The sequence below is a fragment of the Petaurus breviceps genome, unplaced genomic scaffold (assembly GCF_028583685.1).
Source record: "Petaurus breviceps papuanus isolate PSGF00001 unplaced genomic scaffold, PetGlider_PUasm1.0 90822, whole genome shotgun sequence".
Taxonomy (NCBI): Eukaryota; Metazoa; Chordata; class Mammalia; order Diprotodontia; family Petauridae; genus Petaurus; species Petaurus breviceps.
In genome coordinates, this window is record NW_027187351.1 from 26,261,315 (window position 1) to 26,333,403 (window position 72,089).

Consider the following 72,089-nt stretch of genomic DNA (forward strand, 5'->3'; position numbering starts at 1 on the left):
AGGATGGAATGGCTTCCTGCTGTGCTATGGTATGTTAACTTATTTGTTGTTATGATGGATTCAGTTTCCTGGTGTTGGGATTTGGCTTTCTGCTTTCTGAATAAATGTTTTGCTTCTGTCATCTATATGGAGATTCTCTTATATTTTGTGATTGAGAACTATGCTGGCGTATTCGTAGTTATCATTGGTGCTGTGAATATTGCATTGGTACTACAAGTACTCTCCAGGGGTGGTATCACCCACTGTGGGAACCTATTCCTAAGTGTTATAGGATAGACACTTAAATTGTAGTTTTATTGGCATAGAGAACTCCCAGGTGGGAGATCTCTCTCTACTGATGTAGATTGGTTGGCTCTTTCTCTGCAAATTGTAGTAATAGGGAATTACTGAGAGAACTGAGAGGTTAAGTCTCTTACCTCAAGCCAATATGTCCGAGATAGGTCTCCAAGCTAGGTCTTCCTGGTTTTGAAGTTGGATCTCTGTCCACTATGTATCATCACCATTATTGTCATCATAAATTTTCATTATTGTTATTGTCACCTCATTATAATTATCATCATCATTATAGTATTTGTAATCTGTAAGAAAAGATAAGACTGATACGCATGAGACAATATCAAACAATAACTGAATGGCATTTAATTAGGTGTTGCTATAACTGTGTATTTGGAAAAATTAAAACTCCTTCCAGAACATAATTTCTGCCTCTATGAACAGGAATATGGCAAGGATTTAATCTAAATCTTGAAAAAAAAATTGAGTTGACCTGTGAAGAGATATAGTTTGTATTGCATCAACCCTTTCATCTTTATACAGATTTTACTTATTCATTACGATCCCATCTCTGGTCCATCTTCCTGATTCTTTTGTTTCCACAGGCAGTGCCCTGCTATTTTATTTTAGAACATTTTTCTTTGCCTTTATGTGCTAATATGTTGGATGTGTATTTGTCCTGGAGTCATTTTCTCTTTTGTCCACAGATCTGTTGTATAATATTGCAGAGTTCTGCTGAAGTTCTTCAGTTTTTAAATAGCATAGTCCCGGCCATTCCTGTGTAGTGATATTTTTCCATTGCTAATGTCACTAAATGCCGCTGGCAGCATAAATAACTTTATTACTAAGCTGTAAAGTAGAACAAGTTATTAATATTGCATGAATTGAATTCTATTCAGCTTTTCTTAATGGGGAGAGAATTCACCACATCCCAGCAAATACCTCTTTAAAATTGCTGAGTTGCATGTATTGAATGAACTGAATTAGGAAACCCCATTGCTTCTGGAAATTTTGATTGGAAGCTCAGTTTTAATAAGTTCAGGTTTACCTCAGAGACTCTCATTTTCCTTAAGAATTCAATTGATTAAGGCAGCCTAACTCTCAGCAGGAACTACAAGAAATTAAATTTTACTGTGAAGTGTAAACAGGTTTGCGATTGATGATATGACACTCTGGGCAATATCAAGAGACTTGCTGACTGCTTTGTTGTGGGAGGTAATTGACACTGAAAGCTTCTAAAAATTGAGGTTTACAGGGGCAGGTCCAAGTCAATGAGACTTTATTGCATCTGAAGCATTTGAATAAGACATAAGTTGCCTCAAGACACTAGGCATATTCTAGTTTACCTCATTGAGGCCAAGTCTAAACACGACCCACTCAAAGTCAAGACTTTATTTGAAAGAGTAGAAACAAAGTGACTTTACAGTATCAAGGTTCCTCTTTGGGGACCAAAAATCTACCCTTCTTTGTCTCCTATACAATTAAATTATTACTATTATTATTGATGTTATTATTATGTGAACCAATGATTTCATTTGTACTCCTAGGCAGGAAATTCTTTCTACCCATTAAGATGAGCACCTGATGTGAAAATCATATCTTTGGAAAATACGTAGGGAACTAAGATGTTAGGGGCTTTGCATAGGATCATACAGCCACTATATGTCAGATGTAAGACTTGAACCCTGGGGTGGCTAGGTGGTGCAGTGAGTAAAGCGCCAGCCCCAGAGTCTAGGGACCTGAGTTCGGTTCTGGACTCAGACACTTAACACAAAAAACTAGCCATGTACCTTGGGCAAGTTACTTAACCCCAATTGCCCTCCAAAAGGCAAAAAAAAGACTTGAACCTAGATTTTTCTGACTCATCAGTCCAATCTCCATTGACTGAACCATGCCTGCACCTAAGTAATACAAAACTTCAGAGTAGCTTATTTATAGATGAAGAAACTGATGTCCATAGAAATAATATGATTTGCCCAGGGTCACAAGGCTAGTTGGTGTCTAAGGGAAAATTTGAATGAAGGTCTTCTTGACTATATCTAGCACCATACCCACTACACCTGCCTAACAAGTTCTTCTAATGAGAATAGGTTTCATTTTACATATTGAGGCTCCTACAAAGGATGATTGGATTATTATTTGGTAGAGTAGAAATAGTATTAGGATTCGGGAAACATGGGTTATGATCCACTTTGCTACTAGCTACTTTTGTGACCTAGAATAAGCCACTTGAATCAAAGTGTGCCACAGTTTTCACATTTCTAAAAAGAGTTGGTTGGACTAGATATTCTCAAAGGTCATTTCTGGGTCTAAAACTCTAATTATAAAGGGAGAAATTATTATTATTTTAAATCTAAGGATTGTTACTCCAATGAAGTAGTATGACTGGAACAATATTAGCATTGAAAGTTTTCTTTACTCTGTTATATTTCTGGATTCAGTGACTAAGTGATGTTAGGTAGGAGTATGTTTTTTTTAATATCACCCATAAATGGTTAAGCATATAATTCCCCTCACCCTCCCCATCATTTCTAACTTTGCTAAATTTATTATTATAGACCACTCAGCATTCATACCTATTTGAACATATTTATATTTTTAGCCTTTATCAACAACAAAGGCAATAATTTCCACTATGTACAACTTCTTGTTATATAAATAGTCCTAAATTATCACTCACCAGTTTCAAGGAATGCTAATTCTTGTATTTCATGTTGATTGAAGAAATCTTTGCAAATATCTTCCAGGAAACCTTCTCTGTTTCCCTCTCTTTGTCTTTTCCATCTCTGAGTCCCCTTGGTGATTTACTTATATCCCTCATGGTTCTTAAATATTCTGACATAGTAGTTATTTGTATACTTCTCTGGCTCCCACTCTCACTATTATGTTGTAAGCCTCTTGAGGGTAGGAGTCATGAATTGCTCACATGGCTCTGTAGTCTCCCATCTCCGCCTGTCCCACACCTTAATGTCATGTCTGTAGGACAAAAATGCTGTTGTATGAATGAATGCTTACTCTAGGCTTTTCATGACTTTATACTTTGTATCACATTCCTACTTTTTCTCTTTTCCTATTACATTTTTCTGCCCCCCCCCATTTTGAAATTGATGTTATTTTTATGTCCCAGATAGATATCTTCTGATATACCTCCCATAGCTCCATCTCTATGGAACCTGCCTTGGGACAGCCATGCATAAATGACCAATAGAGAGTAACCATATCTGACAGTCTGTGCAATGTTTTGAATCTTTTCTACAAAGAGAAGTTAGAGGTATTTCATTACTTGTTCTCCAGAATCAAGATTATCCCTTTCAATTAATCTCATTTTAGCTGACTTTTGGTGTGTTTTTCATTGACTTTAAAATAGTTATTCTGCTTATTGTTTTCTTCATCATATTTTATTTGCTCTGCATCTCTCCTAAGTACAATTCTTTCAATGTTTTTTTCTAAATTCATCACATTTTAAAGAGTTTTGCCAAAATAATATTCTATTACATTTGCATGTCACAATTTGGTCATTTTTCCATTAATGGCACCTGCTTTGTTTCCAGTTTTTTGCTACCACATGGAGTACAACTATGGGTATTCCATATGTAAGAACCTTGTTTCTGTCACTGACCCTATTGGAGGTATTTATGCAAGTAACGAGATCACTGGATCAAAGGGCATGATCAAGTTGATGAATTTTCTTACATAATGCCAATTTTATTTTCCAGAATGGCAAATCCAACTCATAGTTACTCCAACAGTATAATAGAATGCCTGTCTTCCCACAGCTACCCCAACACCAATTGGAGTTTCCATTTTTATCCTCTTTGCCAGTTTTATGTGCGTGAGGTAAAATCTCAAAATTTTAAATGTTCATGTGTCTTATTTTTATTGATTTGGAACATCTTAAAATATAAATGCTACATTTCTTTTTCTGAAAACTATTTGTTCATATCCTTTGATCACTTAGCTATGGAGGAAAATCAGCTTTTATCTTTCTAAGCTGAAGTGTAATACTATTTTCTTTAAGTCTTAACTTTCACAGCCTTTTGCATATTTCAGTTACTCTTCTATGTGTCTCTGAAGATAATAAACTTGGCCCAGAATTAAACTGGAAGAAGAGAATGGGGTGGGTTGCATTTTATAAATTGTGCACTGCATTCAATAACCCTAAATTCCTACTTGAAGGGGACATGAACACCTCCCCCCCCCACCACACACACACACACACACACACACTTTTCGATACCAATATTCTTCCAGTCATGCTATAAAGCTATGAAATCATGGAGTACTATGATCTTGGAAGAATCAAAATTATGACATCCAAAAGGCTAAGAGGAAACACATGGTAGGGATAAATAAGTAGTAGTTTGTTACCAGTGATTAATTGCATCCAAACAATGTAAAAGATACTATCCAAATTACATATATATTTGCATTAGTTAAGAGTCTTGTCTTTATCACTTCTCGTGAAAGCAAATCCCCTACTTTGGGAATCGATTCCCTTTCTCCTCACCTCCAGAGATACACATCAAAGAAAGATGAATGACTAACAAAGGAAGTGGACTATTCACCAAATGGGGCCAACTTGTATCTTCATAATAGAGCCCTAGAAAAGTCTTCCAGCATATTGTATGGATCCTCCTCATGGTATTCCTCATCCAACTAGACGAAAGTCGGATAGGATGAGTTGTTGTGATCTTAGTTGCTGGAGAGAGAACCCACAAGATAAATGCTTAAAGAATTAACAGATTGTATGAATTATCACAGTGTAACTGTTAGAAAATGAACTGAAGATAGCACGATAGTGACAGACCACCTTCCAATATCAAGCTGTGAGTTAGGTGGTACAATGGGTAGAGCTGAGAATGTAGTTAGGATGAGTTGAGTTCAAATCTTGTCTCTGCTACTTAACAGTTGTGTGACCCTGGGAAAGTTACTTAATCTCTCAGTCTAATTTTCCTCATCTGTAAAATGGGCATAATAATAGTACCTACTTCTCAGGGCTGTTGTGAGGATCAAGTGAAATATTACACATTTTGCAAACCTTGGAGTGCTAAAAAGCTAACTTTTATTATCTTAGAATTGTAGACTATGTTACAAAGAACAAATAATTATAAAACCAAGGTTTCAGACACCTAAAAATGTTCTTTATTAAGAGGGTATGAAGTATGGAGCTGCCTGTCCCTAGAGACTTGTTTTATTCCAAATTTAAATAAATCTTCAGGAAGATATTCACCTGAGCTTTGTACAAATCCTGACCTAGACAAAGCATCATAGAATCCCACAGGCCTGACTGTTCTCCTACAAACTTCCACACTCATCAGTCACTCTGACATAATCTATAAGGGCTGTGGATGGAAACTTCTTCCTTCTCAAGTGCAATATCTCTGCCTGAGCACTCAGGGCTCTATGGTGATAGATGTCATAAAAATGCACAGACAGCGAACATAAAAAGGTTTTGATGTCTCAACTGGAAAAAAAAAGGCAGTGGGCAGAGCAATGCTAAACTGTCAAAGTGGGAGATGATCTGCTTTCTACATGCAGACTCCCTAATAACCATTCTCTCTATTTTTTTCCCTTAGAAGAAAAAAAAAGTGTCTAGTCTTTTTGGAAATGTTATTAAGAAGGGGGAAATTTTAATTGAAAGGAAAATTTTAGACAGTCAATTTTAAATGGCTTTTTTTTTTGAGAAAAATGAGCACTGATAGGAACACTGCTGATAAACTAGAAAAAAAGATCATGATGTGGCTGACAGTTTCAAGCTCTACAACTTCAATTTTGGTCCTGAGTTACAGCCTTTGAAGCTTTCAGGCTTGACCGAGCACTGACAGTACGAACATGTTGACTCTCAAGACGACTGACTGCATGGATTAAGGAAGCTTTTAAAAATATCTCTCAGGTTGCTAGCAGCTGTGCAAATGGGTAAGTGCCTGAGATTTTGACTTATGCTCACCTACGTTTTCTGGCTTCATTTTGTTTTCTTGTGGAATTAGATAGGGCTCCTTTTAATTAATGTGTTTCAATAACCAATAACCAATCAAGATAAACCAGAGTAGAAATCCATTCAGAAGGATAAGAAAGGGTCGAAGCAAGGCAATAGGAAAGGTCAGGTACTTATGATCTTTGTATGGAAAATTTGGCTCTGGTGTTAGAAGGAAGCACCGTAATGAATCCACAACTTGTCCTTTCTCTCAATGTTTAGCCTTGGTTCTGGTCTTGCTGGTCTGCAGTTTGCTGAGGCGATATGTCTATATTTACAATATGTTGGTTTGAGCTCATAATTTCCCTTTCTGTATAGCTCCAAGGAAGGAACACAGACATTCTGGTCTATTCTTTGGAATCATGGGTAGAATTTGAATCTGAAGTGCTCCTCATGGAATTCTAAATAATCTCTGTTAACAGCTGTACTCTCATTCCCTTCCAAGCTATTATTTTGGTTGAGATAATTAACCTTTGGGTTATATTAAATTTTATCTTTGCATCTTATCAACACTTCTTTTACCCAAACTAATACCTTTTATTTTTTTGCAGGGGGTGGAGTTGGAGGGCATAATTACTTTCCTAGTGACAAAATTGCTATCTTGTTCTTTCTTTTTTTGTTTTTTTGCCTTTTTTTTTTTGGAAGGCAATTGGGGTTAACTAATTTGCCCAAGGTTACATGGCTAGGTTTTTTGTGTGGGTGTTAAGTGTCTGAGTCAGGAACCAAACTCTGGTCCTCCTGAATCTGGGACCGACGCTTTACTTATTGCGCCACCTAGCCGCCCCTCTTGTTATTTCTTTGATATGACATTACATTGCCCATCATTGTCATTACACAGGCTGTTCCTAAGGTTTGGAATACATTCTTTCTTTACTTTTGCCTCTTAGAATCTCTAGTTAGAAAACTCAGTTCAAAAGCCCCTTGCAAAAGACTTCTACAGGTGCTAATACCTGCCACCTGCAATGATCTTGCATTACTGTGTATATATCTTGTCTGTCCATATGAGAGCATATATGTGGTCTCCACCAATAGAATAAAAGCTTCTTGAGGGCAGGAACTGTTTCATTTTTGACTTTTTATCCTTAGCACTCAACACAACATCTGGGATTGAACAGAAGCTTAATAAACACTTGTTGGTCAATTAATTATTTTTCTCCACAATTCCTGTCTCTTGACAGTAAAGATGATTTGTTTTGCATCCCTAAGGCAGTTGAGAAATATATAAACAGTTATTGTATTTTCCTCATACTGCCAAAAAAAACTGAGTCTTCAGTACCACAGTGTAGTCACTAGAGAATCTACTTTGAAGCCAGAAAGATCTGGGTTGAAGTCCTGCCTCTGACACATGGTAACTATGTGATCCTATGTAAGTTATTTACATTCTCAGTGCCCTCTCTAAGGCTATAACTTGCAGAAAAAGTACCAACCTGTATTGGTAAAAAGGAGTTTCCTATTTTTGGTGTTCTCTATACCAGTACATTCACTGGTCTAGTCCCTATCCCTAATATTGAACTTTTCTGACCTACCAGATTATAGAAAATTGAGATAAATTTAACTTGAAAAAGTGTTTCTGGTCTAGTTTTCCAGATGATCTTTCAGAAGTTCAAATTATTATGAGTGTGTAATGACTTTAGCCATCACTTTGTGCCCTTTGAAACCGAGTCATCAATAATAAAGAGTGCAGTACGTCACTAATCAAAGAGCATTTAAGTATCTACTGTACAATAGGCATTGTGTTAGGTGCTGTCAATACAAAGATAAAAATCAGATAGTTCCTGCCCTCCATTAGCCTATATTCTATCAGTGCAGACAACATGTCAATCTGTCCTATGTCATGAAAAAGACATGAGAGGCAGTATCGTATAATGGATTGAGGGCTGAGTCAAGCTGAACTGGATTCAACTCCTGTCAGTAACATTTAATTACTGTGAGATCCTGGAAAAGCAATTTACCCTTTATGTGCCTAATTTTTCTATGGAGTTATAGTATGGTTGTAATCTGTGCTCGTGGAAGAATTCCCTAATTTTCCACAAAGATAAGATCAGATTTTTTTGCAGATGTGCATGCCAAGAAAAAATATAGTCGTTTATCACATACATGTATCTAGAAGAAATAGGGTGTAACTGTTAGATCCCTAGAGCAAAGATCAGAAAACTCACTTCTGTTTCTAACTCCAGGACTCATTCCCTATTTCTAGTTGATCAAATCAATTATGGCTTCATTATTGAGGATGTAGAGTTGGACTTTTAATTATAAAGCTCTCTTTTCAAAGATGAGTGAGCTGAGGATCATAGAAATTAAGTTACTCATTCAAAGTTGCACAGATACTAAGTGGCAAAGGCATGTTCAAGCCCAAATCTTCTGGTTCTAAATCTAGCATTTTTAATATTTGCACTATATTGGAAAGTAAAAACAAAACAAAACAAAAAACATTTAAATACAAGAATTCAAAGTATTATCTTTGTGTATACTCCCTCCACTAACACAGATTACAGCCTCTTTGTGTTTTAGAAGAATGTTTTATGGGTTGCTCTGGTCAAAAAAAGTCATTACTTAGAGGCCAATATTCTAGGAATAAGTCTTTCCAAACTTGAGCACACAACAGATATAGAATTGATTATCAGGCCTGTACACAAAGTATTTCCAGTTTGATAGAGCCTATAGGTTAGATATTGATTAGGGTCACTAGTACTACAATATATGTAGGAATAATATTTGTACTTTTTCTAACATAAGAAGATATTTTTGTGATGATTAAACAATTTGCAAGAATGTGACTTTCTTGAGGGCAGGGGCTGTTTAAATTTTTTCTTTGTATCTTCAACATCCATCCTGGTACAAAGTAGGAGTCTCATAAATGCCTATTGATTGACTGATTAATCACATTTGTAGAGCACAAAGGCATCCTGAAAAATAATCCAAACTAACTCCTGGCTTTTAGGGAAATGACTATCGGAAATGACTAAACTCTTCAGGATAAGGTATTATCTCTTGGTTTCATAAACATCAGATATCAAGATTCTACAGCTTCCTTCAGGAGTTTTTTTCTTTCATGTTTTAGTATTCAATTAGTCAAGAATTTTTTCTTTAAGACCACCTCAAAGCTCTTCTATTTTAAATTAAGATTATTCTTCCCTGAGAGTTAAGATTGTTTCATTCTTTGCATATGTGCTCTCAGTGCCCAGAACACTGTCTGACACACATTAGATACTTGATAAATGTTTGCTGATTGATTCCTCTTTATCTGTCCTCCATGAATTAATAACACAGCAGTTAAGAATATTCATGTCCTTGGAGATGGTAGTCAAACTCTGCTCCATCTCTCCTTTTTCTATACTTCAGTACTTAGATGGATTTATTATCTCATTGATATAAATGTATAGATTACAACTTCTATTCCTTCTCATCTGGTATAATTCTCGTTCATAAGTTCTCCAAAGAGGGTCTACCTAAAACACTGAAGGGTTTTTCCCTAGGTTTCCCAAATCAATTCAATTCAACAAACTTTAGCAAGTACCTACTAAATATTAAACAACAACAACAACACCATGACAGGTGTTGAAAATTCAACAAATAGTCCTTCCTCTTTAAGAAATAGTCTGTCCCCTCAAAGAGCCTATGTCCTTCTGGGGGCTTGCAGCATGTGCAAAGGTAAATAAATACAAAGTGGCAATATATGGACAGAAAGAGCATTAACAAAGTGCGGGTGGAGTGTCAGGGATCAGGAATGACATCGCAGAGGATATAACCATGAGCCTTGAAAGATGAAATTTTAAAGTTTATGAGAGATTATAGAAAGGAATGCCTGGCAGCATCTCACAGATACCAGAAAAGCTCTTGTTTATCTATTGGTTATTCTTTAGTCTTACTACATGACCAACCCATCTCCTTTTCCAATTATATACTTTGTGGATGATATCTTTTATGCTAAATTCCTTTTTGCATGCAACACATTGTTGGTAATATGCCATGGAATACTAATATTATCTTCTCACTATGCACCTTTCCATTGCTCTTTGACTCACCCACAATTTTAGTCCTTCAGAGAAGGTAGTGCTTTATTACTCACAGACACGTAGCATTATCTGTTGGAAAAGGAGATTTAAAAGGCTTCAGAGAAGAATAAATTGGATCCCATGGTTTAAAACTATGTAGAGTACTCAAGGGATGGGGGAGAAGCAGGAGGAAGAGAGATAATTTTGAACTCAAAATCTCAAAAAATAAACATTAATTAAAAAAATTCATTGGGAAATATTTAAGAAAATAAAATATATTAAAAACCAAGAAATATTATATAAGGAAAGTCAGTGCTATGAGGATAGAAGACTTTCAAGAATGAGATAGAAATAGGAACAATTTTGAAGAGGAGGAAAAGGAGTTATCTAAAGAGATCAATGTTGATGCATAAGGAACTTGTGAATCAACTTAGATTAAAAAGTGCAAAAAGGTAAAAGGCAGGGGCAGATAACAAAGCATGAACAGAAAAGTATGGTCCTGTAAAAATTGGGTGAGAAGCACTAAAACTCAAAATAACATGAAATTGTCATCTAGGGGCAAGAAGAAGGGAGTTTTGTAAAAGATATACTATGGAAGACAAGAGTATCAAAGAAGGAATAGGACCTCTGCTCAGGGTGGATGAGATGATAATACAGGATCATGATGGGAAGGCAGAAGTACTCAGCATTTAATTGCTGCCATTTTCTCTTCCAAAGAGAATTATCTTGGAACTAGAAAGGACAGAACAAAATGAGTAATAGGGAATTGAAATGAAAGATAAGTAGAAGCATAGTAAGAGAACCCCTACCTGCCCTTGATGAGAACACGTCACAGGGTTTAGATGCATTTCATCCTTAATGGGCTTTTCTCAGTCCCAATCTTTCCTGTCCTATTTGCTGTAGCTGAACCCGTTGACCACCCTCTCCTGAAGACTCTCTCTTTTCTAGATAGTCATGATACTACTCTTATGTGGTTCTCCTCCTACTTGTTTGATCTCTCCTCTTTAGTTTTCTTTATTGGCCCTTCAACCATATTATACCACATTTCCCTTCTCCCTCTAAATTCTCTGTACTCTCTCTTGTAACCTCATCTACGCCTATGGGTTTAATGGCCACCTCTATACAAATGTCTCAGATGCAAACACACAATACACACATACATATGATATATATGTATGCATGTGTATACACATATGTATGTATGTATTCAGCTACAACCTCTCCCCTAAGTTTCAAGCATCACCAGTTGCCTGTAAGACTTTTCAAACTGGATGTCCCCAGAGATAACTCAAATTCAGTATGTCCAAAACTGAACTCAATATCTTTACTCCCAAACAGCTTTCTTTTCCAGACTTCTCTATTTCTTTGGAAAGAAATAGCATTCTTCCATTCTCTCTGCTTCCTAATCTTGGCATTATTCTCACTTTCCCTCCCCCCAAACATCCAATCAGTTACCAAATTTTGTCATTTCCAATTCTATAATACCTTTTGCATCTAACCCCTTTTCTCCACTCATAGCTAACGTACCATAGTTTAGGTTCTTGTTATCTCTTAGTCTCCTAGCCTCAAGTTTCTTATTCTTTCAGTTCATCCTACATGTAACTGCCAACGTAATTATTTTTTATTCAAATGTCTGTATCACTTTCCTCCTCAATCAATTCCAATGGATTCCTATCACCACTAGAATAAAATTTCCACTCCTATGTTTAGTTTTTTAACACTTTACATTACTTATCCCCAAACTACCGTTCTTGCCAAAATCGGCATTGCTCCGCAGCCTTCTCTCTATTTTTCACAGAAGACACTGGTTTCTGTGCCTTTGCACTGGCCATCCCCCAAGCCTAGAGCTCTCCTTCCTTATCTCTGCTTCGTAGTCTTTCTCTTGCTTTAAGATGCAGTTCAAGCACCATCTCTCATGAAGCCTTTTCTGATACCCTCAAGTACTAGTGTCTTTCCCCCAAACTTATCTTATAGGTATATATTTACATATACCTTATATATACTAAAAAACCCCAAAGGGCCAAGGTTTCCCATTGCATCTGGGGCCATCTCCAGTCATCATGATCTATATATATCTTGCCACTGGACCCAGGTGGCTGTGGTGTAGAGAGCAAGGTTGGTGACTTGGTACAGTCCTTGTCTCACTTAAATCCAATTCACTCGCAAGTCAAGACATCACCTTTGTGACGTTATTGGTCCTCTTTGATAATGAAGGATAAACATAAAACAACAACAACAAACATTATGGTTAACTTTCTGTATGTATATGTTTGCACGTGTTGACTTTAAATTTATCCTACTTGTATTTTAAATGTACTTGTTGCCTCTTTCATTAGGATATAAACTCCTCATGATTAGGGATTGTTTCAATCCTTGTAACTGTATCCTAGAATCTAGCACAGTGCTAGAGACCTAGCAGGGGCTTACTAAAATACTTGTTGATTGATTGATTCCAGAGCACTGAATCAGCTGGTGAATGTCATTGCTCAGTTACTTTCAGTGATCTTTGAAAGATCATGGAAAATGAGAGGTGTCAAAGAAAAGGTCAAAAGCTGTCCTAATTTTCAATAAAAGGAAGAGAGTGAAGCCTGAAAACTATAGGCTGGTGAGCTTTACTTTTATTCTGGGCAAATTTCTGGGACATATTATTCAAGGATGGTTAGTAACATTTAAAAAAGGAAGTGGTGAAATTGCAGGTTTTGACCCCAAAAAAATCTATTAAAAGTTGGTTTGTGAACATTTACAAAAGGAAGTGGTGAACACAAAAAGCCACCATGGCTTCATCATGAGCAGGTCAAGAGAGGTTAACCTTATTTCCTTTTTTTTGGATCTACCTACCCTGATAGAACAGGGGAATCCTGTTGCTATAATTTATATAGATTTTGAGCAGGCATTTGAAAAAATCATCTTATGTTATTCTTATGGAAATGAGAAATGGATTTGGATGAGATGATAGTTGGCTAAATTCAGAAATGACTGAATGTTTGAAATCAAATAGTTAAAAAGGCAGCACAACATAGTGAATGGATTGCTGAACTAGGAAGTAGAAAGAATTGGGTTCAAATCCTGACTTTGATAGTTACTAACTAGGGAACCCTGGAAAAGTTAATGAGCCTCAGTTTCCTCAACTGCAAAGTGTAGTGCCTATGACAGAGTTGTTTAGAGATATGTATATGAAGCCCTTTGCAAATTTTAAAACATTATAAACATGTCAGTTGTTAATATTAATAATATTAGACTAGTCTAATTCGACAGTGTTGGCCAGTGGTGTGCCCCAGAAATCCATCCCTAGCCTTGTGTCGTTCCACTTTTCTGTTAATGATTTAAATGATAAGTGGTGTGTTTATCAAATTTACAGATGACAGAAAACCAAGAAATATGGTTAACATACTTGAGGTTAATCAGGATGAAAACAGTTTTTAAAAGGATAGAAAGTTTGGTTTAATCAAAGAAAAAGAACTTCAATTGGAATAAATGTAAAGCTTGACTTGAATTTTTAAAATATCCACTTCATAAATGTAAGCTGAGTGTAGGTTAGTTAGATGTTTGTTTGATTTTGGGGTCTTACACAGAGACAACATAAACAATATGAGTCAATGGTGTAATATAGCAGCCAAAAAAACCTGATGTGATCTTAGGCTACCTAAGGATTGGGGAGTAGGCAGATAGAATATCTTCCTGTTTTGCTCTGGTCAGACTTCGTCAGGCATTCAGTATTAGGGTGCAGGTACCATGATTTAGGGAGGTTTTGGCTGAAGAGTTTCCTTAGATCTTCCCATGCTTGCTAATGTGGTGGCTATCAGCTTCTAGATTATTCAAATAGGAATGAAGGCGGTTGAATGAATGAATGAAAAATTTATTAAGCACTTACAATAAGTGTAAAGCACTGTGCTAAGCTCCAGGGATGCAAATAGAAAAGTAAGATAGTTCTATAATCAGGGAGCTCACATTCTAATGGGAGAGATAACACGTATGGAAGGTTTTAGCTGAGAGTCAGATGGAAAAGTCCCTGGGCACAACAGCAAAGCAGATGCTAATGATTCTTCTTTAATGTCATTTCCACTGATAAAATTTTAACAGTTTATGATAGTGAGTCATTTGACAGTCCCAAGGACTTTAATGACAAGAACTTTCTTTTTTGAATTTTCAGTATCTGTGGCTGTTGCACCTGCAGGACCAATTGCCACAGGGGTTGCTTCCCAGGATGAGGTCTACAGGCACTAGGATGGAAGTACTGATATTCCCAAGGTTCTGGTGTTCGGGGTCCTGAGCTATTTCCATAGGAGTTTAAGGGGAGATGGTCTTCAAAGTGGTGATTGTGGTCTGATTTTACTGACATATGCTGCCTCATGTCTCTCCCTGCCTCCTCCACACCTGAGTATCAATGGTTCAATTAGGTTGGCTTGCCTGCCTTGTGGGTGACATTTAGAGAAAGATGGCTGGCTCCTTCTTCACATGAGTTGCTTTTGTGATAATGATTATGAAACATGGGCTGGAAGCAGGACTGATGGTCTGGTGGGTACTGTCACTCTCAGGGCTCTTGTATATTGATGGCAATTGAATAGCAGCTATTGCTGGGGGTGGTGAGGAAAGTGGGCCCCTTCTCCACAGTGATCTCTCCCCTTAACGATGACTGAATAGATTGGAAGAAGATCCTAATTCTATACCCATTTTGGTCCAGCTAGTTGAGATGATCCCCAAATGGATCACAGAATTAAGGGAGTGACTTTCCATGTTGAATGGAGTAGGGTCCTCTTGATTTAGAGATATTTTCCCTGTTGAATCATCTGGACTAGATAGGGAAGAGGGCTTCCTGTTCAAAACACACACACACACACACACACACACATACGCATGCACGCACGCAGGCACACACACACACACACACACACACACACACACACACCAGATTCTTTTTGTTCCAAAATCACTTCTTCATGGTACAGCTTATAGTAGGAGTCATTGACACATCTCAGGGAGGAGCATGTGACCTAGTTTGAACAGAAATTGTAGATATGCTTTTTTGGGAGTGTTTGCTCTTGAATTTAGCTTTTCTCTTTTCTTTTTCTATGAGTGAGGAATTTTCTGGACTGATTCTATATGCTGAGTTCTGCTAAAGCCTAGACCAGTAAAAGATTCTCCCTGAACTTGCTCTCCCCAGCTTTTCTAGAGGCATTAGTAAATGCATGTTCTTACAGTGAATGGAAGAGTGATCAATCAGAAGACAGTTTCTCTGTCTCTTCTTTTTCTCCTTCCTTTGCCCTATTTCTCTTCCTCTCTTCTCCCTCACCCCCAACTCAGACTTGAAAAATCCGTTGCTTTTAGGATTTGTACTAATTGTAATTTTCTTTATAGGAATAATTGCACGTTTTGTACATTTAAGATTGTTGCTAAAGGTTTTGTTTTTATTCTAATGGAGGATTTTTTTTAATAGATTGGTACATCTGGTGAGCTAAAATTTTCCCTACAGTCCTTGTGCTTTTCGTACTCATTAAACTTCTTTCTGTCTCAAGCAATACAGGGAAATTATTTTGTGGAGGTTCAGATTTGTAACTATACTATGATTAAACTAAGGTTATCATTGGAGTCCTGAAATCCCAGCAGATTTTGGCATATAAGTGGCAGAGATTTGAGCTTTCCCTTCTTCCAGAAGGCATGATTACAATAAAGAATATGAACTGAGAAAAGGCCATTGGATTTATTAAGAGCTAGAAAAGAAAATGGCAAGCCACTCCAGTATTTTTGCTAAGAAAACCCCAAAATGAGGTCACAGAGTTGGTTACAGTTGAAAAATGATTGAACAACAAACAACAGAAAAGGAAGAACTAAAAATCAGGGTAATGATCTAAATCCATGAGAACTGGTTATATCCCAGAATGAACTGGATTGATCAGAGGTAAGGATAATTCTCCAGCAACTCCAAGTACTTTCTGCTTGCAGGGTAATACTAAAATTCTGGATCATTCCACAAGTCCTCCAGGAGGTGGGGTTTATCAGCAAGGAAAGGAGAGTCATTGAGTCTGTTTATGGACTCAAGTGTGTGTTGAGAGAATAGATTTAGAAGAGAGTACACTCAGAAATCTGAATGGTTGAGATTGAAAAATGAATGGGTGATACAGCAATGGTTTCAATGAGAGTAGAGTTATTTCTAGGAACTTGAAAATGAAAGGAAAGATTGATACTAATGAAACCCTGAGGGTATGGCAAGGTCAAATAAAGTATCTTTTTTTCCATCAAACATCAAACATTGGGGATATGGAAGTGTGCACAGGAGAAAAGGATCTGTTTGAAGGACTCTTAACCTAGGGTCCATGGACCTTAAAAACACTGCACTAGGAAAAAAAAAGATTAAAGGTGAATGAGAGGGAGGGCATGGTTGATGGGGCAAACTTTCAGCAGAGGAAAGCACAAATAGAGGGGTTAACCTTAATAGGGACAAGATGTATCTCTTCAAAGGTCACTTCTAGATCTAAATCTATACTTAGGCCTCCTCAATCAGATATTGTCCTTCTCCCAGGAAATTAGTTTTTCTAGTATTCCATTATTTCAGATTTATGATATGAAAATAGCACAAAACACGAAGTGATAAAATAGACAATTCTCATATACCGTGTTTCCCTGATAATAAGACCTATCCTGAAAATAAGCCCTCCCCTTACTGTGTAAGGTTCCTCTAAAATAAGCCCTCCCCCGAAAATAAGCCCTATTGAGATTGCTACTGTAGTGAAGGCGATCCCCTGTGCTACACGCTACATTACGGTACCCTCTGTATGCATCGCCCCCACCCCCGCCGTGAAAAGCACACCGCGCTCCGAGCTGCATCCAATCAGAGCTGCAGCAGTGAGCGCATCATCCTGTTCTTCCCCAGTGATTTGCTTATTGAATAAAGGTACATTTTTTTGTTCACATTTACCTGTTTATTAAAATTGCTGTCAATGTTCATTAAAATAAGCCCTCCCCTGAAAATAAGCCCTCTGGTGTTTTTCTGTCCAAAAAAAATAATAAGACAGTGTCTTATTATTGGGGAAACACGGTATCAGTAAGAAATGTGTAATTTCCCTACCAGCTGAAACACTCTCACCTGTGAAAATGGATGGAATTCTCACCTGTTCTGAAACATTCTGATTTGCATTTTCTTCTCATCAATTATACCTGTGAGGCCTCTGGGCATAGGAAGATATGTTTAAAAAGTTGTTTTGCCTTTAAAAATAATTTTGAGAAAGAACAGACATTTTTGTTCTGTGTGTGGAGACTGTTCCATCTCAAAAGGGAAGTTCTGGTAGAAAGTGAAATATAAATTTGGAAGTCTATTTCTGGGTCAGGAAGGAAATTGACTGAAAGCAACAATACTGTTTTGTCAGTGTGGTGATTGCTCTTATGTCACTCTTCCACGATGAGGTTGGCTACATCTCTCCCTGAGGATTTTATGGGTACTACCAAGGAGTTTGGAGTGTTTCTTTTCTAATGCTATATTATATATTAACTTGAGCTTTCACTGTGATGTTACCTCTGCTGTTAAGCACGAAGTGATTAACTCTATGGTTCCACTTAACCAATTAACAATGATTAGCTTGTGAAAATGGAAGCCTTTTGCTACTACTACTACTGGTTATCCACTACTACATCTAGATATATAGCATTTATGTAGAGCTTGCAATGTTCCAGATACTGTGCTAAGCATTTTACAAATATTATCTCATCTGATCTCCACAACAACCCTGGGATGTGGGTGCTCTTGTGCTCCCCAACTGAGCCTTCCTTTATAAAGGAAACCAGTGAAACAGAACAATTGTGTTTGACAATATACACCCTATTGTAGACCTCTAATTCACCTTTTCTCTGCTGAGAGGTGGGAGGTATGTTTCATTATTGGTGATTTGGAACAAAAATAGGTCAGATATTTCATCTGAATTCTGCTAAAACCTAATTTTTATGAGATAAAATTACATTGGGACTTTTGTTATTGTCATGGAAGGTGGGACCATGGGAAAGAATAGGGAGGATGAACAAGGGAATGTGTGATTTTTCTAACTGCAGAAAAAATACAAGTGCCCTTGCTCTATGATTAGGTGCTAACAATAGGCTGTTGGGACTGTTTCTGCACAGTAGTACTAGAAATATAAAGCAGAAAATCAGGATAAAAATGCTCATAGAAAGGATTGAAAGCTTTTCATAGAAGGTGATCCAGAGTACAGGTCCCTGTAATTGTCTAGAGGAATCATCAACTACAACTCATCAGAAATTCTCCTTTTGGATGTGAACCTTAGCAGATCATGCAAAATTAGAACTTTTCTAGGATTCTCTCCCATAGCAAGCAAAGAGTAAAGATTTGTCTTTCCATTCACAAACACTCACATCTATTATAGGAATATTTCCCTTAGGAAAATATTTCCATGTTGAGTTATAAACAAATCAGTCCCTCTCTTTGGTCTTTATCCATGTATCTATATAATATATATGTGAACATATATGCAAATATATAACGTATATATGGAGAGAATAAAAGAGAAATTCTGATGCAATAGCATTCATGACTGCTGACACAGATATTCTTAACTTACTTCATGTAACTAATGCTGACAGAACCCTCCTTGAGCATAGCTGCTAGAAATGGTTTTCCTCTTTCTTCCAAGAGTGACTTTTGAGCTCTAATGAAAACTGAGTAAACTTTCACAAGTAGGGCGAGTTCACCAAGACTTTGTCCCAATATGCTGACATAGGGGGTGGGTCTGGGTGAAGCATGCTTTCTTCTCATAATAACCCAGAGAGCATACCACCCCATGGCCCTGCCTGTGGTTCTTTGCTGTGGCACCCCTCTCCTGAGGCCCAATTTCCTTCTCAACTCCTAAGAGGGAACTCTGGAAGAATGGGTCATCCCTCCCTGGGAGTGGTTGGGCTGTCTTTATCATTGTCATCTACAACTCGCCCCCCCCCCCCAACTATTTTTGTACCAGGTGAAACAATTTCCTAGGTATGTCTGTACTTATCAATCTTAGCCTTTAAATACAATGAATCAGCACAACTTTTCTGGTTCCTCTTTCCAACTGTTCTTATGTTCACAAATTCTTAAATTCTGTTAAGTGAATTTTTGTCTGTTTAGATGAAAAGTATATTGTTTTGTTCTAGAATATTATTTTATAAAATATTTTATTTTTTCCTCAATTACATGTTATTTTTTTAAAAACATTTAAAAAAGTTTCAGGTTCCAAATTCTGTCCCTCCCTGCCTCCCTCCTCTCCCTCTTCTCTGAGACAGTAGGCAATCTGATATAGTTTATGCATGTGCAATCATGTATTTCCATTTTGGCCATTTTGTACAAGAAGATGTGAAGAAAGAAAGAAAGAAAAGGAGAAAGGAAAGAAGGAAGGAAGGAAAAAGAAAGAAAAATAATATGCTTCAGTCTGTATTCAGACAGTATCAGTTCTTTCTCTGCAGGTGTATAGTATGCTTCACCATTAGTCCTTTGGGATTGTCTTGGATCATTGCATTGTCAAGAATAACTAGCTAAGTCATTCACAGTTCATCATACAACAATGCTGTTACTTGTGAACAGCACTCTCCTGGTTCTCACTTCACTTTGTATCAGTTTGTGTAAGTCTTTCCAGGTTTTTAAAAAAAATCACGCTGCTTATCATTTTTTTATAGCACAATAATATTCCATCACTATCATATACCACAGCTTGTTTTGCCATTCCCTAATTTTTGAGGGACATCTTCTCTATTTCCAATTCTTAGCCACCACAAAAAGAGCTGCTATAAATATTTTTGTACAAATAGATCCTTTTCCCTTTTGGGGGTATGTCTTCGGGATATAGACTTAGCAGTGATATTGCTGCATCAAAGGGTATGCACAAGGGGTGTCCAGGTGGCGCAGTGAGTAAGAGCGCTGCCCTCAGCATCGGGAGACCTGGGATTGGTTCCGGCCTTAAATACTTGGCACCCACACAAAAATAACTGGCCCTTGTAACCTTGAGCAAGTTACTTAACCCCGATTGCTTTAGAAAAAAAAAGATATGCACAGGCAAAAAGAAAGATATGCACAGTCTATCAGATCATTGTGCAGAACTAATAATTAAGGGTCTAGTACCACCATAAAATCACAGAATTTAGAAACAGGAGAATGCTAGAGCCAACTTGAACCCACTCTTGGGAACCAATTGTTAAATTATCAGTGCAAGCACTTACACCTTGGAAACTGGCAAACAAATGAGGGCTTGATTTATTGTTTTCTTCATTGTCTAGTCTTAAGACAGTTATGAAGAAAATAAACGGATTAAATTTATCATTTTTATTTTTTCGTTTTAGAGGGCAATTGGGGTTAAGTGACTTTCCCAAGCTCACATGCCTAGTTTTTGTGTTAAGTGTCTCAGGTACTCCTGACTCCAGGACTGGTGCTCTATTCATTGTGCCACCTAGCCACCCCCAACAGATTAAATGCATGTTCTGCATAGATTTCCCCCCCCTTGGGAGAGTTGGTTATACATTTACTAGCATATCTTTGAATGTAGAGATCATCCAGTCCAACCACCCATATTGTAGGGATGAGAAAACTGAGGCCCAGTGCTGTGAAGTGATTTGCTGAAGGTCAGTTGGGTAGGTAAGTATCAGAGCCATCTTGAAGTCCAGTGAACTCACAAAAACATGTTGACGGTGTCTTCTAAAATTTGTTATATTATTTTACCTGGATCTTCATTGCTGCATATTAATTAGAATATGCTGCACCTTTCATTCTTTTTTGATCAGCACTTTATCACATTTTTAAAAAGTGTTTGCTTTTAAAAAACCTTCTTTTCTCAAACTCTCTATGCTACCACTTTTACTTCCCTTTCAGCAGAGTATCTTGCCTCACTGCCTCAGGCTTCAATAAAAAAATATCTAAACCTTCCATATTGAACTTCCTCTCTTCCTCATCTTTTCACCATGACAGCTCAACACCAGCCCCTATCTTCTGTTCCTTTTCTACAGTCTTCAGAGCATTGGTTGGTCCTTTTTTTTGCCAAAGGCAATACTTTTACTTGCATCTTTCATATCACCTCATTCCTTCTCTTCTAGGGGCTTGTACCTTTGAACATTTCCTCTCTTCTCCTAATTTTCATCCTCTCCTAATATTCATTTTTCATTCCTTGGTGTTTATAAACATGACCAAGTCTCTCCCATTATTAAAAAACAAACAAACAACTTTTCTCTGACAATATCCTCATTTTTATATTTATTTCTTCCATTTTTTATCACCCCCCTCAGTCTGACTTCATTTTTTGAAACACTTTTCAGTCTACTTTCACCACTGACTGAAATACATCATCAACAATTTCTTTATGACTAAAGGCCTTTTCTCAGTTCTTGTCTTTCTTGACTTCTCTCTTGACACTGTTGGACAGTACCTCTCCCCAGATACCTTCTTTTCCCTGGGTTTTCATGACATTGATTTTTCATTGTTCCCTTTCTACCTAAAGGATGTATGTATAGATTATAATGCAGGGTTTTGTCCTGGGCCTTCACAACTCTCGCTGTACTTTCTCTCCTGGTGAGCTCATTAATTTCTATGGAATCAAGTCTCGATGTAGAAATCTTTCACATCTATATCTCTAAACTTCATCTCTATCCTGAACTATAGTCCTGAATCTTCAACTATCCAATTATCTCTACCTGGATGTCCCTTGTCCAACCCAAATTCAATATATCAAGAACAGATCTCATGAAATGTATGTTGATTATTACCCCCTAAACTAATTTCTCTTCCTAATTTCCCTATTTCTGTCATGTCCACCATAATTCTTTTAGTCACCTAGATTTGTAACCTAGGAGCTATTCTTGAATTTTTATGCTATCTTACTCTCCCCCAATCCCAACATCTAATCAAATGACACATCTTTATCTACCTCCTTTTCTCTACTTTCAGATGGCAAGTAGCAGAGTAGGGATTTGAACCCAGGTCTTCTGACTACAAATTCAGGGTTTTTTGGTATCCGGGTGTCAACAAAGTGCAGAAATTCAGGGACACTGAGACAAGCCAAGCCAGATAAAACAGGTTGCAGAGCTATTAAATTCATATCTGATCAGAAAGACACCAGGAGTTCTGGAGAAGCTGACTTTTTCTGACAGTAGGTAGGTCAGTTGACTTGAACTCAAGATGCTGTTGTTCAGTCATTTTGTGATGCCATTTGGGTTTTTTTTTTTAGCAAAGATACTGGAGAGGCTTGCCATTTTCTTCTCTAGCTCATGCTACAAATGAGGAAACTAAGCCAGAGTTAAATGACTTATCCATGGTCACACAGCTAGTAAGTACAAGGATTCAGGATAACTGGGATTCAAATCTTACCATGTGACAGTAGATCTGCCTTCAACTGATTATGTTTGGGAACACAGATAATGATGAAATTGCCAAGGAGTATTTCATGTCAAGTTTTCACTTGACATCCAGGAAGAATGTTCCCTTGTCTCTTCTGGAAGGGTCACATCTAGTGATTAGTCATTTTAGCTTCAAAGGATAGATATCAAGTCTTTTTGGATGAACCAATACCTCCTCACTGTGTGGAAGAAAACTGTTCATATCCTTGTCATCAAGAATGGCTCTCTGGGAGGGGATGAAGAATATATGGGGAAATTTAGGTGATGTAAAAACAAAAGATATCAATGTTTTTTTAAAGAAGTCTATATTCAGTAAAATAAGCAGCTAATAATAATAAGCAGGTGGACTATTGGCAGCAAGACCATGAAGGCTACCTTGTCCTAACCATTAAGGAGAATTTAATAGTAAATGTCCACAAATTGTACTGGGCTGAGAACCAACCCAATGAAAGAGTGTGTGTGTGGGGAAGGGGCTCTCTTTTCTATCTGGATCCAAGGAAAATGACTCCACTGGTTACTTAAGCCTCAATTTCACAAATACCTGTAGCATCATGGCCAGGTCTTTATGGGGTTGACACAGTTTGTTAGCACAACTCCCTAGTCTCTGGAGCCCCCTTCTGGAAGTCTTTCAGTATGATAAGCAGTTTGTTCATCAGCTGCAGGTCATTGATTAAAAATTAAGACAACTCTGTTTCTTGCACCAGCCCTACCTCATAAGGGGTCAGGATGTGCCTGTGATTAGGAAAACCTTGGGATAGAAGAAGGGCAATCTTTACCACAGTATAGCAGGAATGAGTTGTAAATGAGGAGATGTGGGATTGTTAGCCATTATTCTGATTTAACCTAATGCCCCAATTTTTTTTATGTTAGTTACTTCTCTTTACTACTCCTGCCCTGAACTCATGTATGAACTTCATTTGGACAGAAAGCCTCTTCCTGAATAAGCTACGTCAGGTCAGTCTATGGATTCATATATTGAATATAGCCAGAACTCCCTTTCTGCAATTCATTTTGTAGCAGGAATGTGCTGAAGTCAACTCATACAGACTCCTGAGACTGCTGAATTTTCAATGTGAACCTTTTCACCTTAGAAATAAGCAGATGCTATAATTCAGCACTTGATTTATTGTTTTGTTGATTGCCTAGACTTAAGTAATGGAGAAAATTATAAAGATTGAACTTAAAAGTGTGTCAAATCTTTTTGGTGAACTAATTGTTAAAAATTTATCAACACACCCCTGACAATCAGCTTCCAATTCCAGATTGATCCTGGTCCAAGGATTCTCAGAAATTATCTATAAGCACCATGGCTTGGAGAAAGTAATGGAGTTGGTGTGATTTAGTCAACTCTACAAGTGGAAAAAAATAGAATTGTCTTTCATGAGTATTGTATTGGGCTTGATAGGGCCAGGGTGGGGGGGGGGGAGGGAAGATATGACTATCTTCTCTGAGGGAGGTTTCTGGAAATGTCTCTTATGTAATTTTGCCTAGTGCGCTGACTGATAGAAAAGAAAGCAGAGGAAAGTATATTAGGTCCATATGTATCCCTATCAATTGGGTAGGAAACTGCCCACAGATCACCATGGGAAGGGACCTATGAGGTCACTACCTCCCCACCTAAACCATTTATTTCTGACACTAAACATTTTGAACTGCTATAGGGTTCTGGGTATTTCAAACTATAATAGTAAAAGCCTTTGCAAACTTTCCCAAGGAGATGAAGTATCCTGGAAATCCTATGCTGCCATAGGGCAGGCTCTCCTCTGTATTCAACCTGCAACCACTTACACCCAGGGAATCTGCCAGATCTGATCTGATAGCAATAAGCAAGGGTTGCTTAGACACTAGAGGGGCATGGTGCCTACACCCTAGGTAGGATCAATTTTAATTAAGTTCTTATACTTCCACTCTTGCTTATATTTCCCTCTAAGTGAGATTCAATAGAAAGTATTTTGCTTCTGTTACGACAAATCTATCATTGGGTCATGGGGACATGTTCATGTTCAACATCTTATATACATAAGGAGGCTCTGGATTTTTGGTGGCCATGGTTATGCCATGCTGATATTCCCAGTTTCACAAAGTTTGTTTTGGGGGCTAAGAATGCCATAGGTGTCCAACTAACTTACTGAAACCTTTCTGATCATTCTACATCTCTCAGTGGTGGCAATAATGGATTTTTATCCCAGGTCTGTCTCATCTTGGGGTTTGATACCATGTGAATGAATGTAAATGCTTCCTCAAGGATAACTCATTTCATCCTTTATGATTTATTATCAGTAAATGTTTTATTTGTATATCTATTTTATGAACCCATATACCCAGGACTGTGTAAAGTTTTCTTGTGTGAAAAGGGGTCACAAGTAGAAAGGGTTTAAGAAGACTTGCTCTATCCAGGAGAAATTTGTACACAATTATAGATACAACGTATGTGTGATGATCAAATTTGATAGACTGGACTCTTCTCAGCAATGCAGTGATATAAGTCAATCCCAAAAGACTCATGATGGAGAGAGATGTCTACATCCAGAGAAAGAACTAGAAAGAACTGAGTATGAATCCAGATTGAAGCAAGCTACATGATCTTTTTTTTGTTTGGTTTTATTTCCTCTTTACCATTTTTCATTCCATCTGATACAATCCATCTTTATAACCTGACTAATGTCTAATGTGAAAGTATTTGCAGATCCTATACTTGATTGAATGTCATCATGATGTGGGGGGGAGGGAGGGAGGGAGAGAAAATTTGAAACTCAAGGAATTGTGGAATTGAATCTTGTAAACTAAAAGTAAACAAACAAATCAATAAAGGAAAAAATAGGACTTGCTCTATAATACTCTACACAGAAGCTATTTCTCTTTTTTCCCTCAGGTCTTTGTTCTCTTATCCCCTTCCCACTGAACAGAGTACAATGCTTATTAATTTAGAAATAAAATTTAGACTATCATGAGACTATTATTCCCCAATTAAAATCCATCTACATTGTCTCCCACCTCCACCCCATTCTCTCTACTTTTGTTCTAATCTTGGAAAAAGGTGTTCCTTTTATTGGTGCCACACCCTCTACTTAGCCCTTGAACCCATTCCCTCCTATCTTCTCTGGGAGCTTGTCCTTTCTTTCACTCCATCTTTTTCTCATTTTGGATCTCTTTTTAATCTACTGGCTCCTTTCCTGTTGCCTATAAACATGCCCAGTATTCCTCATTCTTAAGCAACCTTAAGCAAGCAATTCTCAAACTCTTCATTTAACCCTGCCATCTCCTTAAGCTAAACTCCTATATAATATCTCTCTTTATGGTCAGACCACTAAAGAGCCTTCTATACTTACTTTCTTCACTTGCTCACTTCCCATTCACTTCTCAAAATGCTTGCTATCTAGCTTCCCATCTCACCTTTTGACTGAAAATACTCTTTCAATGGTTACCATTAATCTCTTACTGGTTAAATCCCAGGGCTTTGCTACTCTTCATCCTTTTTGACTTCTCATTAGTTTTTGACATTGTCAACTAGCCTTTTCTCCTGGAAACTCTCTGAATCTGATGCAGGCTAATTTGGCTATTGGGACCGCTGAAAGATTCTTAGTTTCTCGAACAAATCTTTAAGAGTCACTGATGCCCTTTTATCTTTTACTTTCCCTGTTTGACAGTGCCCTCTCACAGAATGAATTTGAAGAAAGTTCTTGACCCCTCAGTTTCTCGTCCTTTCCAAGACACCCTCCAAGAACCTTCTGTTATAGTGCAATGGAAAAATACCCAGTTTTAGAATAGGAGGAATGAAGTTCAAATCCTGGTTTTCCCCACTGGCTACCTGTCCTTGGAAAGGTCACTTCTTCCTGAGCCTCAGTTTCCTCATCTGTAAAATGAGAGGGTCTGGTTGACTGTCAAAGTCCCTCCCACCTTGATGTCTACGATCCTACGACCTCTGTTTCCCTGTACAAGAATGATCATAATCACCTCTAAACCTTTCACCTCACCCTTTCTTTAGCATCCTACTTCCTATATCAGGTGCTAGAATTCCTAGTTACAAACTGAGTAAGAACAAAGGTTGGAAGGTGGAGTTCTGGGAAGCAAGGGATAGGCTTTCTGGATCTTAGTGTCTTCAGCCTGAAAAAGAAGGAGCTGGTTTCTAAGCTCCCTCCCAGTTATAGCATCAGGATTCCATGCACAAACAGGGAAATGAAGCATCTCTCCTCCTGCCCCCCAATCTAAACGGGAGTTTTGGAGAAAACTGTTCCGTCCTCTGTGATCCGCTTGCCTCTTTTGCCTCACTCAATAGAAAGAACTGAGAAAAAAAGTCACAGCAAAAACCTAATAAATATGCAAGCAAAATGATAAAAATAGGTTAAGCAAGGGAAGGGTCTTTGGTGTCATTGCCACTAAGAGGTCCCCAAGATGTGTGTTATTGTGGAGCTCATCTGTCCCATCTTTTTTTTTTTGTCTTCTCCCATTCTCAAATCATTAAGCACATTATTTTTTATAGATTTTTATCATTATAAATAGGCTGCTACAAATATTTTTGGGCATATAATAGATCCTTTTTTCTGTCTTAGGCCTCAGTGGGACCCAAAATCCAAAATGGAATTACTGAATCAAGACCATAAACAGTTTAGTAGCTTATCTTAAATAATGCCTAATTGTTTTCCAAAATGGTTAAACCAATTCACAGCTTTACCAGCAATGAATTAGGATGTCTTACAATCAATCAATAAACATTTATCAATTCACTTACTATGTGCCAGTCACTCTGCTAAATTCTGGGGGTACAAAAGGAGGCCTCAAGGAGATTACAGTCTAATGGAGGAGACACTGACATTCTCTTTTTTGGTTTTCCTACCTCTCTGCTTCTCCTTAGTGTCATTTGTTAGATAGACCTGTTTCTCCTCCCTACCAGTTATCTTCAAAAGCTCTGTCCTAGAGACTTCTCTCTCTCTACTTTCTTTTGGTGACCTCATCTGGTTCTATGAGTTCAAGTGTCATATCTGTGCAAATGCATCCAAATCTATGTCATGATATTGGGTTCCAGTCCAGCATTTTGTTTATTCCAGGCTTTGGATTCTGCTCCACTGTCCTCAGGAAGAGACTTCCCTTCCTAGTTGCCTTAATCACTCCCACATTATTCACAATGAGCTGTTTTGGAGACCGAAGGTGATCCTGATGCCTTTTGGACATGGCAACTAAAATGTATGGGTGTTTTGTACATTGTTGAAGAAAAAAAGTGACAAAATATTCTCAGTGATATGAAGAATTGTCCAGAATGATAGAATAGTTTTTCTCCATCCTACCTTCTTTGTGTTATCCAATAATAAGTATTTAAAGTAGTGTTGAGACTGTAATTTCACTGGCATAAGTACACAGAAATTCCTTCCCCCAGTGATGGTTGGCAACTTATGGTCTTAAATAATTGGCTAGATCACTGAGGGGTAAGTGACTTTGCCAAGGGCATATAGACAGTACATGTCAGAAGCAGAACTTGAACACAGACCCTCTGTAATTGTAATAGGAATTTAAATTTGCCAAGAAAACCCCAAATGGGGTCACAGAGAGTCAGATATGACTGAAACAACTGAACAAAAACAATATTAATCTAGAGCTTCAAAATTTGATTATAGATTCGAAACTGAAAGGGACTTTAGTAGTCATCTTTAGTATATCCAATTCCTTCATTTTACTGATGAAGAAACTAAGGCCCAGAGAAGTTGACTTGTAGAATCATAAGTTTTGAACTAGAAGGAATAATAGATGTCACCCTCACTTTACAAGTGAGAAATGACAGCTTAAGCAGGGTAAAAAAAAAAAAACAAAAACAAACCTAGCACATTAGAGGTAGACTTGAACCCAAGTCTCCCCCTTTGGAGGCCAGTTCTTTATATACAACACTATGCTAAGGGGTTGATATTAAGGGACAGAGCTAGGATCTGAATTCTGTTTCTCTCCCTCCAAATCCATCCTTCTTGCCACTGCTCTCACACACCTGCTTTTCCATTGAATAATGAAGTTACAAACATCAGCTGGGATAATTTGAAAATATAAGTGACTGGAATCATATTAAAATATATGGGTCCTCAATTCCAAATTCAACAGAACAAATATTCTGATCTGAGTATGGTAGCAGGCAAGGAGAGCTAGGAGTCTCGCTGATTATAATCTACAGCCAGCACATCTCCTAAATGAATAGGAGACAAAACAATAAAGAGTGCTCAACTGAGATGAAGGCAGACATTTCAATTTTCCCCTTGCTACATTAAACAATAGAGTTGGCAATTTAGAGTGACAAGATGAGAAAGCCAAGTAAGAAATAATGACTTGAAGTATGTGGCGTCAATAATTAAATCCCGACCCTGTATCAGGGCTCAATCCTCAAGCCTTTGGGTCCACGTAACTCTCACTGAATTTAATGGGGGACATTTCTATGATAGAATGGTGAAACTTGGTTTTCTATGTTCATTAAAACACACCAACACAACTGATTTATATTTAGAAAGAAATGGCACCATTCAAAGAGAAAGCATAAATGAATCATCAGATTTGCAAAAATGTGTATGTTTTAAATATCCCTAAAAACATCTTGAAAGTGAAGTTGTTCCAGTATTTGCACATTAATGAAACATGAATCTAACTAGTGGAGACCAACTAATTAACAGACATTGCAGACAACTTCCAGATGTGCTTCATGTAACCTCATAATCCTTCTACTCTTTGCCTTGGTTATGACATCTGGAATACCATGCTCAATTCTAAGCACTTCATTTTTAAATTGTATTTTAAAAAGAAATCTTATTGTTCTCCACATTCTCTTCTCTTTCTTTTCTTATAAGCCACTTATGGATATACATTTATTCCCCATGCCCTGTAACTGAGCACTGCCTGGTAATAAAGAAAAACAGGTAGGCAAAAGAGTAATGAGAAGGACATCTAACTGGCCCATCTGATGATGTACATAGCATTCTGTCTTCCTAGTTTTCCTCTCTACCGAGAGAAGGCTGATATGTTTCACTTATTGTTTTTTGGAACCATTATTGTTTTATTTTTCTATTTTAAAAGTTTTATGGGTGCCTTTTGTTTTAACACCAGTTGTTTCTGGATACCTACTCCTGTGAACCTTTCCTCGTAACAAAGAAATAGTTATTTAAGCAAAATGAACACAAGAACCAAAATGGAAAGTTCATGTACCATTCTACAGTTGTAGTCCAGTACTCTCCAAGGAAAGTGCAGTGGGGGGAATTCATTTCTTTATCTCTTCTGTAGGGGCAAGATTGGTCATGCCAATTGTACAGCATTCCACTGTATTGTAGTACATATTGTACATATTGTTTTCCTGGTTCTGCTGACTTCGCTCTGTCTTACTTTATAAAAGTCTTCTACTCCGCTGGATCTCTCATATTTGTATTTTTTTGTGGTACAGTAATATCACATGCCATAATTTGTTTAGCTCTTTCCCAATCAATAGGATTATTTCTAGTTTCTTGCTACCACAAAAAGTGCTGCTATGAATAATTTAATATACATGAGATTTTCTTTCAGTCTTTGACCTCCTTGGGGCATACACCAAGAAGTAGAAATCTTTTGTCAAAGGGTATAAAAAAATTAGTAACTTTTCTTACATTGTTTTGTTTCTTATGTTGAAAATTGTTTTTCCAGAGGGCTGGTCCAATTCACAGCTCTACAAATGGGGGATTAGTGTTCCTGTCTTCCTGTACCTCTCTAACACTGAGTATTCTGTTGTTTGCAATCTTTGCCAATTTGTTGGGTTTGAGGTGAAATCTCAGAATGGATTTAGTTTGTATTTCTCTTAATATTAGTAGGTTTTAAGCAATCTTTAACATGGTTTTTGATAACTTGCCATTCTTTTGGAAACTTGATATCCTTTGACCACTTATTTAGGAAATGCTTTAGGTTTATATATTTGTGTTAATTCCTTCTATATCTTAGATATCATATCCTTATTGGAAATATTTGAGACAAAGTATTTCTAATTTAAAGTTTCTTATAGTTGCAGTAATTGTATTTTTGCAAAGGTTTTTAAAATTTCATGTTTTTTTTTAACTAGCTTGTGTTCTCTTTTGTGATTACTTCTATCCTTTGTTAGGTTAAAAATCCTCCCTTAGTTATATAGTTGTGAAAGGATGACCCTCCTTCCATTTGAAGTTTAGTACAGTATGTAATATAAGATGCTGGTGTTACCCTCTTTTCCACCAACCTACTTTTCAGCTTTTTGAAAAGATTTTGTCAAATTGAGTCTTTCCTCATGTAATTTATGTTTTTGAGTTTATCAAACCCTGACCTTCTGAATTAATTTGTTTCTAATTCTTACTTATCCATTCTATTCCACTGATCAACTTTCCTATTTTTTTTTAACTAGTACCAAATAATTTTGGTGATTACTGCTTCATGATATAATTTGCTCTGGCTATTCTCCTTTCATTCCTCTTCTCCACCCCCCCCCCAATTATTTCCTTTGAGACCCTAGACCACTTGTTCCTCCATACAAATTTTATTTTTACTCTTTCTAGTTGTACAATGTAGCCCCTTGATAGTTTGGTTTTTAGAGAAATTAATCTTTAAATTCAGATATTTTCATTTTTAGTAAACCCTGAATATCTCTCTAATTATTTGTCTTCCTTAATATTTGTAAAGTGTTTGTATATTTTTTTGTCTGCTTAATTGCTATAGTTAGCATTTTAGAACTATGTGAAATAACATTAGGGAAAAAAGACATCCTTATTTTCCCCAAATTTATTGGGAAAGCTGCTACTATTTTATAATTACAAATAATATTAAGTTTTTGTTTTATAACTATAATTTTGTCATATTAAAATTATGTATCATTTAATTTTATTTCATGTGTCTTAGTTGTACATGCTCTACTAGATTACAAGTATATCATCATCATCAAAATTTGTAGTCGTGGTAGCAGTAGTGGTCGGTGAGGTGGTGGTGCTGGTGGCAGTAGTAGTTGCAGTAGTGCAGCTTAGTGTGGTATAGTAGATAGAGAGCTGGCTTCAGAATCAGAGAGATTGAAGTTCAAATCATGATGGACACATATACGTTGTGTGGCTCTGTTCAAGTTACTTATACTCTCAGTGCTTTGGGTAACTCTCTTAAGACCACAAGTTGCAGAGAAGACACTGACCTGAATTGTTAGAAAGAATTTCCTCCTCCAGGGTCTTCCCTATACCAGTGAAACCACAGATCTAGTCCTATCCCATATTTTAAAAGAGCTACATGATGACTAGGATTTTTAGCATAAATCAGTGTCATATTGTTTTAGACATTTTTCTGCAAGTTGATATGACAACTTTAAAAATGTAATTGTTAGTGATAATTACCATCCTAATATTGAACTATCCTTGCATCTGTGATATACATATGTCATATATGTATATATGACATATGTGTATATATACATATACATATATATGCATGTATGTACACAAATCTTCCCAAGTCCAAACTGATTGCAGCAAATAAATTTTCATATATAACTGTAGTTATTTTGTTAGGATTTTATTTTTTAAATTTGCATTAATATTCATTGGTGAAGAGTTTTGCAGAATGTTTCCTTGATCAATTACTGAGATTAATATTCATAGCAGTTAATTGCTCTTTCAATATTTGGTAGAATTCTCTTGTAAATCATGAACCAGAATTTTCTCTCCTCTGCTAATTCCTTTTATGATTTCTTCAACTTCATTTTTCAGTGCTGCATTGCTTAAGATATCTGTTTCTTTTTTTGTTAATTTAGGTATTTAATATTTTTTGTAGATAATCATACATTCCCATTAAATTCTTTGCTTTGGAAACATAACTTTTAAACTGCTCTGTGTCTTTGGGGACACCTTATACAATTGTTTTCAGTAAATTTTAATAATTTTTTCCATTTCTTCTCTATTACAATTTACTTTTTTTGTTTTTCATTTTGGTAATTTGATTTTTATGTTCTTTTTATTGGTCAGGTTAGCTAAAGGCTTATTAATTTTGCTATTATTTTAATAACAAGCTCTTGGTTTTGTTCAGAATTTCTATAGTCTTTCATTTTTAATATTATCTATTTCTTCACCATTTCTTCTTTGGTGCTTATTTTGGTTTATAAACTTGTGTGTCCCTTGTTTTTACATTGAAGACACCTTAATACTCTCTTTTTTATTTCATTAGTGTTTTCACAGGTCTAAGTTTTCATTATCTATAACCCATGACTTTATAATTTTGTTTCATTATTGCCATTCTCTTCTATAATATTGCTGTTTCTATGATTTGTTCTTTGACCTACTCATTTTGCAAAGATACTATGTGAAGGGAATAAGCATTTAGATAGGGTCTACTGTGGGTTAGGTACTGTGTTAAGTGCTCTTTACAAATATTATCTAATTTGAACCTTACAACAATGTACAAGGTAGGTACATCTTTTTACAGATGAGGGAACTGAGGCAGAGAGAAGTTAAATGATTTGTCTATGGTCATAAAACTAGTAAATGTCTGAGACTGGATTTGAATTTAGGTCTTCTTGATGCCAGGCCCAGGACTCTATCAATTGGGCCACCAGTTGACTATTCTGGGAAATTTGTTTATTATTTAATGCTGTCACTTACAAGATGTGATGAATCTCTCAACCCTTACTTTTTCAAAGCCTTTTCAGTGATATAACTTCCCTTTTGATTCTGCTCTATTAGATTTATGCAGTTCTGAGAGTGGTACGTTAAAATCTCTTAAAATTATTGTTTTATTTATGTTTTTTTCTCTTTTTTTTTCAATTCTGGCTTTTCCCTTGTGAATTTAGATAGTCATTTATTACATATAGTTTAATAATGATATTGTTCTATTATCTATGGTGCTTGCAAGCATAGTGCAGTTTCCCTCTTCCTCTCTCTGAAAATTGTAAATTATTATTTTTGTCTCATTTGATAGAATAGTTGTGACTCGCTGTTTTTTTGGAATAATCTAAGGTGTAGTAAATTTTATTCCATTTTCTTGTTTTCATTTTATCTTTATTTTTTATTTGTGTTGCTTATATATAGCAAATTATTTGGTTTTATTTTCTTATCCATTCTGTCATTACCTTACATTTTATCAAGCTATTTAATTATTTTATATTTAAGATTGAAACTGTGGAAATTTTCTTCCATTTGCTTCTTTTGGTCTTAATTTTAGCTTCTTCTCACCAGGCAATATGGGAGCAATAGTAACAAATTCCTATATATATGCACATAACAGACTCTACCAGCAAATCTCTATGGTGACTGCAAAGGGACGGATGCATATGCCTCCAGCCCTCATGAGAAGGAGGGTTACTATAGGACTATGGAAGAAAAGTTGTCTTCCAGAATGAATTTCTTCATTACACAGTCCAAACCACCCACTGTCTTCTACGGAGTGGTGATTTGGGAAAAGAAATAATTGAAAGATATCTAAAAGACAAGTTGATCAAACTATTACAGATGATAGTAGAAATTTTTATAATCTTGATTCAGAACTCAGAAGATGAAAAGGGGTCTTGTCTCTTGAATCCAAACTATTCTTCAGGAATCCCAACAAAGACATGAATCTTTTTGTAGCAAGTTGTTTGGCTGATATTTTCTGAATCTATTACCTGAATTGCCATATACTCACTAGAAACCCAAGGACATATTTTTGTTGATTACAAGGTAGTTAAAACTTTGGGAAGATACCAAGATTCCACAATAAAATAGATATATTTTACTTATTAGAGAATTTAGCTTGGATGAAATCCTATAACATCTGCTTTGAATTGGAAGACTGTTAACAAAATTTTTATTCAACTTTTTATAACTGTCTTCTTGGTGATCAACAACAGCCACAATAGGAATGTCCAAATGTACGTGTGAGACTTGATGAGTTCTAGCACTGTGGAAGGTGGTGTAGTAACCCAAGAACTGTTGCATTGGATCCTATTCCTATGAACTGCCTTTCATGCACATAGAGACTTACGTAAACAAACATTTGATTTTGCAAGAGTATTATTTTTAAAAAGAGTTCAAACTGTTAAGACATGTATTATTATTTTTTAAAACCAAGTTTTGGTATTGGGAAAGTCTTCAATAAGTGATTTATCCAAATATACATTTAGTTGGATAAACAATTTTTGCCATAGATTTGCACTTATTGCTCTCTGTCACACCACAGTTTGAATTCAAACTAAGAACAATGGCATTTTGCCATGGTCCATTTGCTAGCTAAATTGGTCCTGAAGAGTCTGATTTGGCAACTCAGATTTGGCCTCTTTAGCAATGTTTTCTTAAAAGATGCAATGATATTCATGTTTCTTGTCAGGTTAGGAAGGGTGAGATTTGCCAATCATTGTTTATTGAATCACCAAAACTTAACAAAGGACCTTATGGAATACTTGAAGTATTTCATTATCCAAATGAAGATTTCATTATCCAAAAGAAGCTAATTGTCATGATGTCATTGTTACAATAATAACAGCTGGCAACATATATCTTTCATTAGTCAACAAACTGTTACTTGGCTTTGTGAGGGAAAAAAGTTGGAAAAATAGTACATAGTCCAAAAAAGAAGTTATGATGGGTCTTATCAGCTTTATGAGGAATGCTGTCTTCATGTAGAAAAAAGGATAAACATTGTATCCATATCATCAAAATAGCACTGATAACCAATTTTTGATAGAGACTATCTTCCACATTCCTTTGTCTATCATAATGTTGAATCTGAAGAATTAAATGTTTATATAATTTCCAGCTTGGATCCAAATACTGAAAAGAAACTCAATGGCACGTGAAAATATAAGAAAACTTCTATGTTATATCTTTATTGTATATCCCTCAGAAAAGGCAGGCTTTCTGGAATATAAATGTTGAAGCTACCTATCTATCCTTATTCCATTCCTTTGTTAACATATTTCTAATCTTAAACAATCATCCACAGAAAATATTGAGTTACTTATAGGGGAGTATAGATTTTGAGTCCCTAACTCCTTTTTTTTGTTTGTTTTTTGGAGGGGCAACTGGAGTTAAGTGACTTGTCCAAGGTCACATGGCTAGTAAGTGTTAAGTGTCTGAGGTCAGATTTCAACTCAGGTCCTCCTGATTCCAGGGCCAGTGCTGCAATTCACTTCGCCACCTAGTTACCCCTGAGCTCCTAACTCTTGATTCTATTTTTCCTCCTTCCTTTTCCCTGACTCTTTTTGTTCTTTTTAAACATTAAGCCCAAATCTCTTTTTGCAGATAAGGAAATGAATATCCTGGAAAGTTAAGTGACATGCCAAATTACAGCCAGTTACTGAAAGAATTGGGAGTAGAAAGTATAAGTCTTTTGACTTCTGGGTCAGAACTCTTTTCACAAATCTATGCATTTCTTCTTGTCTTTAGCCCACTTCTATGCTTTCTAATTTGCAGTTTTTAATTGGCTGTGGGCTGGGAAACCAAGTGGCCAAACTTGTTTAATTTTGTATAAAGCGGAAATAAATAGGGCATGAGTGTTTCTCTCTCTGGAATAAAATATATGGATTTTGCAATGGTAATTTTGGAATGGTTCAGTGGCTTTTTTGAACTTATGTGTAGCAGAAGCCACTATATTCCTTAGGTTTCCTATTGACTAACTCTTGCATAAGCTAACTCTTACATAAGAAAGATATTATTGAAATGGCCAGAAGTGATAATCCCCATCAATCAATATAAGTGGCACAGAGGACTTGAAATCAGAGGCTCTAGGTTTTAGCCCTGGCTGTGCTATTTACTGCCTTTATATCTTTGGGCAAGTTGGTTCACATTTTTGGGTCTCAATTTTCTCCTTTGTAAAATAAGAAGATTAAATGATCTCTAAGGTTCCTCCTTCTAGCTCTAGATTTTCTGAATGAATGAATACTTACTGAGTGACGACCACATAGATTGAACCAGGTTACTTAAAGATGAAGTCTAATTCTTTTCGGGATTCTCTCTCTATGTGTGTCTTTGTATTTGTCTCTTTTTTATGTGTCCCTGTCTCATTGACATGGCAGCTTTGATCTGCTCTTTTTTAAAGAGACCCTTCAGGTTCAGCCTCCCAGATAGCAAGGATTGCAGGCAGGTACTATCATCCCCTGCTGAGATTTTCCTTTTAAGCTAAACCAAATGGAAACACAAAGGGAAGAAAAGGTTATTAATTAGTTATCCATTCCATCTCATCTTGGGCAACATTTGTGTATATCCTTCTCCAAATATTCCATAGAGGTTGCACTCAGTATGCTAGGGTTCTTCCTATAATTCTTTTGACATCATGCAGATACCAATGGGTCAAGAACACAGAATTAGGAACAATTTATGTAATTGCAAAGGAGCATATTTAAGCTTATTGTAAAGGCAAAAAACACTTCCTAACAATTATGAACTTCGCAAAAATGTAAAGAGCTGCTTGGGGAGGTTGTGGATTTCCTCTCACTGGAGGTCTTCAAGCAAAAGCTGGATGACCACTTGTTAGGTAAGTTGCACCAGGGATTTCTTCTTCAAGTCTACTGAGTTCTGTTATAACTCTGAAATTCCATGATTTGAGCACATGAACTTTCCATCACTAATATCATTGAACTGTCCAACTTCCTTTTCTGGTCATACAGTTCTCCATATCTCCTATACAGTCCTTCAATAGTAATATGTTTCAATCTACTAACACACTCCTTGTTCCTCTCCAATGACATCTAGGAATGAAGAACTTTAATTCTTCAGGGGCCATGGAAGAAGGTTGGTGTTAAAAACCAATTAGCAAGCATTTATTAAGCACCTAGACACAAGGGATATATATATACATATACATGCATATGTAATATACAACATACATGTAATACATACTTATACACATTTTCATACACATACACATACACACAAATACAAAGAATGAAACAATTTCTACTCTGAGGGGGAGGCTTTTGTTTCTGGGAGAAGTTTGAAGTTATTTTTAAAAGTATTACAATTTCCCAAAAGTCATATGACTTGCTTTTCTCTTCCTGTTCATTTCTGGTTCCGGTTTACCATTCATCCACAGTGTCTATCCAAGATCTACATTCTCATGGGTCAGTTCCATTTATTATCCATCTAGCCCTGTTGAGGTAACAGTTTATTCAAGTATGGAAGTATGTAAGCTTTAAAACCCGCTCCCTGAATACATACTCTGTTCTAGTGCTAGGCATCTCACTATCCCCAGAATTCATCATGCTTATTCTTCCCTCTGTATATTTATGACAGCCCTCTCACTTAGAATGCCCTTCCCTTTTCTTCTCCATTCATCTTAATTCAATCTACCCTTTACCATCCAACTTAAGGTCATCTCCATTCATTTTCTCCCCATTACTATGATCCTCATTTCTTTTCCTCTCTTCTGAATTGTATAGTACCTATAGTCATAGAATCAAAGAATTGAAAAAGGACTTCAGACTACTTAGCCAATACCTCAACAAGGACCCTTCTATGCTCATTTAGCCTCTACCAAAAAGCTCTAAAGAGGAGGTACCTAACATTTCCCAGGGCAGCCTATCCCACTTTTAAACAACACTAATGCTTAGGGAATATTTCCCTACCATCAGGTTGAAATCTGACTCTTTAATTTACTTTCTGGGACAAAATAGAACAAATCTAAGCATTTTCCACACAATAACTCATCAACATCTTGAAGGTGGATTTCCTTTCCCCATTAAAATTTCTCTAGGATAAATATTAACCTTCTTTTTCCTCCCCTCCCCCAATTCCTTCACACAAACTTTGTATGGCATGGTCTCTAGTTTCCTTATAATCCCTGATTTCTTCCTTTGGGTAGTCTCCAGTTTGCCTGTGCTACTTAAAAATGAGCCATTCAGAAATGAAAACAATACTCCTATTGTTTGACCATGGTAAAGTACAGACTATCAGCTCCCTCATTTTGGATACTGTTCCTTTCAGTGCAGTCTAGGATAAAATCAGCCCTTTCAGTTATTGTTTACTCCTTTGACCCATTACAACTCCCAGGTCTTTTTCACAGGAATTGTTGTCCAGCCATGCCTCCCCCATCCATTGTCTAGGAAACTGAATATTTTAACACAGGTCCTGAATTATGCATTTAGCCTTATTAAATTTCATTTTATTAGATTTGAATTGGTGAATGAAAAACCATTTTAAGTGCTTACTATTTGTTGTTATTACCACAGGCAAAGTGCTGTGCTAAATACAGGGGATGTGGATAGAAAGACAAGATAGGCCCTACCCTCAAGGAGCTCACATTCCAATAGGGTGAGACAATACCTATTGGAGGTTTGAACAAAGGACAGATGGAGAGGTCCTTAGTGAGCAGCAGCAAAGTAAATGGTAATAACATCTTATTTAGTGCCATCAACAAAACCATTTGCAGTGCCAAGGATTTTGATAGTGAGAACTTCCTTTTCTGGATCCACAGTAGCTATGGTTGCTGAAATTACTGGGACTGAAGAACCTGCGAATACTAGGTAATGTTGTAGGGTACTGCTATTCCTAGAGCTGCTGAGAAGAGGTTCCTATGCTTTCTCTACTGGGATCAGAATGGAGGGGGTAAGTGAGGGGGAGACTATGGTTTGCCCTGCCAGATACATGCCACCTTCTCAGGGCACCTTGCTACTTCAGTTTGGATGCTTCATGATATCCTTAGGTGCTGTTTTTAATATGGACAGAGATCAGTTGATTCATTTATAGGTGATGTTATAAGGTTTGAAAAGCACTTTTCTCCACAAAGCACAAAGGCTGGAGTTAGTAGAAGGAGCAAATGCTGGATTTAAACTCAGGATAACTGGGCTCAAAACTTGTCTCTGTTACCAGTTGTGTGTTCTTGGATAAATGAGTCTCCTTTTCAAAGTCTCAGTTTTATTCATTCATTCAGTCACATATTTATAAGAATCAATTTAAAAAACATTAAATTGACCCATCAAACTCATTTGACATAAATTTAACATTAGTAACCTGAATCTTAAGGATCTCTTTAGTCACTCTATCTTCTATTGTATTATATCATCCTTCTCATCTCAGAAAACAAAGTTGAAGAACCACCTAAATGCCTCTTGAAATACATTTATATGCCAAAATCTTCCCCTTGTTAAGTCCATCCCCATTCTTCAAACTTTAATAGTAATAAACATTATGCCCCCACTGTGTCCAAAGGTTTAAAAAATGGTACAATTAAAGGCCATGCCATGAGTATGCTGTATAGCATGGGCTATTTTGGAGACTTGATCCTGATATAGATACCAGGCTTTCTGTTGAGTCAGTGAGCTTAAGACAGTTTGGCCTGAAGTATGGGGGCAGAATTCAACATTTCCCAATGTCCAGGCTTCTTGAAAGCTAGCATCAAGGCTTCTCCTACTCTCTGGGGTCTCTGACTCTCCCTGCCTTTTCTATTTTCTGCTTTAGCTCCATTGAGTATGAATGACCTCATTACTGTAGGAAACCATCACCAGTCTTCCAATTTGGTCCAGAGGCTGGTTTTGAAAAAACATCACCTGAACTGCAATCTACTCTGTACCATGATCTCTAATTCATCTCAAATCCATACCATGTGAAGATTAGTTGAAAGAACACTGAAGATACTTAGCCTGGAGAAGACTCAATTTTCAAATATTTGAAGGCTTGTCATGTAGAAGAGGGAACAGACTTTTCTATTTGAGTATCAAAGGGCAAAACTAGGAGTAATGACTGGAAGGTAGATAAAGGCAAATTTAGGCTTGGTCAGTCAACAAACATTCATTAAGTTCTTATTCTGTATCAGACTTTGGGCTAAGCCCTGGGAACACAAAAAGGGGGTTCTCAGTAAGGTGGAGCTTCACAACAAGAATACTCCAAAAGAGGAATGGAATACCTCAGGGAAACATGGGATTGCCCTCCTTGGAAGTCTTCAAGCAGAGGTTGGATGACCACTTTATAGGTATGTTGTAGTGGGGATTCTGCTCTGGTATGACTTCATCTAAATGGCTGCTAGGGTACCTTCTGACTTTGAAATTCTGTGATTCTGTGAAATGTTGCCACCTCTTACATGGAGCTTTCCAACTTCCCAATTCACATAAAAAAGTCCTTTTCCTACCCCAAATTCATAAACCACTATCTTTACATCCTTCTAATATAACACATTGTGTATTACTTTGTTTTAGTCTTATTTTTGAATGTATTAAATCCCATTAGTAGATTGTAAAGTCCTCCATGAGTTCAAGGACTATCTTATACAAACATTGAGTGTCCCTCAGTGCCTAGGCATGGTGCTCTGTACAAAGTAAAAAATAAAACACTGCAATAAAATTATATTAAATTTTGTATAGCATTTGAATAGAATGAAAACACTGCAGGAATGCAATGCAAACTTTGATCCTTTATTATCTTGAGAATAAGCAGCCCTCATTAACTATGTTCTAGATTGAAGATTTAGTATTCAAAATTCCCATTCTAAATGTTTAAAAAATATTAATCTAATTTAGAATGAACATTTTGCTTATGTTGGTAATCCTCACTTAAAAGTTCTGCTAATTTATTTTTAGTTTCATGGCTCCCCCCGTACTACTTATACTTTATTTGCATTTTATTTATATAGCTACGGACATCATGTAAGACACAGAATATAGATCTCTTTTGGTAAAAGGCAGTTACACTATTCTCCAGAAGGATATCAAAGCTGCTTATTCTGGTTTAAGTACTCAAAACTATTAAAACTTGAAAACATACTTGGCTTAAAATTAGATACATAGTAATGTTTTGGAAATGACATATATGCAAAAGAGTGGGCAATATAGTTTAACATTTAATTAGCATACTGTCTTGAACTATTTGATATACAGTAGTCTTGTTTCCAACTAACTTGAAAATTTCTATTGCCTACCACAATGTCACATTATAGTACGTTCTTCAATAAATATTTCTAAATGGACTATCCTGTCAATTTTCAAATTAATTTCAGCAGATAGCATAATCTAAAAGGATATTTTTAAGTGGTACTTTAAAAATAAGACTATCTTTACTTACTAATGATATGATGGTTTACTTAGAAAACCTTAGAGAATCAGCAAAGAAACTTAGTAAAATATTATACTCACTTTGAGAGTAGCTCACTACCACTATCTACTCTAACAAGAGAGTAACACTAAATTATATATTTTAAACTTAAAATATTCATCAAATTATAGTTGTGGTCTTCATTGTTTCTTTATATAAGGATTAATTTGTCTATGTGAAATGCATAGAATGTTTTAGAAGTGGGGGAAACTGGTTCAAAGTGGGTATTTTGAATGTCATTAGGTAGTTAGAACATTAAGATTGAGTTTTGATGGAAAGTATTGGTTTCATTATCAATAAAGCAATCAAATTCTTTAGGATGTTTCAGATTAATCTCCTAACTTTATTATTTTATTACTAGGGAGTTAACATTGATTAATAGATGTATCAGATTCTATGAGACAGAGCTGAATGTGATAATAGTAATGAAGAATTCATAGGATGATAAGATTGTTGAAAGTTCTAGAAGATAAATCAGGAATCCTCCCTACCAAGAAAAATTAAGTTCCCAAGGTTATACAGGTAGTAAATGGAAGAAGCATCATCTAATCCAGGTCCTTTGACTCCAAGCCTCACTCTATTTCTACTATACTATTATCTCCAATGGAATAATACACTTTCAAAGTGTAAATGGGTTCACTTTTTAAAATGGTTTCTTGCTTTCGAGTCCATGGATCCATACCGTAGGTTTGCTTATCCAAGAAATTATATTATCCATATTTAGCCAAGGACTCTCAAAATTGAAGGGAGATATAAATGAAGCAAGGGCTCAAATTATCTTGGAATAACTTAAACAAAAGAAGAAGAATGTTGTATAATCATAAAAAGGACTGGATTTATATATTCACAGTTTAACATAAAAGAGAGATAAATATAATTTTAATATATAATTACATAAAATAAATTTTAAAAATTGTATGCTTAAATTTATTGTTGTTTAGTCATGTCTGATTCTGATTTCATTTAGGATTTTCTTGGAAATGATACTGGTGTGGTTTGCCATTTCCTTCTCCTCATTTTACAGATGAGGAAACTGAGGCAACTAGGGTTAAGTGATTTACTTAGGGCCACATAGCTACTAAGTATCTGAGAACAGAGTTGAACTCATGAAGATGAGTCTTCCTGCCTCTTGGCCTGGCATTCTATTCACTGTACCACCTAGCTGCCATATAAATTTTAATTATTTATTTTTAAATTTAATTTTCATTTAATTAAAATTTGTCCTGTAAATAATTGTTAAATTGTAATTACAAAAAATAAAAATTATATACAATTATAAAAAAGATATGGTACAAACTGATGCAGAAAGACATAAGAACCAGAGCCATATACATAATAAAGATAGGAACTTTTCTTTTGTCTTTGCATCCTCAGTGATTAGTACGCTGAAGTCATCTAATACATGAAGGTTGAAATGAGCTAAAAAAACTTAAAGGTTAAGAAGATCAATAATCAATCAGAAGTATTTTTTTCTTTTAATAAGTGTTTTATATGTTAAATGGTGTTATATCTTTAAGAATAACTGGAGAATAACCACTGTTAGCATGCAATTTAGGCATCATTGCTCTATACAGGAATGGCTCACTGATCGGGGAATACTTTTCCCTGTAGGTATTATCCTCACCTATTGTTCTAGGGGGCACTGCCATCCTTCCTCCTCCTAGAAATATGGGTGCATTACATAGTTTAAGTGAACTAGCAATAATCAGTTTATTATATGCTTTGCATTTATAAAGTTTCTCATCAAAAGAATTCTATTTAATCATCATCACCATCATCAAAGAATGTTTTGATGCTTAAGTGTATGTGTTGTAGTACAAAGAGAATTATAGAGACTTGTTCACTCACTAATTATCATAGCCTACTGGAGAATCAATGAGGGAAAAAAAGTTTATTTTTAACAGGTTCTGAAACTGAGACAGAGAAGGATTAATCCATTTAAGGGTATGTATAAGAATGTTAGAATCAGATCCTAAGCCTAATTAAGGCTGATTGAGATAGAACATTTTGCTAGCTAGGTCTTCCCAGGACCCCTCCTCCCTGTTAGCAACATCCTTATGATATATTTGTAATTGTGGGGCCGGAGCCAAGCATTGTGTTCATTAGTACTATAATTTCATTTTGTTAAAAAAAAGTTTTTGTTTTATTTCAGTACAATTCTTAATAACCCAACCCGTAGCTCCCAAAGACTAGGAAACATTTTAAATGAATTTGTTAACATATGCTGTTTATTCTGGCATTAAGTGCCAAACTGAAACCATACTTGGCTCTAAATTACATATACAGAAATATTTGGTACATTAGATGTTAGCATATATGGAATCCAAATAACCCCCAAACTTAGGAAACCAGAATTTTTTAAAATCCGATTTTATTATGAAGTCACAATGGCAAGCCAAGTGAACATGTATTTGGGATTTATTTTCAAAAGGGTAACTTCCAGTTTGAAAGGCAGTGGGTGCATAATATCTAGAATACTGGATTTGAAACCACAAAGATCTGGATTCATGTCTTGCTTCAATACTGATGCGGGGCTATGTTACATTGGGCAAGTCACTTAAGTCCTCAGTGTGTCCAAGACTGTAAGGTGAAACTGCAAAGACAGACAACTTTGAAAATCTTAGCATCTCTTATCAATATCATGACCAACCATGAATCCAGTGGACTGAGGAATATGGTACCTACTTCCTGACAGAAAGCTAATGGATTTAAGATACATAATGAGACATTGACTATGCATATTTGTTCCAGAAGTTTTGTTATTTTTTTTAATTAGAAGAGATGGGAGATAGAGAAAATAAATGTTTACTAATTGAAAAAAGTAAAATCCTGTTAATTCCAAAGTTGGTGATGGTATGAAATGGTGGTTCCTTACCTGGAACCTCCAAAATGAAATCACAAGTCTGTTAAAACACACACACACACACAAACACAACGACACAAATGCATGAATACACATGTGCATGCATAAAGACACACACATACACACACACACACTCAAACAACAAAATTCTAGGGTATGTAGGAGTCTTCATTTATAAGTATGATCTTGAAACATGAGTCCTGCTAATGACCTTTTGAATCCAGAAAGATTAAATAATGTTCAGAAAAACTCTGTTGTTGCTATTGCGTTCTCTTTGAAAATTGATAACCTACAGACAGTAGTTTTAAAGTGAGGGAGGCAAGGTGATGTAGTAGGATATGACCTAGGTTGGAATCCCTCTGCACTTATTAGCTGCTTGACTCTGCAAGATATTTAACCCTTCTCAGACTCAGTCTTCTTATATGTTAAACGGGGTTGTGCTCACAGAGTTACTATGAGGATTAAATGAGCATGTAAAGCCCTTTATAAATCTTTAAGTGTTATTATATAAATGTGAGCTACATAATTATTATTTATTGTTATCTATCATCTGTAAAATGGGGGAATTGAGCCTATGATAGTAATTAATGACCCATTCCTTTAACATTTCTGGATTTATTCCCCCTGTATTTGATATAAGTATATTCAACAAAATCAGGCAATGACTGTATGAATGGAATATTTATTTTTCTATTAACTATGAAAATATCTGAAATGACCCATTCATTTGCAGAATGAAACAGTGTTTTATGTCCCTGTTTGGTACCTAATCATGTAAGCAGGAAAAGGGACATGTAGTTTCGTAGGGAGAAAGGCATGGTATTTTTAAGCTGGCTGGTAGAATAGTGCAGTTTTATATTACATTTTAATTTATTCTTTAACAAAACATCCAAATCCTCTGTTTGTCCCGTCCTCTGGATCTTTCCTGGAAGGCTGAAATGGTTATCACTGCTCTGAATAGTTTGAATCAGATAGAGAACTAGAGTGCCCTCTGTTGTTATTTTTCCTTCACTACAGTTAAATGTCTTAATTGTTTTAAGACTCGGGAATCATAAACTAAACATTTCCTCTTGATATAACTCAATTAAATTGATGAATTCTGCTCATAATAGAAAATGTTAGTACTCCAATTTGGGAAAAATCTCCAATAAAAATATATGTATATGTAAAACTTAGTTAAGATACCATACAAATGTTATATCATTATCAATCTCTTTATGAAATATTCAAATTTCCTTTGTAAACTAAAACTGCATGAAAATATTTGACATTGGTTGAAACATAAAGCCAAGGAATGTTGACCAAATTTTTTATGACAGTATATCTCTTTAAAACCCTGAATAATTCTGAGATATCCCTAATTTAAATATTTAGTAGAATAAGATCGTAGGATCATAATGGGATTAAAGATTTTTTGGAGTTCAAAGGGACCTTTGAAGTTATCTAGTTTAACCCTCACATTTTATACATGAAGAATTTGAGGTCTGGAGAGGTTATGAAACAACCCATCTTTACTACCAGCCCTCTCCATTAACATTTCACATTTTCCATGTTGCTAATAATTTTTAAAAAAATTATATAGCACTTTAAAGTTTATAATATATTTTCATTGCTACAGCACTGTGAAGTATATAATACAAATATCATTATCACCATTTGAAGATGTCACTGGGTCTCAGAATATAGGATTAGAGATTTAGAGATGAAAGAAATCTTCAAAGTCATCTATTGTAGTCAAATTAAAATAGAATTGTATCCCAGAAATATAACTGACTTACAAAACCACCAATTGTTCATTGTTCAGTCATTTCAGTTATGTCCAACTCTTCTTGGCAAAGACACTGGAGTGGTTTGCCATTTCCTTCTCCAGCTCATTTTACAGATGTGGAAACAAGCAAATAGGGTTAAGTGACTTGCCCAGGGTCACACAGCTCATAAGTGTGTGAGGTTAGATTTGAACTCAGGAATATGACAATTTGGCTACCTCAGGAGCCATATTACTCCTGCAATTTACCCCGTGCTTCATTGAATTTCTTCATATTCAGAGCACTAGGCAGAAATCACATTGCATCAACACCTTCTTTGGGTCCTTGAGAACCACAAAAGAACATTATCTATTTTGTGTCATATTTTTATTAATTTTGATAAACATTTCTCAATTATATTTTAGTCTTATTCCAGTATGCTCAGACGTCTTGCTGGTCACTTGCAGCCTGTGGACAACAAGTTTTACATTTTTGAAAATCTCTGCTTTTCAGATGCGGAAACTGAGACACAAGAAATCTAAGCAACTTCTCTGAGATCCAAGTTATAGTCAATATTCAAACCCAGGTGATCTGACTCCAATTACAGCATTCATATGCATGCATACACGTGTATAAAAATACACACATGTATATGTCATATATACATCTATATGATTTACATATGCACATACATAAATATTTGTATAATATGTAGGGGAAAATTGGGGTGGAAATATTTGTGATTTCTGTTGTGGAAATTTTTTCAAAAATATAAACAAGCAATACTTCAGTTGTAATTTAGTTTATAATCTTTCTGTTTATAGTCTTTGAAAGTTGCCTGGGACACTTAGAGGTTATGTGACTCACCCATAGTCAGACAACTAGGATGTGTCAAAGGTAGGATTTGAAACCAGGTTTTCCTGACTCCAAGGCTAGACATCTATCTACTTCATTAAGTCTGTAACCTGTATCTTGGAAACTGACAGGATGATTAGTCATTATGCATGCTATTGTCCTTAATGAGAAAGCCCCAGATTAGCTCACATTTGTTTAGCCTGACTATAGAAACAAACGGCACTTAATTTTATTTTGTTAGTTCATCTTCATGCTTTTAATATTATACTCGTTCACCTAGAGGGGCAGAACGGGTTGAACTTCAATGTGGGCGTTCTTTTATACATTTCTAAATCTGGTAGCTTCGATATATTTTCTCCTCCTTTTGCAGGACTATTCTTTTCCTGCCAAGGTTTTTGAATTTCTGAGCTGCTGGTAGCGATTCAGTTCTTGTACAAAGACGCAATTCTTGGCTGTTGTCCCTTTGGCATTCTCTAATATTTTCATAGACCTCAACTGAACTTTCAGTCTACTCGGGGAACTTTAGAGACAGACAATGGAAACAACTTCTATTTGTCTTTTACTTTCCTTACTTTTAATCCTTTCCATAAACCACTTGAAAGTACTGTGCTGGTTAGAGAGAGAAAAGAAAAAGAAAAACACCAAAAACAAAAAAAAAGGCTTTCTGTTCCCACCCCCATCCTCTACAGTGTTAAATTTCACCACTCCTTTTCCATTTAAACAGAGATAAACACATTTTATTTTTTTAAAAAAATTCCAGAGGCAGTAAGGATAGTTCTTGCATCTCTAGCTATATATCCAGGATCCTCTAAACTGAAAAAGCAGATACTTGAGTACCATTTTCCTAAAATAAAATAGTAAAATAGCTGGAAAAGGGATATAGGAATGGGTTGCCTCAATAGATCCACTGTATGATGTTAGAGTGGAATGGTGCATTTGCAGGAGGAGATGTTGGGGCCTCTGATGTTCTCTTGCCAGAGGTAGGACAAACCAAGTAACTCCTATGCTATTAGACAGCCTGCACTTAATCAAAAGAGAAAACTAACAATCTCTCTTCCATATAGATGCCACACAAAAAAACCAGATCTCAATTTGATGTTCTATTTTTAATACAATTAAGATACCTTTTACTGATGTCTTGTGTTTTTTGTATCACAGTAATTTTTGAACATACCATGCGTTAAAACCCAGTCCCAGCACTGAACTCTCCCTTGTCACCAAACAAAATCAAAGCAACTGAAACCAATTTAGCAAAAACCAGCCATGCAATGACCTTGCCTGATAGGATAGTGTATGCAAATCTATACGTGCCTGCTTCAGCACATCCCCCATAATCTCTCACCTGTCTTAGAAAAGGAAGGAGGTATTTTCCATGATTTCTTCTCCAAGATCAAGACTAGTCATTACAATCACTCAGAGTCTGGCTTCCTCTTTGTGTTCTTTTCTTTTATATTATTATAGTTACTGTTTATTGTTCTGACTCTGTTCATTTCATTGTGCATCAGCTGATACAAATTGTCCCATGTCTTTTTTGCACATACTATTTTTCTTTCTATTTTTAGTAATTTGTCTTTAACCAGGGCCCCTGCTATCAAATATATTTGACCTAGAGAACACTGAGGGATTGTTCATATCTGTGTACATTACATCTCACATGTGGAAACTGGCCCGTTTCATGCATTTATTAATTCATAGTGTCCTTATCTGAAAAGAGACTCAAAGGGGACTTGTAGGGAAATATACAGGGTGATTCAAAACCACTAAGATAATTATCTAACTTCAGATAACTGAGCTTAAAAAAAAAAAGCTGACTGGGAACTAATTTTGCTGTCTCCCTGCTTTTCTAACTTAAATCCAAGTCCTCTAGGACTGTTTCACTAGGATATTCTCATAGATTTCTTTATTCTAGTTATACAATACAGTTAACTTCACATTCACATCACTAATATATTTTTTTAACCTATTAGCATTTGATTTACTGGAGTGGCTCATGGCATTCTCGCTCTTTGGCATATAGACACATACATACATGTGTTGTGATTGTATTATGTGTGCACACATAATAATGTACTCACACATTGGCATACATGCTTAATTTATTGTAAACATGCATACATATGTACACATATTATGTTCCTGTTCAGTTGTTTCAGTCATGTCCAACTCTTTGTGACCCCATTTGGGGGTCTCTTGGCAGAGATATTGGAGTATTTTGCTATTTCTTTCTCCAGCTCATTTTATAGAAAAGGAACTGAGACAAACAGGGTTAAGTGACTTTCCCAGAGTCACATAGCTAATAAGTGTCTGAGGTCAGATTTGACCTGAGGAAGATGAGTCTTCCTGACTTCAGGCTAGGCACTCTATCCACTGTATCACCTAACTGGCCTTATCCATTTTATACATACATATATATCTTGAATATTCTCACATGTGGGCAGCAACATAAACACATTTTATCATGTTGACTCATGTTAAGTATGGGAGTTGTAATGCATGTTCAAGAAAATAAGGAAGATTTCAAATTAATATAGCAAAGACTTTTTTTTTCCTCTCTACGTTTTGACTGGACTTAAATAACTGTTTGGAGAGAATCTGTAAAATGGGGTGGATAAAAGTTATAATACTGCCCTCAAAGAACTACTCTGAGTTATATAAAACTTAAAATGTTTTTTAAACATGTTACTCCTATCATCACTATGACTATAATAGGAATAAAATGTCCATGTAAGTACATATCATGTTTGATATAATTGCAATAAAAGGAATTTCAAAAGCTTGTGCCCAAAGCCATCATAACTGAATGCAAAAGAAAAATAAAGAAACAAAGATTTACTATTTGGAACAAATCTAAAATCTATTAGAAGAACCCCACTTCATATAGCAGAACAAGTTCCAGCCACTTTTTCTTTTATTTGTTTAAAAGAAGGTAGAAATATCTTGAAAGCACACAAAAACAGCAAAACAGTTGTATCATCATGGGCAAATGTCGGTTCTATTCAAACTATCAAGAAATCCTTTTTTGCACTGGAACATGAAAAGCTTATTTTGCTTTTGTGTAGTTTACAGAAAAATGAATCTAGTTATTTGCATTTGAAGTATGTATTGTTCATAACTATTCACTCTTTAATACACATGATAATCCTTGCATATTTGTGTTAAATTTTTAAGAGCTCTAGCAGTACCCTGGGGCAGCGAGGTGGTACAGGGGATAGAATGCTGTGTCTGGAGTCAGGAAGAGTCATCTTCCTGAGTTCAAATCTGGTCTAAGACACTTATTACCTGTGTGACCCTGGACAAGTCACATAACCCTGTTTGTCTTAGTTTCTTGTCTATCAAATTAGCTGAAGAAGGAAATGGCAAACTACTCCAGTATCTTTGCCAAGAAAACTCCCAATGGGGTCATGAAGAGCTGGACACAACTAAAAAAAAATGAATCAACAACAAAAAGTAGTGCCCAAGAAAACTCTTCTTTCAAAAGGACTTTTCTTGATTTCCCTGGTGACACTGTTTTATTAAGCTGCATTGTATAATTTATTTAGCATCTTTCCAAATTTAAAAACGTATATATGGGGGCGGCCAGGTGGCACAGCGAGTAAGAGCACTGGCTCCAGTGTTGAGAAGACCTGGAGATCGGATCCCGGGCTCAGACACTTAGCATCCACCCAGAAACACCTGGCTGTGTAACCTTGAGCAAGTTACTTAACCCCGATTGCTTAAAAAAAAAAAATAAAATAAAAACGTATATATGTACACACATACATATATTTTGCATTTCAATTTCTTACATACTAAGGATAATAATAATTTTAGATAGGCTCAGAAATTTTGTGAAAATGTACAAAATGATTATTACCCATCTTAGTTTTCTATGTATAATGATGCAAATGTTATAAGTGAAACTTATGCAACTTAAAACTTATGAAACTCTGAACTTGAAAAAGAAAACCTCATGACAAACACTCTGACCCTACTAGCATCAAGTGAAGCAGGTTACTTAAGTGATACCATCTTTGAGAGCAAGGGTCATGTCCTTTCCCAATTATACTAATGTCCACAGACCCATCCACCAAGAAGTCACTCAGGAAATATGATAGAAATCAGTGGCAAACCCCCAGTGGCAGAGTTCCAAGACTTTTCAATATCTAGTCTTCACTAGTGCTATTCCCTGGATAAAGGTTCACAAGCTCATTGTCATGTTGGAGCTCTGCTGTTCAGAGATATCACAGCCTGTTCTCCTATATTTACAAGCCAGAATAGATGCTGTTTGGCATATTCCCAGTATGGATTTCAGCCACACACAATTCCAGATTCACACATGACAACACATATTATCCAACGATTATGTGTAGAAAAAAGGACATGATTGTGGGTTATTTACAGAGTTAGTATGATAAAGAAGTGACATCAAGCCTAACCAGGAATAAAACCTCATACTAACTTACATGAAGAAAACAGGTAGCCAGACATTTTAGGAACATACAGACAATTTTAATCACATAATTCATCTAATAGTGTATTGTTTTTTTTTTTCTTTTTTTTTTGGAGGAGGGAAGGTAGGGCAACTGGGGTTAAGTAACTTGCCCAAGGTCACACAGCTAGCTTTGTGTTAAGTGTCTGAGGCCAGATTTGAACTCAGGTCCTGCTGACTCCAGGGTCAGTGCTCTATTCACTGTGCCACCTAGCTGCCCCTAGTATATTGTGTATAGTTGTCTAAGTAGAGCTTAAAAATAAAAGCCAGCCCAAAAAAACCACCACCACCACCACTACACACACACACAGACACATAGACACACACACACACTTGACAGGATCTATTAAGGCATCAAGTCTCAACCCAAACCAAATGATCAGGATGACCATGTTGTACCTTCTGTATTTTGTAGATAACTATTTAAGGCATTTCATTGACACTATACATAACACTGAAAGGTAACACTAGCCACTGGTAGTGAGGTCCTGGAAACAAGTCAATCTACTGGGATTGAAACCATCCTTGATCTGGGTGAATGGACAAGAGTAAAGGATGAATGATAGCTGTATGACTACCTAGTTAGTTATCACCTGGTACGAAGTGAAGTGACTAGAAGCTCTGTTTACTCATTGATGTATAACTTCAGTGAAAAGGGAAGAGAGGAACAGAATACAAAATAGTGTGGCATACAACAATTGGGAATTAGATGACAATATGAATAATAATAATAAGTGGCCATGTAGCCTTGTAGGTCATGAGGCAAAGTCAAAGAATATGTTTGATACTGCAACTACTAATAATCAAGAAATATTTATTAAATACTCACTATGTGCTTGGTATATGGGCATCTAGGTGACACAGTGGATAGAGGGCTGGACCTGGAATCAGGAAGACTTGAGTCAAATCTGGCCTCAGACTGTTAATAGCTGTGTGACCCTGGGCAAGTTACTTAATCCTGTTTGCCTCAGTTTTCTCATCTGTAAAATGAACTGCAGAAGGCCATGCCAAACCACTCTAGTATTTTTGCCAAGAAAAACCCAAATGGGGTTATAAAGAATTGGACATGACTGAAATAGCTGAACAATAACAATGTGCCAGGTAAGGTCTGAGGTCCTACCGATGCAAAAAGAGAAGTGAGTCAGTTTCTGCTCCTAAAGAACTTAATTTTTATTGATAATGCCTAATCAAACGCAAATTATTGCACAGGCTTAATGGGAAAGAACTAGTTATAACTGACAATATTCCATAGACCTACAGTATCAGAACAAGTGATAGTATCAGGGAGCCCAATATTGTCTTTAGAATCAAAGGCTGTGGAGAAAAAATGTTTACAAGAAAGATGTTAAACTTCTTAATATTGCCTAGTCATCTGTAGCTACACTGGGATTATGAAATGGAAAGCTGTAACTGGGGTGGCAGGGGGGAGAAGTGAACTAGGTCCTTGCCTCAGAGCACCGGAATTTATATTGCATACATATTTAATACATATGCTCCTTCTGCAACATAGAAGATAATATAGTAACATTAAATATCTCTAGTTTCTAAAATTGTTTCTCATATGGCATTTTCTATAGGTCTTTTACCATCCTGTTTGCTCTACTCTGGATACTAGCTTTTCTGCTCAACTGAATTTATCTTAATTGCTTATATTATTTTCACATCACAAATTACAAATGAATTACAAGCACACTATCTGGCACATAGTCATTTAAATGTTTGTTGATTGATTACAAAGTTGATTTGAGGGCCCTTTTCATGTTCTTTTCCTTTAATGCCAAAATTGTGTGTGACTCCTAATACAAAGACAGGAAGTCCCATAGTACTGTTAGATTCTCAAGCAATTCATATCCCAGAACTATAAGGATATGTAGCTGACCTACAAAACTCTTTGAAGTCATAAAAAGAAATGTTGTTTCTCTCTAAGTCAAAAGGAAAGTAGCAATGAGGGCCATACCTAGCTTTCCAATGGCATTTGGTAGACTCAACATTATGGAATGTTAGGCAGTCACTCAAGGTTTACAATGTAATTTTCCAGGCAGTTTGTTGGCAACTTAAATGATATAATTGGCATTTCTTTTTAAGATAAGCCAGATTCTCTAAGTTAACTCTTTCAGACCATGTGGGTACGGTACCAGCAAGGGCACTCAAATACTCCAAATATTAAAATGCATCTATCACCTCAATGATATGGTATTTCTTTCAGGGATGAAGACTATAGGCCATCCATGCCTCACCATCCTTTATCTATTGTTCTCTCCTAATTTCACCCCCAATCTCCACCGAAAATGCAAAGGTCTTTCTCACTTTTTTATGACATGACATGGATAGCAGTGGAGCAGATGAGCTATAGAGTGTTTGAGCACTGTAGCAATTCAGTAATGGTACCAGAGAGATCTCAATGTTTTAAATAATTAACTGTACCTTTCATAAATACAATTGACAAAAAAAGAACATACCCCCTTGGTAGTCAGCATTTAAAACAGTCAATGTTAGCCTTCAAGGAACAATATGGGACTGTTGAGCTGGTACTTAAATTATAAAGACAATCTGGAAATTGTCATACTTTATATAAGTTAGAAGGAAAAGAAAACTTTAAGACAATTTTTCCCTATGTATACAAAAAAAAATAGCAACAAGCATTTAAAAAGTTAAAAATGTGAGGATCTTAATGAAAGTTCTTTTGGCATGTTTCACTCTAAGGAATGGGATACTTTAAAACCTTATCAAACTGGGTATTGGAGTAGATGTGTGTTTTTCCTCCAAATTCTTGGCGATTGATGTGTATTTAGAAAAAAAGCACTAGAGAGGAGATTAGAAGCTTGTAAAGTCTATTTTACAAAATTTGAGAGTTAGAAGGGACTTCAGCAACAATCCAGTTCAACCCATGTGCAGAAGGAATTTCTACTACAATATACCTGACAAAGACTCATCTCACCTTCACTTAAAGACCTCCAAGGAAAGAAAACCCACAACTTCTTGAGATAGCCCATTCTGCTTTTTCAGAGCTCTAATTATTAGGAAGTTTTCTTAATGTCAAACTTAAATTTGCCTCCTTGGATTTTCCACTCATTGTTCTGGATAATCCCTGTAGTGGCAAAACAGAGCAAATCTATTCTCTTTTTGACATAACAGCCATGCAAATACTTGAACATAAATATCATGTTCCCTGATTCTTTTCTAACATCTCTAATATATATCTCATATATATATATATATATATATATATATATATAATATCATATAGTACAGATGATAGGTAGTGCAGTAGATAGAGTATTGGACCTGGAGTCAGGAAGATCTTGAGTTCAAATCCTGACTCAGACACTTACTAGTTGTGATTCTGGGCAAGGCACTTAACCTGTTTGCCTCAGTTTCTCCATCTGTAAAATGGGGTTTTAAGAGCACTTACCTCCAAAGGGTTGTTGTGAGGAGTAAATGAAATAATAATTGTAAAGTGTGTAGCTAGCACAGTGCCTGGCACACAGAATAAGCACTATATAAAAGTTAGCTAGTATTATTTCACATAATAGCCATGGAAATACATAGCTATCATGTTCCCTAAGTCTTTACAGCTCCAGTCTTAACATTTCTGCTTTCTTCAACTCAAGTTCTCATGACATAGACTCAAGTGACTTTATCATCTTTGTGGCTCTCCTCTGGACTCTCTCCAGCTTACCCAACCCTTCTTAAACTTTCATCCTCAGACCTGATCATAATACTCTGGGTTTAGTCCAAGCACAGCCACTTATGTCTCAGATGACCTTAGAAAAGTCAATCAAATTGAAGGTAAACCAATTAAATTGTTGGCATTTCAATTCCTTCTATAATATGTATAACTGGCAGTGGGAGTTGTAGTAGCAACTTGAGAAAAAATAAAGGGCTCCTGACATCAATATTTTGTGCCTTGTTCCCTTCCCTTTTATTTTTTTTTTGGGGGGGGGGAAGAATTTAGAGACAGAGGAGGAAATGCATGGGCCACTGAGCTTCCCCAGGGAGCTAGGGTCCTGTGGAGGTAGTAGGATGTTCTGAAGGAAGGGCAAAGTTTTTTTCTGAATACAGTCTTTGAGGCTTTATGGTGTCCTAAGAGATTACTGAAGGTGTCTTTGTACACACTGAATTGGAGATTTCCTAGGGTATTGTTTTATTAAAGGAGGCAGGAAATATTGAAAGGAAACATAGCAGAATGTTTCTTAGCTTCCTCCTAGTCACTGTTTAGACAGGATTTGCAACTGGATTTCCAGCTGTGCAGATTTTTAATGACTGAACTGGTCAATGGTCACATGCCTGAAAGGGAAAAAAAAACACACACAAGTATTATATTTAGAAGACCTGTCTTTGATATTTGTAAAATGTGGTGTAGAGGGAAGCTTTAAAATAAAACTACAGAACAGATTACTAAACATATGGTTGCGAACATTGAGAAAATGGAAGCATTGGTTTCTAGAAGCCAGAATGGGTTCACCAAGAACATGTCAGGTTAGACTGAAATTATTTCTTTTTTTTTTTCCTATAGGGAGGGGAGGAGAGGGAAAAATAATTTGTTTAATACCTACTATATGCCACGTACTGTGCTAAGCACTTTACAAATATCATTTCATTTTATCCTCACAGAAACCTTATGAGGTAGATGCTGTTATAATTCCCCATGTTAGAGTTAAGGAAACTAAAGTAAACAGAAATTAGTGACTTGGCCTGGATCACATAGCTTTTAAGTGTTGAGGTGGGAATTGAGTTCAGGTGTTCCTGACTCCAGGTCAAATGCTCTATCCACCTAACTGCCTGAAAATACACTGGCTTTTTGACATTAGACTAGTGAACCAAGGGAATACTATAGACATGATGCACTTCAGCAACGTATCTGGCGAAACTTCCTGATGTTCTTGTGTGCAAAGGTCAGTGCAGATAATGGACTGATATCCAGAAAAAGGGAAGTCTCTAGAAGCATACTCCAAATGGTTCCATTCTGTTCAACATTTTCATCAGTGACTTAGAGGATGGCATAGATGACATTAAATTTATGAAATAAAACTAGGAGGGCTAGTTAATATGCTGAATACAATTTTTTTTTACTGACTAGAAGTCTGTGCTGCATCTCAAGAGAAGGGACTATAATAAAAATGAAAACTGAAGTTGGGCCCAAAAAATCAATTTCCTAGAAAGCAGTACATGTGAAAAAAGACTCCTTCCCAGACAGAAACTGACTTGTTGGATATCCTGATGTAAATACGTCAATTCAATGATCATTTAATGAGGGTGCAGAGTCCTGGGTTAAGCACTAATGATAAAAGGAGAAGCATAATTTCTAGAGCAAGTGAAGTAGTGAGTGCTGGGGTAATACCTGTGACCACAGTCAGTACTCTATGTAGGTTAGAACAGATCCGAAGTAGTATATTCAGTTCAAGGCACTATTTTAAGAAGAGAACTAGCGACTGAGGTGGCCAGGTTCAGTAGGTGTTGGACCTAAAGCCAGGAATACCTGAGTGAGAACATCACTTAACCCACTTTATCTGTGTGAGACCCTGGGCAAGTCACTGAATCTCTGTTTCCCTCGGTTTCTGCACCTGTAAAATGGAAATAATAATAGCACTAACCTCACAGGGTTGTTGCAAGGATCAAATAAGATAATATGTAATATACTTTGCAAACCTTAAAGCACTATATAAATCTTAGGTATTATTTTTAGTCTTGTTGATTTTACCTCTACAATATGTCTGGTTTCTGTTCTATTCTTTCCACTCACAGTGGAGAGTTTCAATTTCAGTTTCCTCATCTCTAAAATGGGGATAATACCTCCCAGTGTTTTGTAAGGCTGAAGCGATATCATGTATATAAAGCACCATGCAATTTTTAAAGCATAATTATGATATCACTAGGTGATGCAGTGGGTAGAGTCCCAGGCCTAGAGGCAGGAAGAGTCTTCCTGAGTTCAAATGTGGACTCAGACACTTACTAGCAGTGTGACCATGGGCAAGTCAAGCAACCCTATTTACCTCAGTTTCTTCATCTGTCAAATAAGCTGGAGAAGAAAATGGCAAGCCATTCCAGTTTCTTTGCCAAGAAAACCCCAAATGGGGTCACAAAGAATCATATACAATTGAAACAATTGAACAACAAATGACTATTAGTAATAGTATACCATTATGAATGACTACTACTACTACTACTACTACTACTACTACTAATACTTCCATCACCTCTAATTCACACCTTTTTCCATTATTATGCAGATAATTAATCCATTATCTGCACTGACTGATCTTTGCACACAAGAGCATCAAGATGTTTTAGCAGATGCTTTGCCAAAGTCCAGAAACATCATATCTACAGTATTCCTTGGTCAACTAAGTCTTGTGTCAGAAAGTAAGCATCCTTTTTAGGCATCTAGATGGGTAGAACTCTGGACTTGAAGTCAGGAAGACCAGAGTTCAAATTCTGCCTCATATATTTACTTAGCTATGTGACCTTGAGCAATTCCCTTAACCTTTGTTTGTCTCAGCTTCCTCAACTCTAAAATGGAGAATTATAACATCACCTACCTCACAGGGTTGTTGTGAGGATAAAAGGAGATAATATTTATAAAGTGCTTAGCACAGTGCCTGGAACATAGTAGATGCTGCATAAATACTTTGCCCCTTCCCTTTCCCTGTGGGGAGAAAAAAAAGCAAATAAAATTAGTCTAACCTGACTTGTTCTTGGTGAACCCATTCTGGCTTCTCAATGCTTTCATTTTCTAAATGCTAAATTAATTTTCCAAAGGCCTGATAATTTCACTATGCAGATTAAAAGCTTCAGGGACTCTGCATTGACTCTAAAATTGAATACACTCTTAAGCTTAACACTTAAAGACATCTATAACCTCATCTCTAACCAATTTGTCAAAATTTAAGATAATTTCCCTTCAAACTCCCCATATTCCAACCAAACTGACCCACCAGACATTCCCTGAACTTGACATTCAATCTATATGTCTTTGAACTAACTGTTTTCCAGGCCTGGACTCTACTTTCACTCTCACCACTGCCCCTTAGACTCCTTATATTCCTTGTATCATTAACCTAGGATACCCACCAAGGGGTGTGCTGAAGTCAGCTTATATTGTCTGGTCAATTGTTACATTTTTGTTGTGAGCATTTATACCTTAGAAATTGGCAAGTGCTACAAATCAGACTTAATTTATTGTTTTGTTGATTGTCTAGAGACTTGAGAAGATGTAGAACATGTTAATAATGAAGATTAAATTTTAAAGTATGTCATGCCATCGTTTCTTTTTAAAAGAGCCAGTTAAACAATTACCAGCATATACTTGTACCCACACCAACTCTTATAGAAAAAAAGTACTTTTTGGATAGGGGCTGTGTCTTTTTCCTTTTTCATTGTACAGTCAGTTCAATCAATCAATCAATCAAAAAACAGTTAACAAGTACCTATTATGTGCCAGGCACTGTGCTAAGTGCTAAAGATTCAAAGATAGCCCCTGCCTTCAAGGAGCTTATAATCTAATGGGGGAGACAACATACAAATATATACAAACCAACTATATGCAGGATAAAATAAGAGATAATTAACAGAGGGAAGGCACTAGAATTAAGAGTAGTTGAGGAAGGCTTCCTGTAGAAGATGGAATTTTAGTTGGGACTTAAGAAAGCTAGGGGAGTCAGTAGGCGAGATAAGGAAGGACAGCCAGAGAAATTGCCCAGAGCTAAGAGATGGAGTGTCGTGCTTGTGGAAAAGCCAGGAGGCCATTGTCACTGTATCAAAGAGTACCTGTTGGAGAGTAAGGTGTAATATAATTGGAAAGGTAGGAGGAAGCTAGATTACGGAGGGCTTAGAATGCCAAGCAGAGAAGATTTTGTATTTAATCTTATAGGTGATGGGAAGCCACTGGAAGGGGCTAACATGATCAGACCTGCATTTTGGGAAAATCACTTTAATGGCTTAATGGAGGATGGAATGGAGTGGGGAGTGACATGAGGCAGGCACACTCACTAGCAAACTCTTGTTATAATCCAGGCCTGAGTTGATGATGGCTTGCACTGGAATGGTGGCAGTGTTTGAGGTCTGCTGCAATATGATATACAATCCTCAAAATCACCAAGCTCTGCAAAATCACATAAAAACCACAGGACCTCTGGGAAAAATGGGATTAGGGACCTAACATTGAACATCTTCATCAGAGATACATTAAAAAAAAGATTTTTGTTGTTGTTAGTTGTTTTCTGTAACATCTGATTCTTTGTGACCCCATTTGGAGTTTTCTTGGCAGAAATACTGGAGTGGTGTGCCATTTCCTTCTCTAGCTCATTTTATAGATGAGGAAACTGAGGTAAACAGGGTTAAGTATCTTGCCCAGGGTCATGCAGCTAGTAAGTGTCAGAGGCCACATTTGAACTCAGGAAGATAAGTCTTCCTAACTCTTTCCACTGAACCACCTAACTGCCCCCACCCCAAAGGTAGGAGCTTAATTTTGAAAGGGCAGCATAGTTTTAAATGGCTAAGAAATACATAAATACTACAATAAATCATGGCAAGGTCAGCAGCTTTGAGCTGTTGCTCAGTCTACTATCTGGGAAAGCAGACACATACAGGTGAGAAAGTGGCCTCCAGGACACAGCAGAAAGTGGGGGTGCAGGGTGTGCCTAGGTGGCTGCTGAACAGCACTCCTCAGTCCATCTCCAAGTAGATATACAATCGATATGGGGACCCATCTGTAATAATCCTAATCTACGTCTTGCCACTGGACCCAGACGGCTTGAGAGGAGAAAGTGAGGCTGGTGACTTTGCACAACTGTCCCTCACTTAAATCCAATTCACGCAAGTCATGGCATCAGCTTCCTGATACGATGATCCCCTTTGGGAATGAAGGACAAACAACAGCAACAATCAATATAGCACTTTGCCTTGAAGTGCATTTGTGGAAGTGGGTATTGGAAGGTTGCAGATTGTGAGTTATGGTAAAGCAGACTGAAAATTGTCATATCACATGTGGCTGGGTGCGAGTCATCATCCTCTTGTCTCTTCTGTATACCTGTATGCATTTGTGTGTTCCCATGTAGCTCCCTCCAACTGGGCGCAATTTTCCAAGTTCTTCTTGTTTCTCAGAGATGAAATTTCACATTAACAAATGTAACATCTACCTTATGCTCAAATTATTCCCTAATAAAATACATCAGTCAATTTGCAACACATTTGTGTTTTCAAAACAAGTGTTACAGTGAAACACTGTATCTCCAAGGTCTAGCATAGTGCTTGGCTCATAATCGATACATAAATGTTTATTGACTTGAATTTGACTTTAGCAGGCATATCTAGACTTGTTAGCTGGTAATTATCAGGAGACAGATTTGGACTAAATACTAAGAACTTCCTAGGAATTAGGCTTGCCCCAAAATGGAGTGGTAATTAAGTTTCTGTCACCAGAATGCTCAAGACTACATGACCACTTGGTAGGACTGTTTATGGAAATTCACATTTCAGGTAGGGGTTAGATTAAATGGTTCCTAAGCAATATACTAACTCTCAGATTCTATAATTCTTCAGAGAAATCCAGGCCAGATTTTCTTTCTAGTGTTCTGGAGACAATTAGACATGACAAAAATTTATAAATCTTTGTGAAATAAAACTTGACCAATCTTGGCAAGTGGAAAGAGAGTCATCTAATTTGTAGCTATCTTTAAAAAAAAGTAGCAAAGAATCATAGAATTTTAAGTTGGATAAACTATTTCTTTGTAAAAGAAATACAGTTTTATTACTTTTAAGTTTGTAACTCAAATTAGTTTAGCGAAGTGTTGCTAAATAGTGCTACTGAAGAAATGAAAAATGATATAACTTGTACATTGTTTATATGAGATGTTTTAGACTTGAGAACAGTTTGTTCTCTTAAATAAAATATTACTTTCATTTTTCACTTTGTTTTGCAAAGTTTTTCTTTCTGTAAACAAATAGTACATGGAAAACAATCTGAACCTCTATACAAATAATTTTAAATAGCAAACTGATGGGTTCTAATGCATATTTTGTGTATTACATAGAGAGACATCATGTTTAAAACATTACATGTATATATACAAAATATAATAACAGATGTCATATGGACATTTAAAGCATCATCTCACGTCTACTGAGAATACATTCAAAAACAGAAATGTAATCTCAGTAAATATGCACAAGGGTCTCTTTAAAAGCCCTGTCAATAGGAAATCAACAGTCAGAATTATTATTTGTCATAAAACAATTTAGTAAAAATTATAAAACATCTGGAAGAATGCTGTTCTGTAAGAATATCTGGCAATATTTTGGAAACTTTTAAATTTAATTCTGAACCTAATAAATGCCAAATAAAAGAGCATTTCCCTATACACAGTATTAAATAAAAAGAATTATACATGAAGGCCAGCTAGGTGGTGCAGTGAATAGAGCACGGGCCCTGGAGTCAGGAGGACCTGAGTTCAAATCCAGCCTCAGACACTTAACACTTACTAGTCGTGTGACCTTGGGCAAGTCACTTAACCCCAATTGCCCTGCCTTACCCCCCTCCAAAAAGCAAAAAAAAAAAAAAATTGTACATGAATCTCTATTAAGTACTACTTGCTTTCTTTCTTAAAAACATAATAAATTCAACATGTAACTTTCAAAGCTGTCCTGCTTGTCTGTGATTCTTTTTGGACTCCCTTCTGTTAGCCTCTGTGCATTTTTTTTAAAAAAAAGTGCTTCAATTATCCTTCTTTCTTCTTCTTTTTTCTTTTTTGCTACCCTTTCTCTACCCCATATATCTATACTGTTTACCAATTGGGGGGGAAAAAACTTGTAAAAAATAGCTTAGAAATATTTTTAAAGCCTACATTTAAAGGTCATGCATAAACAAGGAGACAGATGTATTTGAATATTTATTTTAGTTCACATGGAGTATTAAAATTTTGCCCTTCCGTAGCCCCAATTTTATCTAAATTTCAGTGTAGTGATATCCTGGAAAATCACTTTCAAGCATATTCCAAAAGACTGGGATTTTTCCTTTTCCATGAAGACAGGCCTTCTAAAATGTTAAACAAAAGCAGACCCATTCCATTTCCCTTTTTTTCCACCCCTTGCTGCTTCCCCCCATTATCCATATAAAATCCTTTTGAACACCCTCCTATGCTTTCAGCTCCTGGCAGAAGGCAAATTTAATGCCTACAATAGCTGCTTCTTTGAAACACAGCAGAGCATTGTCTCAGGCATCTAAAGAGGTTCATGACATTGCAAAGTTGCAGTTGCTAAGCAGGCCGATCAAGAGTTACTCCCAACCCTGGTAACTCAGGCCTTGTTCAAATACTTCCTCAAAATCACCTGCTACTGGCACCACAATGTACAATTTTTAAATACAGAAAACGATGGTGGAGTACAAAGTACAGATCTTTACCTGCTTCTAGTAGGTATTTTTTTCAAAGGAGAAAGTGTAAAATGTCATTCTAATAGTTGGGAAAGCAGTAGGAAGCCCTGCATGCTAATAATATACTAGAACAAAATAGCCAAGGTAGGATGGCAGATTATTTTCTTTATCAAAAGAGGCATTAAGTTAATGATTTAACTTTCTTTTTAAAAGCATTAATAGTTTATTATCCATCTATATATATATATATTTGTTTGTGTATATCTATCTATCTATTTATCTATCTATCTATCTATCTATCTATCTATCTATCTATCTATCTATCTATCTATCTATCTATGTACACACACACATGCACAGAGCCCAGCTGATTGCTCTTAATCCTCCTTTATAGAGTATGATTTGGAGCCAAGAAGACCTGAGTTCAAGTCTAGCCTCAGACACTTGCTAGCTGTGCGACACTGGAAAAATCACTTAACCTCTGTCTGCCTCAGTTTCCTCAACTACAAAATAGGGATTATAATAGCACTTACCTCTCAGAGCTGTTTTGAGTCTAAAATGATGAAGTAATTTTTATAAAGTTCTTAGGACAGTGTCTGGAACATAGTGGGTTCTTAATAAATGCTTATTTCTTCCTTTATGCACTCAAGTCTTATCCTATATTTCTGGCACCTTAAGGCTTGCTTTGTAAAATGTCCTTTATGGTTATATACCTACTGCACATAGGGCCACATAACAAACTTCAGGAGGCAATCAACCCCAACACTGTCATTCCAGATAAGGAAACTGAGGCCTAAGGAAATTAAGTGACTTGCTCAAGGCCACACAGGTTTTAAACATTAGGGGTGAAATTATTGTCATTTTAAAAGCATGGGCTCTCTCAAAATTAACTGGATTACTTTGTATTTAATTAAGCTGTATACATGTTGTATACACCCTTACTGGGAAACTCAGGGAAGAAAGACTATATATGTATATATATTTTTTTGCATCCTCTGAGCCTTCCATACTTTGGTCATTTATAAATTTTGGTAAATCTTAGATTTGTATTTCTTTTTTAGAAATTCTAAACTCTGAGCAAATATGCTACTCAGGCTCCCTACAGAATGCTTTGGTTAGCACACATACATTTCTCTTCTATTATTGATGTAAGGCCTATGCAATAGAAGAATATGCATTATGTAGCTTTCTCAGGTGGTTGTTAATCTTTTTTTCCCCCTAAACAATGTCAGAATGTGTGAAGATAATTGATTCTGTCACATTTCTTTCTTGACCCAGACAACCTACTTTCTCCCCGACTCTTTTTTTTTTTTTTTTTTTTTTTTTTTACAAATTTGACCTCTGGTACAAATAGCAGCAATAATTGGAGCAAGAGCCTCATATCCATACCAATGCCCTTGGTTCTCTTCTTTTCAGCTGATTTCCAAGGCAGACAGAGTAAACAGCCTTCTCCCAGCTTTCTGACTTTCCACAGCTGAGAGTGTAGGATGTTTACAATATCTGTCACTCAGTATTCTCCAAAATGGGCTGGAGGTCACCGGTGCAAATATCAGGCAGGACACCTCCACGAACAGAACGCGAGTGAACTGCAGAAAAGTCACTGGGGATTTCTGAGTTTGGTTGAGTAATGTGTGAATTTAAGATTCTTTGGGATTGTAGTGTGGGATTGAGGTTTGAACATACCTGATTTCCATGTGGGACCATGCTGTGTGCCCAATCAAGTGTCATCTCCTTATGTTTGTAAGTATCTTTCCTTTGTTCAGTTAATTTCTTAGATTCTGGATGCTTTCATCATTCCTTAAAAATGGATCTCAAGACAGTCCACCCTTGCCTTTAGAAAGCAAGCACTTCTGTCCAGAATCTCCCCCAAACTATCTGGAATCTGGCTTTATCTCTCATGCTGAGTGTGAAACTTTATTCAGGCTCACTCCTGCATGTAACAGAGCACCATGGGCCTGTAAGACAAGACAATAAGTCACTTTAATTATAGGTTATATGCTCATAAATTCAATCAAGGGAGAAAAATAAATATGCTAGGGCAAAAGGGACATCTGTAAAAAAAAGTTTTAATATAAATTGCTAACATCAGGCAGAAATTTCTATGTAATGTGTGAAAGGGATAAAAATCAGTATTTGGAGGCATAAGCACAAATAGGGTTAATCAACTCCTCCAGGGTCTTTCTAATATTGTTTGCTCCAGTGTAACCTTGAGCTTAATATAATAAATTCATCCATGACATAAAGGAAGTCAAAGAAGAGTTAAAAATTTTTAAATATTGTTATATCCCAGAGTAGCTAGCTCTATAGAACAAAGGAGATACAAAGCAGGACAAAGCAAAATGGCTTTAGATCCCTAGAAGATGAAGGATCACTTCCATGAGTCTTTGATTTCTTTCTTTTTATAAAGAGCATTTTGTGGAAAATAGAAAACTTTTTATGGCTAAAAAAAACAATAGCTATAAAGGAACTGTGCATTCATAAGCTTTTTGTCACATTTAAGATGTTATGATAGATATTAATCTATCCCACAAGATATGGATGTGGTTATTTTATTGTCAGCAGCAATAACTGATGCCATTTCTCAGAATGAAGCAAAATGTGTGTTGACTGCTAGTGGAAAGACATAAGTCTGTCAAGCCTATGGAATTTTCCCTGCTTTGGACAACTGCTCATAGGTGATGAAAACATATGTTTGACCTTTTTGTTGCTGTTTTTGTTACTGAGTCATTTCAGTCATGTCTGACTCTTCCTGACCCCAACTTGAGGGTTTTTATCTTTTGCTTTTTTTTTTGCAGGGGTAATGGAGTGGTTTGTCATTTCCTTTTCCAGCACATTTTAAAGGTGAGGATATGGTACAAACAGGGTTAAGTGACTTGTACTCAACTAGTAAGTGTCTAAGGCCAGATTTGAACTCATGAAGATGAATCTTCCTGATTCAAAGCCCTATCCAAGCTCTATCCAGTAGACCACCTAGCGACCCAAATTTAGTTATTGTTGTTATTGAACCTAAATATTGTTATTATTGAACCTAAATGTCCAGACATTTCTGTTGTGTCCAACTGCTGGTAATCCCATTTAGGGTTTTCTTGGCAATGACACTGGAACAGTCTGTTATTTGCTTTCCCAGTCCATTTTACAGATGAGGAACTGAGACAAATTGGGTTAAGTGACTTGCCCAGGGTCTACCTGCACTGAAATCCCTGGTAAGCACTAACTAATAATAGCCACCATATTCCAGGCTGGGGTGGGGAACCAGGTGTGGTCATTCGACTGAGTCCAAGTTATACAGAACAATTCCTTTTATTAAGGGAATTTGTTCTATGAAGTTTGGATTCAAAGGACTGTACTTGATGACCTAGAGGGCCACATGTGAACTTGAGGCCAAGGCTGCCCCCACCCCTGCTTTAGGTCAAAGCCTGTCTTTCTCCAGCAGGAAGTCATACCTTTTGGGTGTCCTGGACCCCAATGGCAATCTGGTGAAGTTAATTGATACTCTCTCAAAAAAAAAAAACTTTTTAGATGCATTAAACAAACAGGATTGTTAAAAAAAAAACATTAGTGAAGATAAAGATGCAATTTTTTTCCCCCATCCAAGTTTGTGGACCCCTTGAAATTTATTCATGAATCCCTTGGGAGTTCACGGATCCCAGGCAAAGAACGCTTCCCTGTTCTAGCATTTCTTTGACTCCCAAAGTCTACAAAGTGCTTACTATAAACAGCCAGGTGGTGTAATGGAGAGAGTGATGGGCCTGTAGTCAGGAAGACCTGAGTTCAAATCCAGTCTCCAACACTTAGTAGCCATGTGACCTTGGGCAAGCCACCTAACCTCAGTTTGCCTCAGTTTCTTTAACTGGAAAATGAGGAAACTAATAGTACCTACCTTCAAAGTATAGCTGTGAGGATCAAATGAGATAAGCACTTTGCATGGTGCCTGGCATGTGGTAGGAGTTATATAAAATTTCCCCCAACCATGTAGCAGTACTCTGCTAATTGCTGGGAATACAAACTCAAGCAGAAAGACAGTCCCTGCACTCAAGGAGCTTGCATTTTCATGGGTGAAGATAAAACATAAAAGGATGCTGAAGGGAATGGTGATGGAAGATCAAGGTACCAGTTGGGGTCATTGTAAACAAAGTTTAGAGCAAGGAAAAGAATGAAGATGTGGCAAGTCATCTCAAAGTTTTCAGTAAAACTTTAAAGTTAACATATCCACAGCATTTCAAAATTATCAGCACCAATTGGTGTTCTGCTGGTTTTACTGAGGACATCTGGAACTTGTCTGAGATTTCTGTATCACAGGACCAGAAGGCCTTGACAGCATCACCCAGTAAGTAGCTTTCCCTGATTAAGCACATATTCTCAGTATGTGAATTTTGGTTAATATATGATACAATTTGTACCTTATGTCCCTTTGATCTTGGGATAGTTTGCTCATAACTTTCCTTCCAGCTACTGCTACTTTATATTGGCTACTCATAACTTACTTATTAGACTGATTAGCAGGGAGGGGTAGTGGGGGGGGGGAACCTAACAAGATACAGTTGTAACACAAAGACCCTGGAGTAGAACAGTACGTCCAATGTGTGAAGCTCAAGGGTAAAGTGAGTTTTCAGGATGAAAAAAAGTTTCTGTGTCATTGTTGAGAAAGTCCACCAGAGTCAGGATTGCAGCCTGGAGAGGAAGTCTTTCCAGCATACCAAGCTTCTTCCCTGGAAAAATTATTTAACCTCTCTAACCCACTTGTCATCTTAAAAAAGGTTATACATTTTACTTGATTCTTCAATTTTGTAATTTTAAAGGACTTTAGGACAGTGACAATTTAACCAAAATAATCACTATAGCAACTATAGTGATATGATGCCATAAAATTGGCCTCTATTTCCAAACTAATATGACCATCGAATACTTTGGGGCTTAAAATAAATAAATGGAACCCATGTGTGCTGGGACCAGAAAAAAAAGGTGTATTATATCACACTATGTGTAACCTGTGGTCTAGCACTCCAAGTTCTAGATTTACATGACCTGGGTTCCATCTTGCAGAACTTCCCACACGGTGTGATGGTAAATATTAAACAACTAGCCCTCCTCCCACAAAAAATACACATTGAACTTTTAAGTTTAATATGCATTATTGCTATTTTCCCCATCAGTTTTTTGTAAAGACTAGACAATAAATAAAACAATAAATTAGCCCTGTTTTGTATATATCTGAGTTATAAATACTCACACTGAAAATTAAATTAAACAGCTGGTGGCTAGAGCTGGTTCCAGCACACCCTTGGTAGCTTCTCAAAAATTGTGCTTTTTTTTTGCTTCAGTTTGCTGCCCTCCCTACCCCAGCATGTCCTCTGGGTACCTCAAAGAGATTATTCCTGTCTAGTTTCTAGAGATGTGGAAGTGTGGCTCCTGTGAACATATTCAAGAAATGTATGTATCATTGGTAGAGGACAGCCTTTATTTCACAGAAAGAATGACTGTGCAGAAAACACAAAGATTACAAAATACCCCATAAACAACTAATATAGTACTCTTCCTTCTTTAGTGATTCCCACCTTCTCCTCACCCAGGGGAGAATTCTCTAACAATAGCACCCCACTATGAGTTGGCTTCTCCTCAGAGAAAAAAAAAATTACTTTGGGGCTGCTAGAAAAAACCTCTAAACATTCCACTGAGTCCAAAAACAGATCTGTCCTCCAGCTTTATGGTATACCCCAAGGGCCAATACTCTCTCCAGAAGAAAAACAAGCTTTGGGTTGTTAGAGATCAAAATAACCCGACATTCCAATGAGTCCCTTCACCCCAGGGACCTATACAGTCCTGGAGCCTTATGGTTTTAAGGGCTTGAAACCCCACCCCCACCCCTTCCATGAAGGCAGATTAAATTGGTGTTGTTAGTCAGACAACTCCTTTCCCTACCACACTTGCAGTCACTGAATGATGAATGGTCATATCAAAGGGCAAAATTCAGGCAGGTTTTGTCATTCCTCCATTTCTCAGATTATGATCTGAGATCTCAAAGAGACCTTATGTCAAATCCCCCCTCATTCCAGAGATGAAAACTGAAGGCCACAGGGTGAAGTGCTTTGCCCATGACATGGGTAAAAAGTGGCTGAATCAGGATTAAAGCACACGTAATATGAACTGCAAATCCATTGCTCTTTCCCTTGAACTACAGTACTTTTGTTGATCAATCCCCTTGCTGAGTCATTCCCCAATTGATAACAGGTCAAAGGATATGAACAGGCAATTTTCAGAGGAAGAAATTAAAGCTATATATTGTCATATGAAAAAATTACCTAAATCACTATTTATTAGAGAGATGCAAATCAAAACAACTCTGAGGTACCACATCACACCTATCAGACTGGCTAACATAACAAAACTAATATAATAATAAATATTGGAAAATAATAAATGTTGGAGAAGATGTGGGAAAGTTGGAACACTGATTCATTGTTGGTGGAGCTGTGAGCTGATCCAACCATTTGTAAGGGTTATGGGATTTAAAGATCTCCCATGCCCCATGGACGTGCTGACATAGCAGAGCAAGAGAAAGTGAAAAGCCGAGCTAACGGTCCTGCGGTTGGCAGTTGGTGGCAGTTGCCTTTTTTTTTTTTTTTTTGAGTTAGGACTCCGGCTGAGCACTGCCAGGGGCCAGAGCTGCTGGGAGCGCTCTTCCAGGACGCTGGGTGGTTGCTGTGAGTGGGGAGAGGAGGACCTTTGCCTGAGGTAGCCTGTTCTGTTTTAAAGGCTTGAAAATGTGGGTGCTTTCTACTTTATCTACCTGTGCCAATGTCATAACTACTGTGATGGCTTTCACTTTCTGGTTTTGGGACTCAGTCTTTTGGTATCTTAATAAATTTTCTAGTTTATTTCCCCCCCCCCCAAAAAAAAAGGCAACCGCCACCAACTGCCAACCGCAGGACCGTTAGCTCGGCTTTTCACTTTCTCTTGCTCTGCTATGTCAGCACGTCCATGGGGCATGGGAGATCTTTAAATCCCATAACCCTTACACCATTCTGGAGATCAATTTGAAACTGTGCTCAAAAGACTATAAAAGTGTGCATAGTCTTTGACCTAGCAATACCACTTCTAGGGCTGTATTCCAAAGACATAATAAAAATGGGAAAAGGACCCACATGTACAAAAATATTTATAGTAGCTCTTTTCATGGTGACCAAGAACTGGAAATTGAGGGGATGCCCATCAAATGGGGAATGGCTGAATAATTTGTAGTATATGAATGTAATGGAATACTATTGTGCTATAAGAAATGATGAATAGGTGGACTTCGGAAAAATCTGTAAAGACTTATATGAACTGATGCTGAGTGAAGTGAGCAGAACTAGGAGAACATTATACACAGTAACAGCCACAGTGTGTGACAACTGACTTTGATAGACTTAGCTCTTCTCAGCAATGCAAGGATCTAAAACAATTCCAAAAGACTCATGATGGAAAATGACATCCACATCCAGACAAATAAATATGGAGTCTGAATGAAGATGGAAGCAGACTATTTTCTTTTTTGTTTTGTTTTATGTTGTTCTTTCTCAGGGTTACTCCCATTCTTCTAATTCTTCTATACAACATGACTAATATGAAAATATGTTTAATAAGAATGTATATATAGAACCAATATTGGATTGCATGCCATCTTGGGGAGGGGAGGAAAATTTAAAACTCACTGAAGTGAATGTTGAAAACTAAAAATAAACTAAAAAAAATACATGGTACTGATCTCAGAGGAAAAAACAAACAAACAAACCTTGTTGCTCTCCCAGATCCAGGACTAGATGCTCAAGCTAGAAACTTCTGGTGCTCTTCCATAAATCTATCAAGGTGAGGGAAGGAGAAGGTGAAGGCAACCTGAACACTTAACCACAGGCCAGATAGTTACCTTCTCTAAAGTCCAATTTCTTGGGCTTACAGGTTATGTCACTGCCTCTCTAAAAATGAACAGAGCCAAAAACTTAGGTTCAATCAGTCAATCAACCAACATTTATTAAGCACCTAGAATGCTCTAGGCACTGTGCTAAGCACAAGGGATACAAAAAGGCAAAAGGAAGTTCCTGCCCTCTAGAAGTTTCCAATCTAATGGGGGATACAACATGCAAACAAATATATACAAACAAGCTATATATAAGATAAATAGGAAATATTTAACAGAGGGAAGGGGCTAGAATTAAGAGGGGTGGGGAAAGGCTTCCTGAGGAAGATAGGATTTTAGTTGGAACTTAAAGGAAGCCAAAGAAATGAGGAGTTGAGGAGGGAGAGCATTCCAGGCATAGGAGAAAGCCAAAGAAAATGCTTGGAGCTGAAAGATGGAGAGCCTTGTTTGTCAAACAGCCAGGAAGGCAGTATCACTGGATTAAAGAATATATGATTTAAAGAATTCTCCCTTTTTCCACTAAAGAAGTTATAACATATGGTTCCTTGGGTCATGTTGCTGAGGCCACTTTTACCTCTTGGACCACATGGGCCACATAATTAATGTAACTGCTTTGTGCTTCCTCCCAAAAGCTACCATTCATGGTTCCCAGTGGGAAGGCTATATAAATACACAGGCACCTGCTTCCTCAGAACTCAAATCTATTCAAGTCACTGGTTCCTTTAGCTCTCTCTTGATCTTTCTGAAAAATGCCAACTACAGGTCTGTTAGCATCTCTTTGTTTCAGTTTAAGAACAATGTTATTACTACCTTTTGCTTTTACATCGAGGGACATCCCTTACAACAAAGATTTCTTTTTAATGGAAAAAAAAAGGAAAAGAGAAAATAATTCAGCAAAATTGATCAATACATTAAAAAAAAATCTGGCATTATATATGGTGCTCTGCCTCAATGGACCACCCAGCTCAATTGGTTATAAAAATATTTTAGGCTTATCTATGGAGCAACTAGGTGATATGGAAGCTGAACGCCAGGCTTGAAGTCAGAAAAATTCATCTTCATGAGTTCAAATCCAGTCTGACACTTACTAGGTGTGTGACCCTGGGCAAGTTGCTCTCAGTTGCTCATCTGTAAAAGGAGCTGGAGAAGGAAACGGTGAACCACTCCAGTGTCTTTGCTAAGAAAACCCCAAATGGGGTTACAAAAACTCAGCTACAATTGAACAACAATAGACTATTTGGCATAATGATTTTTGGTTTTAACAGCTTTTAATAAGGCTAATACTAAGAGATTGATACATTCACAACAGCCTGAGCCAATCCATTCATC

The 72,089-nt window shown here is 36.6% G+C and overlaps 1 pseudogene; it reads left to right on the forward strand.

Annotated features, from left to right (window-relative positions):
- The first annotated feature begins 9,795 nt into the window (after window positions 1-9,795).
- LOC138148108 (sister chromatid cohesion protein PDS5 homolog A-like) lies at window positions 9,796-35,344 on the forward strand (annotated as a pseudogene).
- The last annotated feature ends 36,745 nt before the right edge of the window (window positions 35,345-72,089 follow it).